The sequence below is a fragment of the Lactuca sativa genome, chromosome 7 (assembly GCF_002870075.4).
Source record: "Lactuca sativa cultivar Salinas chromosome 7, Lsat_Salinas_v11, whole genome shotgun sequence".
Lineage (NCBI taxonomy): Eukaryota > Viridiplantae > Streptophyta > Magnoliopsida > Asterales > Asteraceae > Lactuca > Lactuca sativa.
The window spans coordinates 88,710,294-88,782,382 of NC_056629.2; the positions used below are offsets into that span (position 1 = coordinate 88,710,294).

At 35.5% G+C, this 72,089-nt stretch overlaps 15 non-coding genes across 15 annotated transcripts in view; 12 read left to right on the forward strand and 3 right to left on the reverse strand.

The window, feature by feature from the left end:
* The window catches only part of TRNAC-GCA (transfer RNA cysteine (anticodon GCA)), a 72-nt gene extending 33 nt beyond the window's left edge, over positions 1–39 (forward strand). Inside the window, exon 1 of the tRNA in view lies at positions 1–39. This exon is cut by the window's left edge and continues 33 nt beyond it. This is a non-coding gene — a tRNA (tRNA-Cys).
* Positions 40–2,438: 2,399 nt separating this feature from the next.
* Positions 2,439–2,510, forward strand: TRNAC-ACA (transfer RNA cysteine (anticodon ACA)). Its single transcript has one exon. It is a non-coding gene; the product is annotated as a tRNA-Cys (tRNA).
* Positions 2,511–4,870: 2,360 nt separating this feature from the next.
* Positions 4,871–4,942, forward strand: TRNAC-GCA (transfer RNA cysteine (anticodon GCA)). Its single transcript has one exon. It is a non-coding gene; the product is annotated as a tRNA-Cys (tRNA).
* A 2,360-nt stretch (positions 4,943–7,302) lies between these two features.
* TRNAC-GCA (transfer RNA cysteine (anticodon GCA)) lies at positions 7,303–7,374 on the forward strand. The gene has a single exon. It is a non-coding gene; the product is annotated as a tRNA-Cys (tRNA).
* An 8,168-nt stretch (positions 7,375–15,542) lies between these two features.
* TRNAC-GCA (transfer RNA cysteine (anticodon GCA)) lies at positions 15,543–15,614 on the forward strand. Its single transcript has one exon. It is a non-coding gene; the product is annotated as a tRNA-Cys (tRNA).
* A 5,763-nt stretch (positions 15,615–21,377) lies between these two features.
* On the forward strand, positions 21,378–21,449 carry TRNAC-GCA (transfer RNA cysteine (anticodon GCA)). The gene has a single exon. It is a non-coding gene; the product is annotated as a tRNA-Cys (tRNA).
* Positions 21,450–27,219: 5,770 nt separating this feature from the next.
* On the forward strand, positions 27,220–27,291 carry TRNAC-GCA (transfer RNA cysteine (anticodon GCA)). The gene has a single exon. It is a non-coding gene; the product is annotated as a tRNA-Cys (tRNA).
* A 2,175-nt stretch (positions 27,292–29,466) lies between these two features.
* TRNAC-GCA (transfer RNA cysteine (anticodon GCA)) lies at positions 29,467–29,538 on the forward strand. The gene has a single exon. It is a non-coding gene; the product is annotated as a tRNA-Cys (tRNA).
* Positions 29,539–34,195: 4,657 nt separating this feature from the next.
* On the forward strand, positions 34,196–34,267 carry TRNAC-GCA (transfer RNA cysteine (anticodon GCA)). Its single transcript has one exon. It is a non-coding gene; the product is annotated as a tRNA-Cys (tRNA).
* Positions 34,268–40,224: 5,957 nt separating this feature from the next.
* Positions 40,225–40,296, forward strand: TRNAC-GCA (transfer RNA cysteine (anticodon GCA)). The gene has a single exon. It is a non-coding gene; the product is annotated as a tRNA-Cys (tRNA).
* Positions 40,297–42,639: 2,343 nt separating this feature from the next.
* Positions 42,640–42,711, forward strand: TRNAC-GCA (transfer RNA cysteine (anticodon GCA)). Its single transcript has one exon. It is a non-coding gene; the product is annotated as a tRNA-Cys (tRNA).
* A 2,345-nt stretch (positions 42,712–45,056) lies between these two features.
* TRNAC-GCA (transfer RNA cysteine (anticodon GCA)) lies at positions 45,057–45,128 on the forward strand. The gene has a single exon. It is a non-coding gene; the product is annotated as a tRNA-Cys (tRNA).
* Positions 45,129–47,881: 2,753 nt separating this feature from the next.
* On the reverse strand, positions 47,882–47,953 carry TRNAC-GCA (transfer RNA cysteine (anticodon GCA)). Its single transcript has one exon. It is a non-coding gene; the product is annotated as a tRNA-Cys (tRNA).
* A 5,477-nt stretch (positions 47,954–53,430) lies between these two features.
* Positions 53,431–53,502, reverse strand: TRNAC-GCA (transfer RNA cysteine (anticodon GCA)). The gene has a single exon. It is a non-coding gene; the product is annotated as a tRNA-Cys (tRNA).
* A 3,861-nt stretch (positions 53,503–57,363) lies between these two features.
* Positions 57,364–57,435, reverse strand: TRNAC-GCA (transfer RNA cysteine (anticodon GCA)). The gene has a single exon. It is a non-coding gene; the product is annotated as a tRNA-Cys (tRNA).
* Positions 57,436–72,089: the final 14,654 nt, after the last annotated feature.

The window sequence follows — 72,089 nt, forward strand, 5'->3', positions numbered from 1 at the left end:
CAGATCAAGAGGTCACAGGTTCGAACCCGGTTGGGCCCTTTGTTTGAATTTTTTTTTGTGACAACCCGAAATTTATTATGTTATTGTAACCCACTTCTGTTAATAAAATTTACTGTTTTTTTATTAAATTTGCCATCAAAATTCTTTGGTTAAGTAAATAAACTAGGGTTGTTGTCATAATTACATACGTGTCAGAAAACAAAAAAGCACGAAAAACTCTAGATTCCCTCGAAAAGTAACGAGTTCACGTTCCTGGGCGAGTTTACGGCCGTAAAGTTAACGAGTTCAGGTTACAGGGCGAGTTTACGGCCGTAAACTCGTGTACGGTAGTAAACTCTGTTTGCGGTCAGTGTCTGGGGGAACCCCACCCTTGCTAGAAACTCACCCTATCTAAGGGTTGAGTGGCCTTCATTTCACCGTTTTCACACTCTAAGAAGCTTTCTCTCTCTACTCTTTCTCTGTAATTTCGAGTTTGATCAAGAAACCTCAAAAATGTAAGTAATTATTCACTTCTCTTGTGTTTTAATCCCTTTTCTAGTGTTGAGTCCATGTTTCATTCCATATAACTTTATATTTTCTAGATACTCTCTCTCACCAAGAACACGAAGAACACACACTAGTGTTTGGTGGCTAAAAACCTCATTCCAAGCCTCTTTCAGTGAGTAAGTACCCTTCACGCTTAATGTTTACTAGAAACCACTGATTTGTGCCTTGGAATCGACCCAAATCATAAACTTTTAATGGGTATACGGTCGTGCACCCTTTAATGGCCGTAAACTCCATTTTAGGTCTAATATTAGCCTTTAAATCCTACTTTGAGCTTTACACAAGGCTTAAAATAATTCAAAGAGGCAAGAAAGGACCCTGAAACACCGAAAATCACACATCTCGTCCAGTGTTTACAGTCGTAAACCCATGGACCGTAAACCCAGTTCACAACCGTAAACTCCCTTTACGGCCATAAGCAGCTCATTCGTGAGAAAAAGTCTGTTTTCCGCGATCCAACCAATTCCCGATGACATTCCTTAACCAAAACCAAGTGTTTATCAAACACTTATCTAACAAAATCGCTAATTTAAATACATATAAGTATCCACTTGATATTAGGATTTCCCTTAAGTGCAACAAAAAACAACTGAAGAATCGTCCAGTTTAATCCACTGCATCCAACCAACAGTGAGTTCATACCCCTACGCTTTTCTGAGTTTTTCAGGTTTTCAGGGGGGGAAATACAAGTCAAACCTAAAAGTTTTCATAACTTAAAAACTGATACAATTATAACAGTTTCTATCAAACATTTAGACATATTTATCCCTTTTGTAATATGCGGAGCATAAGGGACGTTTTCTAGATTATAATTGCATAGTTTTCAAAACAATACATGAACGTAACTAAACATTCAAACTATAATAGGAATGGTTTAGGATTTCATTACCAGTCTTACAGATTCATACTTGATGCAAAGCCAAACATATAAACTATGTCAGATTTAGTTTATCCATTTCTACGAATACAAACCTAGAGTATCTTGCTAAATAATTATTTATGTATAATTATTCGTACTCTACACCGTTACAAACAATTTCGAACTCGAGAACAACCGAACAATACGTAAACTAATTATTACAAGATTTGAGACTAATCTTCGTTATGCCCCTCGGGGTACCAATAAATCCTCGCCGATAGTATAACCAGAGTCTCTTGGAGGGAGAGCATAAAATTTGTGACTAGATCTATTCGGGACCGACAATACCACACCTGAACTGTTAGCTACAGTTAGGCGGACACGCCTGGGGTGACAAAATTTGTATTCGTACGACGCTTGAAGAAACGTCAAGGAGGTCACTGGTCATATTAGTATGGTTATATGACTCACAATAAGTAATAACCAACCTTTGTTCACGGGAATTCTTTCTTCTATAGTTTTATTTCAATTAATAAAACTACATATCAATTTACTGGAAGGTATTCCAGGGACACAGTCTACGGTTTTATTTTAAGAAATAAAACTACTATACATACCGGTGGTAACCAGGATTTTCAAACAGAATATACTTTTCATATAGAAATCATCAAACATGTTAGGAAATATGGGATTTTCTTTGTAAATATACTTTCATATTCAGAACTTGATAATAACGATTTTTCGATACAAACGACAATTTACTTATAATGGAAAGAAATCATTTATACAAACTCAGTGACTAGTTTTCAATACAAAAACATGCTTATGAACTCAACAGCTTTAGATGGTCATTTATTTTAAGGTTTGTCCTAAATTTTTATGTAGGTTAATATCATGCCAAATATGTACTTTTTTTTTTAATAAAAATCATTTTTAAGACGCTCCAACTTATATATCAACACGTTTCAGTCTTCTTTTTTTTTTTTCCGAATGTTGAATAATATAAATCAATGCTTCAACTAACCATCAAAATGGGTCCATAGCTCAGTGGTAGAGCATTTGACTACAGATCAAGAGGTCACCGGTTCGAACCCGGTTGGGCCCTTTCTTTGAATTTTTTTTTGTGACAACCCGAAATTTATTATTATATTGTAACCCACTTTTGTTAATAAAATTTACTTTTTTATTAAATTTTCCGTCAAAATTCTTGGGTTAAGTAAATAAACTAGGGTTATTGTCATAATTACATACGTGTCGGAAAACAAAAAAGAACGAAAAACTCTCGATTCCCTCGAAAAGCAACGAGTTCACGGTCTAGGGCGACTTTACGCCCGTAAAGTCGTGTACGGCCGTAAACTCTGTTTGCGGTCAGAGTGTCTGGGGGAACCCCACCTTCGCCATAAACTCAACCTATATAAGGGTTGAGTGGCCTTCATTTCACCGTTTTCACACTCTAAGAAGCTTTCTCTCTCTACACTTTCTTTACAATTTCGAGATTGATCAAGAAACCTCAAAAATGAAAGTCATTATTCACTTCTCTTGTGTTTTAATCACTTTTCTAGTGTTGAGTCCATGTTTCATTCCATATAACTTCATCTTTGCTAGATACTCTCTCTCATCAAGAACACCAAGAACACATACTAGTGTTTCGTGGCTAAAAACCTCATTCCAAGTCTCTTTCAGTGAGTAAGTACCCTCCATGCTTAATGTTTACTAGAAACCACTGATTTTTGACCTGCAATCGACCCAAATCATGAACTTGGCATGGGTTTACGGCCGTACAACCTTCAATGGCCGTAAACCCCATTTTAGGTCTAATACTAGCCTTTAAATCCTACTTTGAGCATTACACAAGGCATAAAATAATTCCAAGAGGCAAGAAAGGACCCTGAAACACCGAAAATCACACATCTCGTACATTGTTTACAGTCGTAAACCCATGGGCGTAAACCCATGGACCGCAAACCCAGTTCACAGCCGTAAACTTCCTATACGACCGTAAACAGCACATTTGTGAAAAAAAGTCTGTTTTCCGCGATCCAACCAATTCCCGATGACATTCCTTAACCAAAACCAAGTGTTTATCAAACACTTATATAACGAAATCGCTAATTTAAATGCATATATGTATTCATTTGATATTAGGATTTCCCTTAAATGCAACATACAACAACTCAAGAATCGTCCAATTTAATCCACTGCATCCAACCAACAGTGACTTCATACCCCTACGCTTTTCCGAGTTTTTCAAGTTTTCAGGGGGGAAATACAAGTCAAACCTAAAAGTTTACATAACTTAAAAACTGATACAATTATAACAGTTTTCTATCAAACATTTAGACATATTTATCCATTTTGTAATATGCGGAGCATAAGGGACGTTTTGTAGATTATAATTGCATAGTTTTCAAAACAATACATGAACGTAACTAAACATTCAAACTATAATAGGTATAGTTTAGGATTTCATCACCAGTCTTACAGATTCAGACTTGATGCAAAGCCAAACATATAAACTATGTCAGATATAGTTTATCTATTTCTACGAATACAAACCTAGAGTATCTTGCTAAATAATTATTTATGTATAATTATTCGTACTCTACACCGTTACATACGATTTCGAACTCGAGAACAACCGAACAATACGTAAACTAATTATTACAAGATTGTGAGACTTATCTTCGTTATGCCCCTCGGGGTACCAATAAATCTTTACCGGTAGTATAACAAAAGTCTCTTGGAGGGAGAGCGTAAAATTTGTGAATAGATCTATTCGGGACCGACAATCCCACACATGAACTGTTAGCTACAGTTAGGCAGACACGCCTGGGGTGACAAAATTTGTATTCATACGACGCCTGAAGAAACGTCAAGGAAGTCATATTAGTATGGTTAAACGACTCACAATAAGTAATAACCAACCTTTGTTCACGGGAATTCTTTCTTCTATAGTTTTATTTCAATTAATAAAACTACATATCTATTTACTGGAAGGTATTCCAGGGACACAGTGTACAGTTTTATTTTAAGAAATAAAACTACTATACATACTGGCGTAACTAGGATTTTCAAACAGAATATACTTTTCATATAGAAATCATTAAACATGTTAGAAAATATGAGATTTTCTTGGTAAACATACTTTCATATTCAGAAGTTGATAATAACGATTTTTCAATACAAACGACAATTTACTTATAATGGAAAGAAATCATTTATACAAACTCAGTAACTAGTTTTCAATAAAAAACATGCTCATGAACTCACCAGCTATAGATGGTCATTTATTTTATGGTTTGTCCTAAATTTTTATGTAGGTTAATATCATGCCAAATATGTATTTTTTTTTATAAAAATCATTTTCAAGGCACTCCAACTTGATCTATCAACACCTTTTAATCTTTTTTTTTTTTTTCCAAATGTTGAATAATATAAATCAATGCTTTAAATAACCATCAAAATGGGTTCATAGCTCAGTGGTAGAGCATTTGACTGCAGATCAAGAGGTCACCGGTTTGAACCCGGTTGGGCCCTTTGTTTGAATATTTTTTTTGTGACAACCCGGAATTTATTATGTTATTGTAACCCACTTCTGTTAATAAAATTAACTTTTTTTATTAAATTTGTTGTCAAAATTCTTGGGTTAAGTAAATAAAGTAGGGTTATTGTCATAATTACATACGTGTCGGAAAACAAAAAAGCACGAAAAACTCTCAATTCCCTCGAAAAGCAATGAGTTCACGGTCCAGGGCGAGTTTACGGCCGTAAACTCGTGTACGGCCGTAAAGAGTGTTTGTGGTAAGTTTCTGGGGGAACCCCACCTTGGCCATAAACTCACCCTATATAAGGGTTGAGTGGCCTTCATTTCACAGTTTTCTCACTCTAAGAAGTTTTCTCTCTCTACTCTTTCTCTACAATTTCGAGTTTGATCAAGAAACCTCAAAAATGTAAGTAATTATTCACTTCTATTGTGTTTTAATCCCTTTTCTTGTGTTGAGTCCATGTTTCATTCCATATAACTTCATCTTTGCTAGATACTCTCTCTCACCAAGAACACGAAGAACACACACTAGTGTTTGGTGGCTAAAAACCTCATTCCAAGCCTCTTTCAGTGAGTAAGTACCCTTCGTGCTTAATGTTTACTAGAAACCACTGATTTTTGACTTGGAATCGACCCAAATCATAAACTTTGAATGGGTTTACGGTCGTGCACCCTTCAATGGCCGTAAACTCCATTTTAGTTCTAATATTAGCCTTTAAATCCTACTTTGAGCTTTACACAAGGCTTAAAATAATTCCAAGAGGCAACAAAGGACCCTGAAACACCGAAAATCACACACCTCGTCTAGTGTTTACAGTCGTAAACCCATGGACCGCAAACCCAGTTCACAGCCATAAACTCCCTTTACGGCCATAAACAGCTCATTCGTGGGAAAAAGTCTGTTTTCCGCGATCCAACCAATTCCCGATGACATTCCTTAACCAAAACCAATTGTTTATCAAACACTTATCTAACGAAATCGCTAATTTAAATACATATATGGATTCATTTGATATTAGGATTTCCCTTTAAGTGCAACATACAACAACTCAAGAATCGTCCAGTTTAATCCACTGCATCCAACCAACAGTGAGTTCATACCCCTACACTTTTCCGAGTTTTTCATGTTTTTAGGGGGGGAAATACAAGTCAAACCTAAAAGTTTTCATAACTTAAAAACTGATACAATTATAACAGTTTTCTATCAAACATTTAGACATATTTATCCCTTTTGTAATATGCAAAGCATAAGGGGCGTTTTCTAGATTATAATTACATAGTTTTCAAAACAATACATGAACGTAACTAAACATTCAAACTATAATAGGAATGGTTTAGGATTTCATTACCAGTCTTACAGATTCATACTTGATGCAAAGCCAAACATATAAACTATGTCAAATTTAGTTTATCCATTTCTACGAATACAAACCTAGAGTATCTTGCTAAATAATTATTTATGTATAATTATTCGTACTCTACACCGTTACAAACGATTTCGAAGTCGAGACCAGCCGAACAATACGTAAACTAATTATTACAAGATTGTGAGACTTATCTTCGTTATGCCCCTCGGGGTACCAATAAATCTTCACCGGTAGTATAACGAAAGTCTCTTGGAGGGAGAGCGTAAAATTTGTGAATAGATCTATTCGGGACCGACAATCCCACACCTGAACTGTTAGCTACAGTTAAGCGGACATGCCTAGGGTGACAAAATTTGTATTCATACGACGCCTGAAGAAACGTCAAGGAGGTCACTGGTCATATTAGTATGGTTATACGACTCAAAATAAGTAATAACCAACCTTTGTTCACGGGAATTCTTTCTTCTATAGTTTTATTTCAATTAATAAAACTACATATCTATTTACTGGAAGGTATTCCAGGGACACAGTCTACGGTTTTATTCTAAGAAATAAAACTACTATACATACTGGTGGTAAACAGGATTTTCAAACAGAATATACTTTTCATATAGAAATCATCAAACATGTTAGGAAATATGATATTTTCTTGGTAAACATACTTTCGTATTCAGAACTTGATAATAACGATTTTTCGATACAAACGACAATTTACTTATAATGGAAAGAAATCATTTATACAAACTCAGTAACTAGTTTTCAATACAAAAAGCATGCTTATGAACTCACCAGCTTTAGATGGTCATTTATTTTAAGGTTTGTCCTAAATTTTTATGTCGGTTTAATATCATGCCAAATATGTACCTTTTTTTTTTATAAAAGTCATTTTCAAGGCACTCCAACTTGATCTATCAACACCTTTCAGTCTAATTTTTTTTTCCGAATGTTGAATAATATAAATCAATGCTTCAAATAACCATCAAAATGGGTCCATAGCTCAGTGGTAGAGCATTTGACTGCAGATCAAGAGGTCACCGGTTCGAACCCGGTTGGGCCCATTGTTTGAATTTTTTTTTTGTGACAACCTGAAATTTATTATGTTATTGTAACCTAGTTTTGTTAATAAAGTTTACTTTTTTTATTAAATTTGCCATCAAAATTCTTTGATTAAGTAAATAAACTAGGGTTATTGTCATAATTACATACGTGTCGGAAAACAAAAAAGCACAAAAAAGTCTAGATTCCCTCGAAAAGTAACGAGTTCACATTCCAGGGCGAGTTTACGGCCGTAAACTTGTGTACGGCCGTAAACTCTGTTTGCGGTGAGTGTCTGGGGGAACCCCACCCTGGCAATAAACTCACCCTATATAAGGGTTGAGTGGGCTTCATTTCACCGTTTTCACACTCTAAGAAGCTTTCTCTCTCTACTCTTTCCCTACAATTTCGAGTTTGATCAAGAAACCTCAAAAATGTAAGTAATTATTCACTTCTCTTGTGTTTTAATCCCTTTTCTAGTGTTGAGTCCATGTTTCATTCCATATAACTTCATCTTTGCTAGATACTCTCTCTCACCAAGAACACGAAGAACACACACTAGTGTTTGGTGGCTAAAAACCTCATTCCAAGCCTCTTTCAGTGAGTAAGTACCCTTCATGCTTAATGTTTACTAGAAACCACTGATTTTTGACTTGGAATCGACCCAAATCATAAACTTTGAATGGGTTTACGGTCGTGCACCCTTCAATGGCCGTAAACTCCATTTTAGTTCTAATATTAGCCTTTAAATCCTACTTTGAGCTTTACACAAGGCTTAAAATAATTCCAAGAGGCAAGAAAGGACCCTGAAACACCGAAAATCACACACCTCGTCTAGTGTTTACAGTCGTAAACCCATGGGCCGTAAAACCATGGACCGCAAACCCAGTTCACAGCCATAAACTCCCTTTACGGCCATAAATAGCTCATTCGTGGGAAAAAGTCTGTTTTCCGCGATCCAACCAATTCCCGATGACATTCCTTAACCAAAACCAATTGTTTATCAAACACTTAACGAAATCGCTAATTTAAATACATATATGGATTCATTTGATATTAGGATTTCCCTTTAAGTGCAACATACAACAACTCAAGAATCGTCCAGTTTAATCCACTGCATCCAACCAACAGTGAGTTCATACCCCTACGCTTTTCCGAGTTTTTCAGGTTTTTAGGGGGGGAAATACAAGTCAAACCTAAAAGTTTTCATAACTTAAAAACTGATACAATTATAACAGTTTTCTATCAAACATTTAGACATATTTATCCCTTTTGTAATATGCGAAGCATAAGGGACGTTTTCTAGATCATAATTGCATAGTTTTCAAAACAATACATGAACGTAACTAAACATTCAAACTATAATAGGAATGGTTTAGGATTTCATTACCAGTCTTACAGATTCATACTTGATGCAAAGCCAAACATATAAACTATGTCAGATTTAGTTTATCCATTTCTACGAATACAAACCTAGAGTATCTTGCTAAATAATTATTTATGTATAATTATTCGTACTCTACACCGTTACAAACGATTTCGAACTCGAGAACAACCGAACAATACGTAAACTAATTATTAAAAGATTGTGAGACTTGTCTTCGTTATGCCCCTCGGGTACCAATAAATCTTCACCGGTAGTATAACCAAAGTCTCTTGGAGGGAGAGCGTAAAATTTGTGAATAGATCTATTCGGGACCGACAGTCCCACACCTGAACTGTTAGCTACAGTTAGGCGGACATGCCTGGGGTAACAAAATTTGTATTCGTACGACGCCTGAAGAAACGTAAAGGAGGTCACTAGTCATATTAGTATGGTTAGTGTTAGGTCAAAATATGGTTTATACTTTGCTTTTCTGGGCAATTATATCTTTGTGTAATAATTGTGGAGTTTTTGGTCTTGTTTACGGCTGAGTTTACGGCCGTAAACACCTTACGGCCGTAAACTCATTTACGGCCCATTTGTTTCCGGCCCATATTCAAGTATAAATAGAGGTGTTAGGGTGAGGAGTAGAGATTGATGAACTAGAAGGAGTTTACGGCCATAGAGAGAGAGAGAGAAACGTGTGTGTTTGAATCTTTTGTATCTGGATCTTAATTCATATCAATACATATAAAGATTCATAATATTCTTCTTCTCTTTCTCTTCTATTTGATATGACATCATCCGTTTGATTCGGATTCCGCACCATCAAACGGATCTGACTGATACACAGGCAGATTAGGGACTTTACAATTGGTATCAGAGCCAAGTTGTATGAGTCAAAAGGATTTATTGTTTCATCCAAAAATCGAATTTTCTGTGTTGACGGTCCAAGCTTGCGGCCGTAAACACCGAGTTCTTGGGCCGTAAACTCTATTTTGGGGCATTATTTGATCTTATTTTCGAAATATTTTTGCGTTTTTGGATAGATCTCGCCAAAATAAAGGGGGTTTGTTCTTTGTGTTTTTCATAAAAAAAAGGTTTTTGATTGAGTTTTGGAGCTTCAAAGTCGAAAAATCGTTGTTTTTTACGTAATTGTTGAAGGGTTTTCGCCGGAGCTTACTGCCGGCGGCGGGGTTCGTATTTGCGGCTAGGGTTTCTGAGCTTGCGGCTCGGTTGGGAGTATACGGCACGGCTTGGATCGCGACTTGAAGAATCGGCTCGGCTCTGCTTAGCAGGAGCCTCTTACTCGTTTAGCTCTTATTAAAAAAAGGAGGGACTTTTTGGAGCTGCCAGGATTCGAACCTGGGTGACTCGCATCATCAGCCAACAAGCCTTCCAGTTGATCTAGCTTAACTCATTTTACATGCCTTCGTGATTTATCTCAAATATCATATCTTCGATTTCCAATTTTGAATTTTTTACACTTTTAACCCAAAAACTCAATTTCTTTTAATTTTAGATTCCTTTTTCATCCAAAATAAAATAATAAATAAATTAATTAAATACTAATAATAATAATAAAAAATTGTTTTTATTTTTGATTGTTATTTTTAACTTTTGACTTTAAATTTTGACTTTCAAGCTTGTCCGTTGACTTTAAACCTTGACTTTTTCGTTTAATTTTTAAAAAAAAAAAATTCAAATTTAACTTTTCGGTTTGACTTTCAAGTTTGATTTTTTTAAGTTTGACTTTTTCAAGGTTGATTTTTCATGTTTGACTTTTGAGTTTAATTTTTTTTTTAATTTTGACTTTTAAGTTTTATTTTAGCTTCTAGTTTTTTTTTAATTGATTTTAATTCTACGAGAGAATTTGAAAACATGAAAGATAGTCGTCAGGAGACGTTAAGACAAAATTTCAACTTTTTCGATTTTATCACTGGAGAAACTCTCGAAACTCAATTGCAGCGATTTACTACACTCACTACTGAGATGAATATAGTCGGGATCTTCTTGACTAAGTTCGAGATAAACAAAAGGCTGCTAAATTCACTTCCGAAATCGTGGGATATGAACGTGGCCATCATCAAGAAGACAAAAGATCTCAATCGTCTAAGTATTGCTGAAGTAATTGAAGAGCTTGACGCTTTAAAGAGTTCTGTAAACCTTCCGGTCAATGAAGTGACATGTTCTCATTCATGTGAAGTTTCATGTTCTCAATCATGTGAAGATACGATTAAATTTCTTCGGGAACAAATTGATATATTTAAAAGAGAAGTTGAAGACCTGAGATATGAAGGATATCAAATCAGGAAAGGACAGAAACCCCTGAAGGCTGAGTTGGAAGCAAAAACCAAGGACTTTAGGAAACTTCAGGAAGACTACCGTAACAAATGTGAAAACTATGATTATGTAGTCAAACAAAATGTTGAGCTAGTGGCTGAAGTTGAATCTTTAAAAGGAAAGTTTGAAACCGCCAAACTTGATGTTAGAAAATATGATTTTTCATGTGAGGTGGTTGCAAATATGAGAGACCAAAGCATGCAGTTTAAAAGGAATCAAAACAAGGGTCTAGGGTATGATAGTGTACCTCCTCCTTACAATCATAACTACACATCTATCCCTATAAAACAAGAAGAAATTGACAGGGAGGTACATCTTCGATATGGCAAACCAGCTGGATTTGTGTCAGGAGGAGTTATTAATGTTGAAAATACTGATGCTTCTGTGACACGTGCAGGTAAAGTAGCAGAGGATGAGAACAAGGAGAGTTCTTCTAAACAAACAAACGACCCCTTGAACTCTAAATCTGTTACTCCTAACAAACCTGCCGTTGGTAAATACAGGCCACCAATTCCAGCGAAACAGAGTGCCTATTGCAAGCGTGCATCTGGGAACAGTAAGAAACAAGGCAAGGATACGCCACCAGGGGCAGGAATAAATAACTTCACAGTGAAGAAAAAGACTTGTTTTCACTGTGCAACACCTGGACACATTGCCAGAAATTGTCGTAATCGTGCATACGTTCCCTACTATGCACAAGGATGGAAAAACGCGCCAAGTGGGAGATACTTCAAAAGAAACCCTTCTAGGTCACGTTCAGACAATGGTGACTGGAACGCGCACAAGGCCAAGAATCAAACCCACAAGGCCAAACATCTGAATCCCAAGGGCAAGAAGGAAATGTCAGCCAACAAGCCCAGTTCAAGAGATGCTCCTGTGAAGCCAAGACTGGTTAAGTCAAAGTCATCTCGGCAGTCGACTTCAAGTTCCAAATCAAGTACTGAGCCACCCATAGGATCGAAAAAGAAATGGGTTAAACCCAACTACAAATGGGTTCCGAAGGCTCAATCTCCCAAATCTTCTAATGCTTCTAACGTTTCTACATCTTCTGTTTGTGATAAGCAGGATATGTCATGGGAGAGAGTATCGTGTGTTGATGAAAAAGGTCGACCCAATTTCAAAATGGACTGGGTTCCAAAGACCAACTAATCCCGCTCTGTGTCGAAGCAGCTATGGAGGCATATCATCAGACTTCGGTTTGTTGGTAGTGGCTGCTCCTGGCATATGATTGGGGACATCTCTCAACTGTACAACATTCAGACCTTTGTTTGAGAGTATGTGTCCTTTTGCAGGAAAGGAAGAAAGGAAGAGATCACTCATGGGGTTAGTGCTTAATGACATGAAGAATTTTCGGATCTATTATGAGTTTACGCGTGCTATTCTCAGACCTTCTGGATGCAAATTCAATCGGTGACTTACGGTTTGCGTTTTCTTCTCTATACTCCTGAGATTTTCTTAAGCTGATTCGCTTTAAAGACAAATTTTTGTTTTAGGATAGTTTAAATTTGCGCATTTACTTTCATTTCTCTCCTATGCATAATTTTAGGGGGAGAAATAAAAACAAAACAAAAATTAGAAAATTTAAAAAAAAAATCCAAAAACATTAGAAAATCAAAAAATCAAAAAAAAATGTTGGTTATGAAATGTGCTTGAGGGAGATGTTCTGGGAAGTGATATTATCAAGTGATAACAGGCAATCTGAGTTTGTGTAACGTACCCAAAGTTGAAGGGTCTATGCTCTGGTTTGATGCGTCGGTAGGCACGAAAAATTTTAAATGGACATGACTAGGCAGAGTTGAACTTAGGAAATTTATAGACTTGACAAATCTTGACCTAGTTAGATCCATTCAGCCTGACAATACGATGCTCGGATAGGTTGAGCAGGGAGATATATATGGGAATCTACTCGTCACATTAATTGAACCCGTACTTGGAACCGTGGTTTAACTTTTCCTCGATGTGCGGATTCTGTCCTTAATTCCGGTTGGATGGGGCGACTGGTAAATTTCGATAAATTAGGTCTGTAGAATATCATTTTCTTTATTTCCGTCTGCTAGTCATATGTTGTCTCCTTTGCGTGACTTCCAATCCGACCTGGTACACAACATATGCAACTCTATTTCTCTGTAGGCTATATATAAATGTGTGAAATACTTCTTATCTGTTAGCCATATGCTGTCTCCTTTGCGCGACTTCTAATCCGACCTGGTACACAGCATATGCAACCTTCTTCTTCTTAACCCCTCTAAAGTAGTTAGCAATAGAATTCTGAATCTCTTCTCTCTCTGAATGGTTGTCTGCTAACCCGGTGTAAGGAGTACTCTGGAAGTTCTTGATGGTTAGGGCATATCAGGAAGCGGGAAACACGTTCTATTACACTTAAAATTGAACTCATACAGATTGTCTGTAGATCTCGCTGCTCAATTTAGGTGGACAACAATATCCCTGGTCGTCGTCAGATGAATGGTCCTTAAGATAAAGTATTTAAGGAATTAGGATCAGATATAATTTTTTAGGAACTTAAGTTCACCTTGTCTTGTAACAAATAGTTTGTCCTAAATCTGTCACAAATTTTTCGTGTTTAAGTGGACCACAATACCGACGATCGACCAGACAAAGATGTGAATATGGAAGGTACCGACAAGTGGATAAAGGTTGTCTAAAAACTTTGATTCCAAATCACTCTTAAAGTTAGATATCAATTTTATTTTTGTTAAATTTGTCATAGTTTCTTCTAATTTAAATATTAGAGGAAAATTAAAAATAAAAAATAATGAAAATAAAAATAAAAAAAAACAAAGAAAAATCAGAAAAAATTAAAAATCCAAAAATAGTGTTATTTCTGTTTTGTTTCTTGCTCAGAAAAATAAAAAAAATCCAAAAATATTTTTGTTTCCGTTTTAATTTGTGTGCTAAGTTTTCTTTTAGTTTTGTTTTGTCTTGAATAGTGATTTCAGGTATAGGTAAAGCTCATGGAGTTTGTGTTGAAGATTTCTGAGCAAAAGCTTCGTCCGTGAGCATCGATAAATTCTCATTCGAAGGAGCAAGAAATGAAGATTATTCTTTCAACATTCAATCCTTTAACCCCAGAAGCAAGGTGAAGCTGCAATTGAATATTATGTGACGGATTGCATTGAAGCCTCCTCAATCAGTCTGCTGCTATCTTTGTACATGCTGAAGTGATCCTGAAGATTTGTTCTCTCTGATGTTCTCTCTGAAGATTCTCAAGCTGAAAGCACTATCTTTCAAGAATCAGTACGTAAAGCCTCCTCACCCGACGTGCGTTCAATGCCAAACTCTGAAGAAATGCCCAACCGCTCAAGATGAAGTCATTCATTGAAGATTCATATGTTCATCCTGATGCTGTGAAGAAATCGAAGGTTAAAGCTGAAGCCAAGTTCCCAATGAAGATTATCAAGAAAGCCAGCTACTTTTTAGGGGGAGCTTGTTGGGTCTATTAAGAAAAGAAAGCTATAAACCAAGGGGGAGATTGTTAGGTCAAAATATGGTTTATACTTTGCTTTCCTGGGAAATTATATCTTTGTGTAATAATTGTGGAGTTTTTGGTCTTGTTTACGACTGATTTTACGGTCGTAAACACCTTACAGCCGTAAACTCATTTACGGCCCATTTGTTTCCGGCCCATATTCAAGTATAAATAAAGGTGTTAGGGTGAGGAGTAGAGATTGATGAACTAGAAGGAGTTTACGGCCAGAGAGAGAGAAACATGTGTGTGTGTGTGTGAATCTTTTGTATCTGGATCTTAATTCATATCAATACATATAGAGATTCATAATATTCTTCTTCTCCTTCTCTTCTATTTGATCTGACATCATCCGTTTGATTGGGATTCCGCACCATCAAACGGATCTGACTGATACACAGGCAGATTAGGGACTTTACAGTTATATGACTCACAATAAGTAATAACCAACCTTTGTTCACGGGAATTCTTTCTTCTACAGTTTTATTTCAATTAATAAAACTACATATCTATTTACTAGAAGGTATTCCAGGGACACAGTCTACGGTTTTATTTTAAGAAATAAAACTACTATACATACTGGTGGTAACCAGGATTTTCAAACAGAATATACTTTTCATATAGAAATCATCAAACATGTTAGGAAATATGATATTTTCTTGGTAAACATACTTTCGTATTCAGAACTTGATAATAACGATTTTTCGATACAAACGACAATTTACTTATAATGGAAAGAAATCATTTATACAAACTCAGTAACTAGTTTTCAATACAGAAAACATGCTTATGAAGTAACCAGCTTTAGATGGTCATTTATTTTAAGGTTTGTCCTAAATTTTTATGTAGGTTTCATATCATGCCAAATATGTACTTTTTTTTTATATAAAAATCATTTTCAAGGCGCTCCAACTTGATCTATCAACACCTTTCAGTCTTCTTTTTTTTTTTTTTTCGAATGTTGAATAATATAAATCAATGCTTCAAATAACCATCAAAATGGGTCCATAGCTTAGTGGTAGAGCATTTGACTGCAGATCAAGAGGTCACCGGTTCGAACCCGGTTTGGCCCTTTCTTTGAATTTTTTTTTGTGACAACCCGGAATTTATAATGTTATTGTAACTCACTTCTGTTAATAAAATTTACTTTTTTATTAAATTTGTTGTCAAAATTCTTGGGTTAAGTAAATAAACTAGGATTATTGTCATAATTACATACGTGTCGGAAAACAAAAAAGCACGAAAAACTCTCGATTACCTCGAAAATCAACGAGTTCACGGTCCAGGGCGAGTTTACGGCCGTAACCTCGTGTACGGCCGTAAACTCTATTTGCAGTCAGTGTCTCTGGGGGAACCCTACCCTGGCCATAAACTCACATTATATAAGGGTTGAGTGGCCTTCATTTCACCGTTTTCACACTCTAAGAAGCTTTCTCTCTCTACTCTTTCTCTACAATTTCGAGTTTGATCTAGAAACCTCAAAAATGTAAGTAATTATTCACTTCTCTTGTGTTTTAATCCCTTTTCTAGTGTTGAGTCCATGTTTCATTCCATATACTTCATCTTTGCTAGATACTCTCTCTCACCAAGAACACCAAGAACACACACTAGTGTTTGGTGGCTAAAAACCTCATTCCAAGCCTCTTTCAATGAGTAAGTACCCTCCATGCTTATTGTTTACTAGAACCCACAGATTTTTTATCTGAAATCGACCCAAATCATAAACTTGGAATGGGTTTACGGCCGTACACCCTTCAATGGCCGTAAACTCCATTTTAGGTCTAATATTAGCCTTTAAATCCTACTTTGAGATTTACAAAAGGCTTAAAATAATTCCAAGAGGCAAGAAAGAATCTTGAAACACCGAAAATCACACATCTCGTCCAGTGTTTACAGTCGTAAACCCATCGGCCGTAAACCCATGGACTGCAAACCCAGTTCACAACCGTAAACTCCCTTTACGGCCGTAAACAGCTCATTCATGGGAAAAAGTCTATTTTCCTCAATCCAACCAATTCCCGATGACATTCCTTATCGACAACCAAGTGTTTATCAAACACTTATCTAACGAAATTGCTAATTTAAATACATATATGTATTCATTTGATATTAGGATTTCCCTTAAGTGCAACATACATCAGCTCAAGAATCTTCCAGTTCAATCAATTGCATCCAACCAACAGTGAGTTCATACCCCTACGCTTTTCCGAGTTTTTCATGTTTTCAGGGGGGGGGGGGGGGGAATACAAGTCAAACCTAAAAGTTTTCATAACTTAAAAACTGATGCATTTTTAACGGTTTTCTATCAAACATTTAGACATATTTATCCCTTTTGTAATATGTGGAGCATAAGGGACGTCTTCTAAATTATAATTGCATAGTTTTCAAAACAATACATGAACGTAACTAAACTTTCAAACTATAATACGTATAGTTTGGGATTTCAATACCAGTCTTACAGATTCAGACTTCATGCAAAGCCAAACATATAAACTATGTCAGATTTAGTTTATCCATTTCTATGAATACAAACCTAGAGTATTAAATAATTATTTATGTATAATTATTCGTACGCTACACCGTTACAAACGATTTTGAACTCGTGAACAACCGAACAATACGTAAACTAATTATTACAAGATTGTGAGACTTATCTTCGTTATGCCCCTCGGGGTACCAATAAATCATCACCGGTAGTATAACCAGAGTCTCCTAGAGGGAGAGCGTAAAATTTGTGAATAGATCTATTCGGTACCGACAATCCCACACGTGAACTGTTAGCTACAGATAGGCGGACACACCTGGGGTGACAAAATTTGTATTCATACGACGCTTGAAGAAACGTCAAGGAGGTCACTGGTCATATTAGTATGGTTATACGACTCACAATAAATAATAACCAACCTTTGTTCACGGGAATTCTTTCTTCCATAGTTTTATTTCAATTAACAAAACTACATATCTATTTACTGGAAGGTATTCCAGGGATACAGTCTACGGTTTTATTTTAAGAAATAAAACTACTATACATACTGGTGGTAACCAGGATTTTCAAACAGAATATACTTTTCATATAGAAATCATCAAACATGTTAGGAAATATGGGATTTTCTTGGTAAACATACTTTCATATTCAGAACTTGATAATAACGATTTTTCGATACAAACGACAATTTACTTATAATGGAAAGAAATCATTTATACAAACTCAGTGACTAGTTTTCAATACAAAAACATGCTTATGAACTCACCAGCTTTAGATGGTCATTTATTTTAAGGTTTTTCCTAAATTTTTATGTAGGTTAATATCATGCCAAATATGTACTTTTTTTTTATAAAAATCATTTTCAAGGCACTCCAACTTGATCTATCAACACCTTTCGGTCTTTTTTTTTTTCCGAATGTTGAATAATATAAATCAATGCTTCAAATAACCATCAAAATGGGTCCATAGCTCAGTGGTGAGCATTTGATAGCAGATCAAGAGGTCACCGATTCGAATCCGGTTGGGCCCTTCGTTTGAATTTTTTTTTTGACAACCCGAAATTTATTACATTATTGTAACCCACTTCTGTTAATAAAATTTACTTTTTTATTAAGTTTTCCGTCAAAATTCTTGGGTTAAGTAAATAAACTAGGGTTATTGTCATAATTACATACGTGTCGGAAAACGAAAAAACACAAAAAACTCTCGATTCCCTCGAAAAGCAACAAGTTCACGGTCCAGGGCGAGTTTACGTCCGTAAACTCGTGTACGGCCGTAAACTCTGTTTGCAGTCAATGTCTGGTGGACCCCCACCCTAGCCATAAATTCACCCTATATAAGGGTTGAGTGGCCTTCATTTCACCCTTTTCACATTCTAAGAAGCTTTCTCTCTCTACTCTGTCTTTACAATTTTGAGTTTGATCAAGAAACCGAGAAAATGTAAGTAATTATTCACTTCTCTTGTGTTTTAATCCCTTTTCTAGTGTTGAGTCCATGTTTCATTCCATATAACTTCAGCTTTGCTAGATACTCTGTCTCACCAAGAACACACTATAGTGTTTGGTGGCTAAAAACCTCATTCCAAGCCTCTTTCTGTGAGTAAGTACCCTCCATGCTTAATGTTTACTAGAAACCACTGATTTTTGACCTGAAATCGACCCGAATCATAAACTTGGAATGGGTTTATGACCGTACACCCTTCAATGGCCGTAAACTCCATTTTAGGTCTAATATTAGCCTTTAAATCCTACTTTGAGCTTTACACTAGGCTTAAAATAATTCCAAGAGGCATGAAAGGACCCTGAAACACCGAAGATTACACATCTCGTCCAGTGTTTACAGTCGTAAACCCATGGGCTGTATAACTATGGACCGCAAACCCAGTTCACAGCCGTAAACTCCCTTTACGGCCGTAAACAGTTCATTCGTGGGAAAAGTCTGTTTTCCTCGATCCAACCAATTCCTGATGACATTCCTTAGCCAAAACGAAGTGTTTATCAAACACTTGTCTAACGAAATCGCTAATTTAAATACATATATGTATTCATTTGATATTAGGATTTCCCTTAAGTGCAACATACAGCAATTCAAGAATCGTCCAGTTCAATCCACTACATCCAACCAACGGTGAGTTCATACCCCTAAGCTTTTCCAAGTTTTTCAGGTTTTTAAGGGGGGGGGGGGGAATACAAGTCAAACCTAGAAGTTTTCATAACTTAAAAATTGATACAATTAATAATGGTTTTCTATCAAACATTTAGACATATTTATCCCTTTTGTAATACGCGGAGCATAACGGACGTTTTCTAAATTATAATTGCATAGTTTTCAAAAGAATACATGAACATAACTAAACATTCAAACTATAATAGGTATAGTTTGGGATTTCATTACCAGTCTTACGGATTCAGACTTCATGCAAAGCCAAACATATAAACTATGTCAGATTTAGTTTATCCATTTCTACGAATACAAACCTAGAGTATCTTGTTAAATAATTATTTATGTATAATTATTTGTACTCTACACCGTTACAAACGATTTCGAACTCGAGAACAACCGAACAATACGTAAACTAACTATTACAAGATTGTGAGGCTTATCTTCGTTATGCCCCTCGGGGTACCAATAAATCCTCACCGGTAGTATAACCAGAGTCTCTTGGAGAGAGAGCGTAAAATTGGTGAATAGATCTATTCGGGACTGACAATCCCACACCTGAACTGTTAGCTACAGTTAGGCGGACACGCCTGGGATGACAAAATTTGTATTCATACGACACCTAAAGAAACGTCAAGGAGGTCACTGGTCATACTAGTATGGTTATGAGACTCACAATAAGTAATAACCAACCTTTGTTCATGGGAAAAAGTATGTTTTCCTCGATCCAACCAATTCCTGATGACATTCCTTAACCAAAACCAAGTGTTTATCTAACACTTATCTAACGAAATCTTTAATTTAAATACATATATGTATTCATTTGATATTAGGATTTCCGTTAAGTGCAACATATAGCAACTCAAGAATCGTCCAGTTCAATCCTTTGCATCCAACCAACAGTGAGTTCATACCCCTACGCTTTTCCAAGTTTTTCAGGTTTTCAGGGGGGAATACAAGTCAAACCTAAAAGTTTTCATAACTTAAAAACTGATACAATTATAATGGTTTTCTATCAAACATTTAGACATATTTATCCCTTTTGTAATATGCGGAGCATAAGGGACGTTTTCTAAATTATAATTGCATAGTTTCCAAAACAATACTTGAACGTAACTAAACATTCAAACTATAATAGGTATATTTTGGGATTTGATTACCCGTCTTACAGATTCAGACTTCATGCAAAACCAAACATATAAACTATGTCAGATTTAGTTTATCCATTTCTACGAATACAAACTTAGAGTATCTTGCTAAATAAATATTTATGTATAATTATTTGTACTCTACACCATTACAAACGATTTAAAACCCGAGAACAACCGAACAATACGTAAACTAATTATTACAAGATTGTGAGACTTATCTTCTTTATGCCCCTCGGGGTACTAATAAATCCTCACCGGTAGTATAACTAGAGTCTCCTGGAGGGAGATCATGAAGTTTGTGAATAGATCTATTCGGGACCGACAATCCCACACCTGAACTGTTAGCTACAGTTAGGTGGGCACGCCTAAGGTGACAAATTTTTTATTCATACGACGCTTGAAGAAACATCAAGGAGGTCACCGATCATATTAGTATGGTTATACGACTCCCAATAAGTAATAACCAACCTTTGTTCATGGGAATTCTTTCTTCTATAGTTTTATTTCAATTAATAAAACTATATATCTATTTACTGGAAGGTAGCGAGGATTTTCAAACAGTCTACGGTTTAGGGACACAATCTACAGTTTTATTTTAACAAATAAAACAACTATACATACTGGTGGTAACCAGGATTTTCAAACCGAATATACTTTTCATTTAGAAATCATCAAACATGTTAGGAAATATGGGATTTTCTTGGTAAACATACTTTCATATTCAGAACTTGATAATAACGATTTTTCGATACAAACGACAATTTACTTATAATGAAAAGAAATCATTTATACAAACTGAGTGACTAGTTTTCAATACAAAAACATGCTTATGAACTCACCAGCTTTAGATGCTCATTTCTTTTAAGGTTTGTCCTGAATTTTTATTTAGGTTAATAGCATGCCAAATAAGTATTTCTTTCTTATTTTTTTTATAAAAATCATTTTCAAGGCGCTCCAACTTGATCTATCAACACCTTTCGGTCTTCTTCTTTTTCGAATGTTGAATAATATAAATCAATGCTTCAAATAACCATCAAAATGGGTCCATAGCTCAGTGGTAGAACATTTGACTGCAGATCAAGAGGTCACCGGTTTGAACCCGGTTGGGCCCTTTGTTTGAATTTTTTTTGTGACAACCCGAAATTTATTACGTTATTGTGACCCACTTATGTTAATAAAATTTACTTTTTTATTAAATTTTCCGTCAAAATTCTTGGGTTAAGTAAATAAACTAGGGTTATTGTCATAATTACATACGTGTCGGAAAACGAAAAAGCATGAAAAACTCTCAATTCCATCGAAAAGCAACGAGTTCACGGTCGAGGGCGAGTTTACGGCCGTAAAGTCGTCTACGGCCGTAAACTCTGTTTGCGATCAGTGCCTGGTGGACCCTCATCCTGGCCATAAACTCAGCCTATATAAGGGTTGAGTGGCCTTCATTTCACCCTTTTCACACTCTAAGAAGCTTTGTCTCTCTACTCTTTCTCTACAATTTCGAGTTTGATCAAGAAACCTCAAAAACGTAAGTAATTATTCAATTGCATTGTGTTTTAATCCCTTTTCTAGTGTTGAATCGATGTTTCGTTCCATATAACTTCATCTTTGCTAGATACTCTCTCTCACCAAGAACACCAAGAACACACACTAGTGTTTGGTGGCTAAAAACCACATTCCAAGCCTCTTTCAGTGAGTAACTACTTTCAATGCTTAATGTTTACTGGGAACCACTGATTTTTGACCTGGAATCCACCCAAATCATAAACTTGGAATGGGTTTACGGCCGTACACCCTTCAATGGCCGCAGACTCAAGTTTAGGTCGAATATTGGCCTTTAAATCCTACTTTGAGCTTTGCACAAGGCTTAGAATAATTCCAAGAGGCTAGAAAGGACCGTGAAACACCGAAAATCACACATCTCGTCCAGTGTTTACAACCGTAAACCTATGGACCACAAACCTAGTTCATGGTCGTAAACTCCCTTTACGGCCGTAAACATCTCATTCGTGGGAAAAAGTTTGTTTTCCTCGATCCAACCAATTCCCAATGACATTCCTTAACCAAAACCAATTGTTTATCAAACACTTATCTAACGAGTGTCCCTAAACCGTAGACTGTTTAAAAATCCTGGTTACCTTCCAGTAAATAGATATGTAGTTTTATTAATTGAAATAAAACTATAGAAGAAAGAATTCCCGTGAACAAAGGTTGGTTATTACTTATTGTGAGTCGTATAACCATACTAATATGACTAGTGACCACCTTCACGTTTCTTCAGGCGTCGTATGAATAAAAAATTGTTCACCCCAGAAGTGCCCACTTAATTGTAGCTAACAGTTCAGGTGTGAGATTGTCGGTCCCGAATAGTTCAGGTGTGAGATTGTCTACGGTTGAGTGGTCTTCATTTCACCCTTTTCACACTCTAAGAAGCTTTCTCTCTCTACTCTGTCTCTACAATTTCGAGTTTGATCAAGAAACCTAAAAAATGTAAGTAATTATTCTCTTGCCTTGTGTTTTAATCCCTTTTCTAGTGTTGAATCCAAGTTTTGTTCCATATAACTTCATCTTTGCTAGATACTCTCTCTCACCAAGAACACCAAGAACACACACTAGTGTTTGGAGGGTAAAAACCACATTCCAAGCCTCTTTCATTGAGTAACTACCCTCCATGCTTAATGTTTACTGGAAACCACTGATTTTTTACCTGGAATCGACCCAAATCATAAACTTGGAATGGCTTTACGGCCGTACACCCTTCAATTGCCGCATACTCCAGTTTAGGTCGAATATTGGCCTTTAAATCCTACTTTGAGCTTTGCACAAGGATTAGAATAATTCCATGAGGCTAGAAAGGACCGTGAAACACCAAAAATCACACATCTCGTCCAGTGTTTACAGCTGTAAACCTATGGGCCGTATACCCATGGACCGCAAACCTAGTTCACGGCCGTAAACTCCCTTTACGACCGTAAACAGCTCATTCGTGGGAAAAACTCTGTTTTCCTCGATCCAACCAATTCCCGATGACATTCCTTAACCAAAACTAAGTGTTTATCTAACACTTACCTAACGAAATATTTAATTTAAGTACATATATGTATTCATTTGATATTAGGATTTCCTTTAAGTGCAACATATAGCAACTCAAGAATCGTCTAGTTCAATCCTTTGCATCCATCCAACAGTGAGTTCATACCCCTACGCTTTTCCGAGTTTTTCAGGTTTTCAGGGGGGAATACAAGTCAAACCTAAAACTTTTCATAACTTAAAAACTGATACAATTATAATGGTTTTCTATCAAACATTTTGACATATTTATCCCTTTTGTAATGTGCGGAGCATAAGGGACATTTTCTAAATTATAATTGCATAGTTTCCAAAACAATACATGAACGTAACTAAACATTTAAACTATAATAGGTATTGTTTGGGATTTCGTTACGAGTCTTACAGATTCAGACTTCATGCAAAGCCAAACATATAAACTATGTCGGATTTAGTTTATTCATTTCTACGAATACAAACTTAGAGTATATTTCTAAATAATTATTTATGTATAGATATTCGTACTCTACACCATTACAAATGATTTCGAACTCGAGAACGACCGAACAATACGTAAACTAATTATTACAAGATTGTGAGACTTATCTTCGTTATGCCTCTCGGGGTACCAATAAATCGTCACCGGTAGGATAACCAGAGTCTCCTGGAGGGAGAGCATGAAGTTTGTGAATAGATCTATTCGGGACCGACAATCCCACATCTGAACTGTTAGCTACAGTTAGGTGGGCACGCCTGGGGTGACAAATTTTTTATTCATACGATGCCTGAAGAAACGTCAAGGAGGTAACTGGTCATATTAGTATGGTTATACGACTCACAATAAGTAATAACCAACCTTTGTTCATGGTATTTCTTTCTTCTATAGTTTTATTTCAATTAATAGAACTACATATCTATTTACTCGAAGGTAACCAGGATTTTCAAACAGTCTATGGTTTAGGGAACAGTCTACGGTTTTATTTTAACAAATAAAACTACTATACATACTGGTGGTTACTAGGATTTTCAAACCGAATATACTTTTCATATAGAAATCATCAAACATGTTAGGAAATATGGGATTTTCATGGTAATCATACTTTCATATATTCAGAACTTGATAATAACGATTTTTCGATACAAACGACAATTTACTTATAATGAAAAGAAATCATTTATACAAACTTAGTGACTAGTTTTCAATACAAAAACATGCTTATGAACTCACCAGCTTTAGATGCTCATTTCTTTTAGGGTTTGTCTTAAATTTTTATTTTGGTTAATAGCATGCCAAATAAGTACTTCTTTTTTTTATAAAAATCATTTTCAAGGCGCTCCAACTTGATCTATCAACACCTCTCAGTCTTCTTCTTTTTCGAATGTTGAATAATATAAATCAATGCTTCAAATAACCATCAAATGGGTCCATAGCTCAGTGGTAGTGATTTTGACTGCAGATCAAGAGGTCACCGGTTCAAACCCGGTTGGGCCCTTTGTTTGAAATTTTTTTTGTGACAACACGAAATTTATTACGTTATTGTAACCCACTTCTGTTAATACAATTTACTTTTTTATTAAATTTTCCGTCAAAATTCTTGGGTTAAGTAAATAAACTAGGGTTATTGTCATAATTACATACGTGTCGGAAAACGAAAAAGAACGAAAAACTCTCGATTCCCTCGAAAAGCAACGAGTTCACGGTCGAGGGCGAGTTTACGGCCGTAAACTCTTGTACGGCCGTAAACTCTGTTTGCGGTCAGTGTTTGGTGGACCCCCACCCTGGCCATAAACTCACCCTATATAATGGTTGAGTGGCCTTAATTTCACCTTTTTCACACTCTAAGAAGCTTTCTCTCTCTACTCTGTCTCTACAATTTCGAGTTTGATCAAGAAACCCCAAAAATGTAAGTAATTATTCACTTGCCTTGTGTTTTAATCCCTTTTCTAGTGTTGAATCCATGTTTCGTTCCATATAACTTCATCTTTGATAGATACTCTCTCTCACCAAGAACACCAAGAACACACACTAGTGTTTGGTGGCTAAAAACCACATTCTAAGCTTCTTTCTGTGAGTAACTACCCTCCATGCTTAATGTTTACTGGAAACCACTGATTTTTTACCTGAAATAGACCCAAATCATAAACTTGGAATGGGTTTACGGCCGTTCACCCTTCAATGGCCGCAAACTCCATTTTAGGTCGAATATTGGCCTTTAAGTCCTACTTTGAGCTTTGCACAAGGCTTAGAATAATTCAAAGAGGCTAGAAAAGACCCTGATACACCGAAAATCACACATCTCGTCTAGTGTTTACATCCGTAAACCCATGGACCGCAAACCCAGTTCACGGCCGTAAACTCGCTTTACGGCCGCAAACAACTCATTCATGGGAAAAAGTCTGTTTTCCTCGATCCAACCAATTCCTGATGACATTCCTTAACCAAAACCAAGTGTTTACCTAACACTTATCTAATAAAATCGCTAATTTAAATACATATGTGTATTCAATTGATACTAGGATTTCTGTTAAGTGCAACATAGAGCAACTCAAGAATCGTCCAGTTCAATCCTTCGCATCCAACCAACAGTGTGTTCATACCCCTAAGCTTTTTGGAGTTTTTCAGGTTTTCATGGGGGGAATACAAGTCAAACCTAAAAGCTTTCATAACTTAAAAACTGATACAATTATAACGGTTTTCTATCAAACATTTAGACATATTTATCTCTTTTGTAATATGCAGAGCATAAGGGACGTTTTCTAGATTAAAATTGCATAGTTTTCAAAACAATACATGAACGTAACTAAACATTCAAACTATAATAGGTATAGTTTGGGATTTCATTACCATTCTTACAGATTAAGACTTAATGCAAAGCCAAATATATAAACTACGTCAGATTTAGTTTATCCATTTCTACGAATACAAACCTAGAGTATCTTGCTAAATAATTACTTATGTATAATTATTCGTACTCTACACTGTTACAAACGATTTCGAACTCGAGAACAACTGAACAATACGTAAACTAATTATTACAAGATTGTGAGACTTATCTTCGTTATGCCCCTCGCGGTACCAATTAATCTTCACGGGTAGTATAACCAGAGTCTTCTGGAGGGAGAGCGTAAAATTTGTGAATAGATCTATTCGGGGACCGACAATCCCAGACCTGAACTGTTAGCTACAGTTAGGCGGACACGCTTGGGGTGACAAACTTTGTATTCATACGACGCCTGAAGAAACGTCAAGGAGGTCACTGGTCATATTAGTATGGTTACACGACTCACAATAAGTAATAACCAACCTTTCTTCACGGGAATTCTTTCCGATATAGTTTTATTTCAATTAAAAAAACTACATATCTATTTACTGGAAAGTATTCCAAAGACACAGTCTACAGTTTTATTTTAAGAAATAAAACTACTATACATACTGGTGGTAACCAGGATTTTCAAACAGAATATACTTTTCATATAGAAATCATCAAACATGTTAGGAAATATGGAATTTTCATGGTAAACATACTTTCATATTCAAGAGGTCACTGTTTTAGATACAAACGACAATTTACTTATAATGAAAAGAAATCATTTACAGAAACTCAGTGACTAGTTTTCACTACAAAAACATGTTTATGAACTCACCAGCTTTAGATGGTCATTTATTTTATGGTTTGTCCTAAAGTTTTATGTAGGTTAATATCATGCCAAATATGTACTTTTTTTTTTTATAAAAATCATTTTCAAGGAGCTCCAACTTGATCTATCAACACCTTTCAGTCTTCTTTTTTTTCCAAATGTTGAATAATATAAATCAATGCTTCAAATAACCATCAAAATGGGTCCATAGCTCAGTGGTAGAGCATTTGACTGCAGATCAAGAGGTCACTGGTTCGAACCCGGTTGGGCCCTTTGTTTGAATTTTTTTTTTTTGTGACAACCCAAAATTTATTCTGTTATTGTAAACCACTTCTGTTAATAAAATTTACTTTTTTATTAAATTTTCCGTCAAAATTCTTAGGTTAAGTAAATCAACTAGGGTTATTGTCATAATTACATACGTGTCGGAAAACGAAAAAGTGAGAAAAGCTCTCGATTCCCTCGAAAATCCACGAGTTCATGGCCCAGGGCAAGTTTAAAGTAATTATTCACTCGCCTTGTGTTTTAATCACTTTTCTAGTGTTGAATCCATGTTTCGTTCCATATAACTTCATCTTTGCTAGATACTCTCTGTCACCAAGAACATCAAGAACACACACTAGTGTTTTGTGGCTAAAAACCACATTCCGAGCCTCTTTCTGTGAGTAACTACCCTCCATGCTTAATGTTTACTGGAAATCACTGATTTTTGACCTGAAATAGACCCAAATTATAAACTTGGAATGGGTTTACGGCCGTTCACCCTTCAATGGCCGCAAACTCCATTTTAGGTCGAATATTGGCCTTTAAGTCCTACTTTGAGCTTTGCACAAGGCTTAGAATAATTCCAAGAGGCTAGAAAAGACCCTGATACACCGAAAATCACACATCTCGTCTAGTGTTTACATCCGTAAACCCATGGGCCGTAAACCCATGGACCGCAAACCCAGTTCACGGCCGTAAACTCGCTTTACGGCCGCAAACAACTCATTCGTGGGAAAAAGTCTGTTTTCCTCGATCCAACCAATTCCCGATGACATTCCTTAACCAAAACCAAGTGTTTACCTAACACTTATCTAATAAAATCGCTAATTTAAATACATATATGTATTCATTTGATACTAGGATTTCTGTTAAGTGCAACATATAGCAACTCAAGAATCGTCCAGTTCAATCCTTCGCATCCAACCAACAGTGTGTTCATACCCCTAAGCTTTTTGGAGTTTTTCAGGTTTTCATGGGGGGAATACAAGTCAAACCTAAAAGCTTTCATAACTTAAAAACTGATACAATTATAACGGTTTTCTATCAAACATTTAGACATATTTATCTCTTTTGTAATATGCAGAGCATAAGGGACGTTTTCTAGATTAAAATTGCATAGTTTTCAAAACAATACATGAACGTAACTAAACATTTAAACTATAATAGGTATAGTTTGGGATTTCATTACCATTCTTACAGATTAAGACTTAATGCAAAGCCAAATATATAAACTACGTCAGATTTAGTTTATCCATTTCTATGAATACAAACCTAGAGTATCTTGCTAAATAATTACTTATGTATAATTATTCGTACTCTACACTGTTACAAACGATTTCGAACTCGAGAACAACTGAACAATACGTAAACTAATTATTACAAGATTGTGAGACTTATCTTCGTTATGCCCCTCGGGGTACCAATTAATCTTCACGGGTAGTATAACCAGAGTCTTCTGGAAGGAGAGCGTAAAATTTGTGAATAGATCTATTCGGGGACCGACAATCCCAGACCTGAACTGTTACCTACAGTTAGGCGGACACGCTTGGGGTGACAAACTTTGTATTCATACGACGCCTGAAGAAACGTCAAGGAGGTCACTGGTCATATTAGTATGGTTACACGACTCACAATAAGTAATAACCAACCTTTCTTCACGGGAATTCTTTCCGATATAGTTTTATTTCAATTAAAAAAACTACATATCTATTTACTGGAAAGTATTCCAAAGACACAGTCTACAGTTTTATTTTAAGAAATAAAACTACTATACATACTGGTGGTAACCAGGATTTTCAAACAGAATATACTTTTCATATAGAAATCATCAAACATGTTAGGAAATATGGAATTTTCATGGTAAACATACTTTCATATTCAAGTGGTCACTGTTTTAGATACAAACGACAATTTACTTATAATGAAAAGAAATCATTTACAGAAACTCAGTGACTAGTTTTCACTACAAAAACATGTTTATGAACTCACCAGCTTTAGATGGTCATTTATTTTATGGTTTGTCCTAAAGTTTTATGTAGGTTAATATCATGCCAAATATGTACTTTTTTTTTTTATAAAAATCATTTTCAAGGAGCTCCAACTTGATCTATCAACACCTTTCAGTCTTCTTTTTTTTCCGAATGTTGAATAATATAAATCAATGCTTCAAATAACCATCAAAATGGGTCCATAGCTCAGTGGTAGAGCATTTGACTGCAGATCAAGAGGTCACTGGTTCGAACCCGGTTGGGCCCTTTGTTTGAATTTTTTTTTTTGTGACAACCCAAAATTTATTCTGTTATTGTAAACCACTTCTGTTAATAAAATTTACTTTTTTATTAAATTTTCCGTCAAAATTCTTAGGTTAAGTAAATCAACTAGGGTTATTGTCATAATTACATACGTGTCGGAAAACGAAAAAGTGAGAAAAGCTCTCGATTCCCTCGAAAATCCACGAGTTCACGGCCCAGGGCAAGTTTAAAGTAATTATTCACTCGCCTTGTGTTTTAATCACTTTTCTAGTGTTGAATCCATGTTTCGTTCCATATAACTTCATCTTTGCTAGATACTCTCTGTCACCAAGAACATCAAGAACACACACTAGTGTTTTGTGGCTAAAAACCACATTCCGAGCCTCTTTCTGTGAGTAACTACCCTCCATGCTTAATGTTTACTGGAAATCACTGATTTTTGACCTGAAATAGACCCAAATTATAAACTTGGAATGGGTTTACGGCCGTTCACCCTTCAATGGCCGCAAACTCCATTTTAGGTCGAATATTGGCCTTTAAGTCCTACTTTGAGCTTTGCACAAGGCTTAGAATAATTCCAAGAGGCTAGAAAAGACCCTGATACACCGAAAATCACACATCTCGTCTAGTGTTTACATCCGTAAACCCATGGGCCGTAAACCCATGGACCGCAAACCCAGTTCACGGCCGTAAACTCGCTTTACGGCCGCAAACAACTCATTCGTGGGAAAAAGTCTGTTTTCCTCGATCCAACCAATTCCCGATGACATTCCTTAACCAAAACCAAGTGTTTACCTAACACTTATCTAATAAAATCGCTAATTTAAATACATATATGTATTCATTTGATACTAGGATTTCTGTTAAGTGCAACATATAGCAACTCAAGAATCGTCCAGTTCAATCCTTCGCATCCAACCAACAGTGTGTTCATACCCCTAAGCTTTTTGGAGTTTTTCAGGTTTTCAGGGGGGGAATACAAGTCAAACCTAAAAGCTTTCGTAACTTAAAAACTGATACAATTATAACGGTTTTCTATCAAACATTTAGACATATTTATCTCTTTTGTAATATGCGGAGCATAAGGGACGTTTTCTAGATTAAAATTGCATAGTTTTCAAAACAATACATGAATGTAACTAAACATTCAAACTATAATAGGTATAGTTTGGGATTTCATTACCAGTCTTACAGATTCAGACTTCATGCAAAGCCAAGCATATAAACTATGTCAGATTTAGTTTATCCATTACTACGAATACAAACCTAGAGTATCTTGCTAAATAATTATTTATTTATAATTATTCATACTCTACATCGTTACAAATGATTTCGAACTCAAGAACAACCAAACAATACGTAAACTAATTATTACAAGATTGTGAGACTTATCTTCGTTATGCCCGTCGAGGTACCAATAAATCCTCACCGGTAGTATACCAGAGTCTCCTAGAGGTAGAGCGTAAAATTTGCGAATAGATCTATTCGGGATCAACAATCCCACACCTGAACTGTTAGCTACAGTTAGGCGGGCACGCTTGGGGTGACAAATGTTTTATTCTTACGACGCCTGAAGAAACGTCAAAGAGGTCACTGGTCATATTAGTATGGTTATATGACTCACAATAAGTAATAACCAACCTTTGTTCAGAGGAATTCTTTCTTCTATAGTTTTATTTCAATTAATAAAACTACATATCTATTTACTCGAAGGTAACCAGGATTTTCAAACAGTCTACGGTTTAGGGACACAGTCTACGGTTTTATTTTAACAAATAAAACTACTATACATACTGGTGGTAACCAGGATTTTCAAACCGAATATACTTTTCATCTAGAAATCGTCAAACATGGTAGGAAATATGGGATTTTCTTGGTAAACATACTTTCATATTCAGAACTTGATAATAACGATTTTTCGATTCAAACGACAATTTACTTATAATGAAAAGAAATGATTTATACAAACTTAGTGACTGGTTTTCAATATAAAAACATGCTTATGAACTCACGAGCTTTAGATGGTCATTTGTTTTAAGGTTTGTCCTAAATTTTTATTTAGGTTAATAGCATGCCAAATAAGTACTTTTTTTTTTTATAAAAATCATTTTCAAGGCGCTCCAACTTGATCTATCAACACCATTCAGTCTTCTTCTTTTTCGAATGTTGAATAATATAAATCAATGCTTCAAATAACCGTCAAAATGGGTCCTTAGGTCAGTGGTAGAGCATTTGACTGCAGATCAAGAGATCACCGGTTCGAACCCGGTTGGGCCCTTTGTTTGATTTTTTTATGACAACCCGAAATTTATTACGTTATTGTAACCCACTTCTGTTAATAAAATTTACTTTTTTATTAAATTTTCCGCCAAAATTCTTGGGTTAAGTAAATAAACTAGGGATATTGTCATAATTACATACGTGTCGGAAAACGAATAAGCATGAAAAACTTTCGATTCCCTCGAAAAGCAACGAGTTCATGGTCCAGGGAGAGTTTACGGCCATAAACTCGTGTATGGCCGTAAACTCTGTTTGCGGTCAGTGTCTGGTGGACCCCCACTCTGGCCATAAACTCACCCTATATAAGGGTTAAGTGGCCTTTATTTCACCCTCTTCACACTCTAAGAAGCTTTCTCTCTGTACTATGTCTCTACAATTTCGAGTTTGATCAAGAAACCTCAAAAATGTAAGTAATTATTCATTTCTCTTGTGTTTTAATCCCTTTTCTAGTGGTGAGTTCATGTTTCATTCTATATAACTTCATCTTTGCTAGATACTCTCTCTCACCAAGAACAACGAGAACACACACTAGTGTTTGGTGGCTAAAACCTCATTCCAAGCCTCTTTTAGTGAGTAAGTACCCTCCATGCTTAATGCTTACTAGAAACCACTGATCTTTGACCTGGAATCGACGTAAATCATAAACTTGGAATGGGTTTACAGCCGTACACTCTTCAATGCCCATAAACTCCATTTTAGGTCGAATATTGGCCTTTAAATCCTACTTTGAGCTTTACACAAGGCTTAAAATAATTCCAAGAGGCAAGAAAGGAACCTAAAACACCGAAAATCACACATCTCGTCCAGTGTTTACAGTCCTAAAGCCATGGGCCGTAAACCCATGGACTGCAAACCCAGTTCACAATCGTAAACTCCTTTTACGGCCGTAAAAAGCTCATTCATGGGAAAAAGTCTGTTTTCCTCGATCCAACCAATTCCCGATGACATTCCTTAACCAAAACCAAGTGTTTATCTAACACTTATCTAACGAAATCGCTAATTTAAATACATATATGTATTAATTTAATATTAGGATTTCCCTTAAGTGCAACATACAGCAAGTCAAGAATCGTCCTATTCAATCCACTACGTCCAACCAACAGTGAGTTCATACTCCTACATTTTTCGCAGTTTTTCAGGTTTTCAAGGGGGGAATACAAGTCAAACCTAAAAGCTTTCATAACTTAAAAACTGATACAATTATACCGGTTTTCTATCAAACATTTAGACATATTTATCCCTTTTGTAATATGCGGAGCATAAGGGACGTTTTCTAAATTATAATGGCATAGTTTTCAAAACAGTACATGAACATAACTAAACATTCAGACTATAATAGGTATAGTTTGGGAATTCATTAATAGTCTTACAGATTCAGACTTCATGCAAAGCCAAACATATAAACTATGTCAGATTTAGTTTATTCATTTCTACGAATACAAACCTAGAGTATCTTGCTAAATAATTATTTATGTATAATTATTCATACTCTACACCATTACAAACGATTTCGAACTTGAGAACAACCGAACAATACGTAAACTAATTATTACAAGATTGTGAGACTTATCTTCGTTATGCCCCTCGGGGTACCAATAAATCCTCACCGGTAGTATAACTAGAGTCTCCTGGGGGGAGAGCGTAAAATTTGTGTATAGATCTATTCGGGACCAACAATCCCACACCTAAACTGTTAGCTACAGTTAGGCAGGCACGCCTGGGGTGAAATTTTTTTTATTCATACGACGCCTGAAGAAACGTCAAGGAGGTCACTGGTCATATTAGTATGGTTATACGACTCACAATAAGTAATAACCAACCATTGTTCAAGGGAATTCTTTTTTCTATAGTTTTATTTCAATTAATAAAACTACATATCTATTTACTGGAAGGTAACCAGGATTTTCAAACAGTCTACGGTTTAGGGACACAGTCTATGGTTTTATTTTAACAAATAAGACTACTATACATACCGGTGGTAACCAGGATTTTCAAACAGAATATACTTTTCATATAGAAATCATCAAACATGTTAGGAAATATGGGATTTTCTTGGTAAACATACTTTCATATTCAGAACATGATAATAACGATTTTTCGATACAAACTATAATTTACTTATAATGAAAAGAAATAATTTATACAAACTTACTGACTAGTTTTCAATACAAAAACATGCTTATGAACTCACCAGCTTTAGATGCTCATTTCTATTAAGGTTTGTCCTAAATTTTTTTTTAGGTTAATAGCATGCTAAATAAGTACTTTTTTTATTAAATTCATTTTCAAGGCGCTCCAACTTGATCTAGCAACACCTTTTAGTCTTCTTCTTTTTCGAATGTTGAATAATATAAATCAATGCTTCAAGTAACCATTAAAATGGGTCAATAGCTCAGTGGTAGAGCATTTGACTGCAGATCAAGAGGTCACCGGTTCGAACCCGGTTGGGCCCTTTGTTTGAATATTTTTTTGTGACAACCCGAAATTTATTACGTTATTGTAACCCACTTCTGTTAACAAAATATACTTTTTATTAAATTTTCCGTCAAAATTCTTGGGTTAAGTAAATAAACTAGGGTTATTGTCATAATTACATACATGTCGGCAAACGAAAAAGTACGAAAAACTCTCGATTACCTCGAAAAGCAACGAGTTCACGGTCCAGGGCGAGTTTACGGCCGTAAACTCTGTTTGCGGGACCCCCACCCTGGCCATAAACTCACCCTATATAAGGGTTGAGTGGCCTTCATTTCACCCTTTTCACATTCTAAGAAGCTTTCTCTCTATACTCTGTCTCTACAATTTCGAGTTTGATCAAGAAACCTCAAAAATGTAAGTAATTATTCACTTCTCTTGTGTTTTAATCACTTTTCTAGTGTTGAGTCCATGTTTCATTCCATAGAACTTCATCTTTGGTAGATACTCTCTCTCACCAAGAACACCAAGAACATACACTAGTGTTTCGTGGCTAAAAACCTCATTCCAAGCCTCTTTCAGTGAGTAAGTACCCTCCATGTTTAATGTTTACTAGAAACCACTGATTTTTGACCTGGAATCGACCCAAATCATAAACTTGGAATGGGTTTACGGCCGTACACCCTTCAATGCCCGTAAACTCCATTTCAGGTCGAATATTGGCCTTTAAATCCTACTTTGAGCTTTACACAAGGCTTAAAATAATTCCAAGAGGTAAGAAAGGACCCTTAAACACCGAAAATCACACATCTCGTCCAATGTTTACAGTTGTAAAGCCATGGGCCGTAAACCCATGGACCGCAAACCCTGTTCACAGCCGTAAACTCCCTTTACAGCCATAAACAACTCATTCGTGGGGAAAATTATGTTTTCCTCGACCCAACCAATTCCGGATGACATTCCTTAACTAAAACCAGGTGTTTATCAAATACTTATCTAACGAAATCGCTAATTTAAATACAGATATATATATATATATATATATATATATATATATATATATATATATATATATATATATATATATATATATATATATATTCATTTGATATTAGGATTTCCCTTAAGTGCAACATACAACAACTCAAGAATCGTCCAGTTCAATCCACCGCATCCAACGAACAGTGAGTTCATACCCCTACGCTTTTCCGAGTTTTTCAGGTTTTCAGGGGGGGAATACAAGTCAAACCTAAAAGTTTTGATAACTTAAAAACGGATACAATTATAACGGTTTTCTATCAAACATTTAGACATATTTATCCCTTTTGTAATATGAAGAGCATAAGGGACGTTTTCTAGATTACAATTGCATAGTTTTCAAAATAATACATGAACGTAACTAAACATTCAAACTATAATAGGTATAGTTGGGGATTTCATTACCAGTCTTACAGATTCAGACTTCATGCAAAGCCAAACCTATAAACTATGTCAGATTTAGTTTATCCATTTCTACGAATACAAACCTAGAGTATCTTGCTAAATAATTATTTATGTATAATTATTCGTACTCTACACCATTACAAACGATTTCGAACTCGAGAACAACCGAACAATACGTAAACTAATTATTACAAGATTGTGAGACTTATATTCATTATGCCCCACGGGGTACCAATAAATCCTCACCGCCAGAGTCTCCTGGAGGGAGAGCGTAAAATTTGTGAATAGATCTATTCGGGACCGACAATCCCACACTTGAACTGTTAGCTACAGTTAGGCGGACACGCCAGGGGTGACAAAATTTGTATTCATACGATGCCTGAAGAAACGTCAAGGAGGTTACTTGTCATTTAGTATGGTTATATGTCACACCCCAAAACCACGAACGGCAGAAACGTTCAGGGGTGGAGGACGTCATGTACAGTATCATAACAGTGTAATATAATAAACAAGCAACAACATCATCCATTGCATTATAAGTAAAGTTTTAATACATGTGCAATCTTTCATTGTAATAAGACACCAAAAATATACAATCAAAATAAAAGATGAGACTTGTCTGCTCCGTCTTCTCAAAACCTGGCCACCGTACCTGTCTACTGATGACCTGAGAATACAAGTTATTTTGAAAGAGAGTATCAGCTTTAAAGCTGGTGAATTCATAAGTATTTAAGTGTCATTTCCTTGCTTACTAAAAGCTGTTTTTAAAAGTCATGTAAACCTTTAAATGAAAATGTTGATGTAAGTATGAAAAGTCCTAGAAAATCCCTTATTTTCTATCTGTGTGAGATGTAGTCTTCTACCAAGACCCGAATGTTTTGTTATGACAAAGTAGTCTTCTACCAAGACCCGGATGTTTTGTTATGACAATGTAGTCTTCTACCAAGACCCAAATGTTTTGTTATGACAAGGTAGTCTTCTACCAAGACCCGAATGTTTTGTTATGTAAAATGATAGTTTTTCCTTCTTTTTGACTACTACAACCAGTAATTAGTCTAACTCATCGTTTATGTGAATATATCACAAAATAAAGTAAACAGGAAAAAGCATAATCATGCAAGTGTTATCCCTGGGTGACCAGGATTATCACGACATCGCCGAAGCGAAAGGTATACCCTATGAACATCCAAAGATTGTCCACTCACCCTCTGTAGCGGCAACAGGGTGGAGGGGGGGGGGGTTAGTCCCATAACAACGTTAGCCTAATGATCATCCGAAGAGTTTCATCTCATCCTCTGTTGCAACAGGAGATGGAGGAATGGTTAGTTCCGTAACTGACTCCTAATATCAGAAACAACCTTGGATATTCGTAGATGTTCATCACCCAGTGTTGCTAACAGCTGGGTTCCGGAATAGTTAGTCCCGTATAGACATCCCATTGAACAGGGATAGGCAGGAAAATTTACACAGAAGGTACGAATAAATCTTCCTAATAACTCTAGGTACAAATATCCAGGTAAGTGAATACAGGATAATATATTTATGTAACAACGTTCATGTATGGTATTCATGTAAGTGTGTTCATGTATCAGGTAAGTATATGTAACGGTACTCATGTATCAGGTAATGTACTGGTGTGGACTCATGAATGAACTGACTCTTGTGTGATTCCTTGCAATAGGAATAATGTTTGATATCATTCAAATTATCCCTATGATAATTTACTAAAAGGTAATTGGTTGCTCAAGTAAGTTTATACACTCTTACTACTCAAGGGTGTGGGAAACTAAATAAAAGATGTAAACTCTAACATCAATATATATATATATATATATATATATATATATATATATATATATATATATATATATATATATATATATATATATATATATATATAATATAAGTGTACATACATAGTTTAGTTCAAGAATGTAAAATGGTTTTGTAAGACATCCAAGGGTTTTTGAACAAACATAACAGTGACTTGATGTCATTTTGATAAACCTTTCAAAAGTAATACATTTGATAACAAAGTATTTTAAAGATAGAAAACCATTTCGTGCATCACATTTTGTAGTATGTGAAATCTGTTGAATGAAAACACAGTTATAAAATACATATAGATGATTTAATAACCTGCTATTTTCTACTTGTACTCCCCCACCCATTAAAGCATTAAAATCATTTAAAACATTGATATTAGGGGTATGAACTCACCTGTAGTTAGTGATTGGGATGAACTGAATGGTATATGATTGCTAGGTGTCCAGCGAGGACTTGTACACACACTACGATCCTAATGAACATATAATCACACATATATGTACTCAATTAGACTTAAATTACTAATTGATAATGATAAGACATCCTAGAACATAATAAACACTTTATATAAGTGTTTTAAGCCTTAAGGATTGCATCTAAGCTAATGTGGGACAAGGCACTTGTGTTTAGGGTTCTAAAGGACCCTATATATGAGTTTACTCCCCATATACCATCACACATGGAGTTTACGGTTGTAAACTCTTGAGTTTACGGCCGTAAACTCCCAACCATGGGTGTATTGTGTGTTTTGAAGTTCCAAATGATTCCTAGAACTTTCCAACTTGGTGGTTCAATTCTTGAAAGGGTTTAAGGCCTAGAAACACTCCTTAGAGGAGTTTACGGCCCTAAGGCCAATTCCCTTGGAGTTTACGGTTGTAAACTCCCTTGGGGTGTTGTTTTTGTTGTTTTCAAGCCTCTTGCATTTGAAGGATAGGTTCTAGACATTTGTTTAAAGCTAATGAGGACCCTAGGCACACTTTGGTGCCCTTGTTTGGTGTTTACGGCCTAGGAGCATTACCAAGGCCGTAAACTCACTTCAAGAGGTGATTTTGGTGTGCTTTTGTCCTTCAATTAAGTGGGAAACAATTCCATGTAAAGCTCTAGGGCTTTAGGTGTCTTAAAAGCACCCTTTGGTCCATTTCAATGGAGTTTACGGCCTAAGATACACTTGGGCCGTGAACTCCCATGTGTTTGTGTTCTTTGATTGTTTTCTTGTCCTTAATACACATACAAATGAGTCTAAGGCAGTAGCATAACACAAGGAACAATCTAGGCTCGGTTTCGGGAGTTTACCGCCCAAGAACACCTTGGGGAGTAAACTCCTAAATCTAATGCTTTAGCCTTCTAAATCATGTTATAACTACATATAAAGCTTTCTAACACTACTAGAAAGAGTTACTCACGTTTTGGTATAAAAACCCGAAGATCCGTGAGAGAGAAAATGGCTTTTCTCTAGTTGGAAATACGAATAATGAATGAATTTGGTTCAGAATTCTATTTATAGTCCGGAGATATTTTTGGCAGAAAATATTTTTATTCCTGAAATGACCTCTAATATAATAGAGTGATGGAATAATAGAGTTGCACTAAACCCTAGTGCATCCACTCTCCTGATATCTCCTAAAGTGTAAACCCTGAATTACTCAAACTTACACGAAAAGTCTGAAAATTAGTTGTGACTGCTATAACTTCTATTGAAGTGATATAGTTTGTACATAATGGAAATTTCGGGTTGTCACATTATACGACTCACAATAAGTAATAACCAACCTTTGTTCATGGGAATTCTTTCTTCTATAGTTTTATTTCAATTAATAAAACTACATATCTATTTACTGAAGGTATTCCAGGGACACAGTCTACGGTTTTATTTTAAGAAATAAAACTACTATACATACTCGTGGTAACCAGGATTTTCAAAAAGAATATACTTTTCATATAGAAATCATCAAACATGTTAGGAAATATGGGATTTTCTTGGTAAACATACTTTCATATTCAGAACTTTATAATAACGATTTTTCGATACAAACGGCAATTTACTTATAATGGAAAGAAATCATTTATACAGTTAGGCGGACACACCTGGGGTGACAAAATTTGTATTCATACGACGCCTGAAGAAACGTCAAGGAGGCCACTAGTCATATTAGTATGGTTATACGACTCACAATAAGTAGTAACCAACCTTTGTTCACGGGAATTCTTTCTTCTATAATTTTATTTCAATTAATAAAACTACATATCTATTTACTGGAAGGTATTCCAGGGATACAGTCTACGGTTTTATTTTAAGAAATAAAACTACTATACATACTAGTGGTAACCAGGATTTTAAACAGAATATACTTTTCATATAGAAATCATCAAACATGTTAGGAATTATGGGATTTTCTTGGTAAACATACTTTCATATTCAGAACTTGATAATAACAATTTTTCGATGCAAACGACAATTTACTTAAAATGAAAAGAAATCATTTATACAAACTCAGTGACTAGTTTTCGATACAAAAACATGCTTATGAACTCACCAGCTTTAGATGGTCATTTCTTTTAAGGTTTGTCCTAAATTTTAATTTAGGTTAATAGCATGCCAAAAAGTACTTTTTTTTATATAAAAATCATTTTCAAGGCGCTCCAACTTGATCTATCAATACCTTTCAGTCTTCTTTTATTCAAATGTTGAATTATATAAATCAATGCTTCAAATAACCATCAAAATGGGTCCATAGCTCAGTGGTAGAGCGTTTGACTGCAGATCAAGAGGTCACCGGTTTGAACCCGATTGGGCCCTTTGTTTGAATTTTTTTTTGTGACAACCCGAAATTTATTACTTTATTGTAACACACTTCTGTTAATAAAATTTAGTTTTTTATTAAATTTTCCTTCAAAATTCTTGGGTTAAGTAAATAAACTAGGGTTATTGTCATAATTACATACGTGTCGGAAAACGAAAAAGCATGAAAAACTCTCGATTCCCACGAAAAGCAACGAGTTCACGGTCGAGGGCGAGTTTACGGCCGTAAACTCTGTTTGCGGTCAGTGCCTGGTGGACCCTCACCTTGGCCATAAACTCACCCTATATAAGGGTTGAGTGGCCTTCATTTCACCCTTTTCACACTCTAAGAAGCTTTCTCTCTCTACTCTTTCTCTACAATTTTGAGTTTGATCAAGAAACCTAAAAAATGTAAGTGATTATTCAGTTGCCTTGTGTTTTAATCCCTTTTCAAGTGTTGAATCCATGTTTCGTTCCGTATAACTTCATCTTTGCTAGATACTCTCTCTCACCAAGAACACCAAGAACACACACTAGTGTTTGGTGGCTAAAAACCACATTCCATGCCTCTTTCAGCGAGTAACTACCCTCCATGCTTAATGTTTACTAGAAACCACTGATCTTTGACTTGGAATCGACCCAAATCATAAACTTGGAATGGGTTTACGGCCGTACACCCTTCAATGGCCGCAAACTCCATTTTAGGTCGAATATTGGCGTTTAAATCCTACTTTGAGCTTTGCATAAGGCTTAGAATAATTCCAATAGGCTAGAAAGGACCCTGAAACAGATCTCATCCAGTGTTTACAGCCGTAAACCCGTGGACCGCAAACCCAGTTCACGGCCGTAAACTCCCTTTACGGCCGTAAACAGATCATTCTTTGGAAAAAGTCTGTTTTCCTCGATCCAACCAAATCCCGATGACATTCCTTAACCAAAACCAAGTGTTTATCTAACGCTTATCTAACAAAATCGCTAATTTAAATACATATATGTATTCTTTTGTTATTAGGATTTCCGCTAAGTGCAACATACATCAACTCAAGAATCGTCCGGTTCAATCCTTTACATCCAACCAACAGTGAGTTTATACCCCTACGCTTTTCTGAGTTTTTAAGGTTTTCAGGGGGGAATACAAGTCAAACCTAAAAGTTATCATAACTTAAAAACTGATACAATTATAACGGTTTTCTATCAAACATTTGGACATATTTATCCCTTTTGTAATATGCAGAGCATAAGGGATGTTTTCTAATTTACAATTGCATAGTTTCCAAAACAATACATGAACGTAACTAAATAGTCAAACTATAATAGGTATCGTTTGAGATTTCATTACCAGTCTTACAGATTCAGACTTCATGCAAAGCCAAACATATAAACTTTTTCACATTTAGTTTATCCATTTCTACGAATACAAACTTAGAGTATCATGCGAAATAATAATTTATGTATAATTATTCGTACTCTACACCGTTACAAACGATTTTGAACTCGAGAACAACCGAACAATATGTAAACTCATTATTACAAGATTGTGAGACTGATCTTCGTTATGCCCCTCGAGGTACCAATAAATCCTCACCGTTAGTTTAACAAGAGTCTCCTGGAGGGAGAGCGTGAAATTTGAGAATACATTTATTCGGGACCGACAATCCCACACCTGAACTGTTAGCTACAGTTAGACGGGCACTCCTGGAGTGACAAATGTTTTATTCATACGACGCATGAAGAAACGTCAAGTAGGTCACTAGTCATATTAGTATGGTTATACGACTCACAATAAGTAATAACCAACCTTTGTTCATGGGAATTCTTTCTACTGTAGTTTTATTTCAATTAATAAAACAACATATCTATTTACTGGAAGGTAACCACGATTTTCAAATAGTCTACGGTTTAGGGACACAGTCTACAGTTTTATTTTAACAAATAAAACTACTATACATACTGGTGGTAACCAGGATTTTCAAACAGAATATACTGTTCATATAGAAATTATCAAACATGTTACAAAATATGGGATTTTATTGGTAAACATACTTTCATATTTAGAACTCGATAATAATGATTTTTCGATACAAACGACAATTTACTTATAATGAAAAGAAATCATTTATAAAAACTCAGTGACTAGTTTTCAATACAAAGCCATGCTTATGAACTCACCAGGTTTAGATGGTCATTTCTTTTAAGGTTTGTCCTAAATTTTTATTTAGGTTAATAGCATGCCAAATAAGTACTTTTTTTTTTATAAAAATCATTTTCAAGGCGCTCCAACTTGATCTATCAACACCTTTCAGTCTTCTTTTTTTCGAATGTTGAATAATATAAATCAATGCTTCAAATAACCATCAAAATGGGTCCATAGCTCAGTGGTAGAGCATTTGACTGCAGATCAAGAGGTCACCGGTTCGAACCCGGTTGGGCCGTTTGTTTAATTTTTTTTTTGTGACAACCCGAAATTTATTTCGTTATTGTAACCCCCTTCTGTTAATAACATTTACTTTTTTTATTAAATTTCCCGTTAAAATTCTTGGGTTAAGTAAATAAACTAGGGGTATTGTCATAATAACATACGTGTCGGAAAAAGAAAAAGCACGAAAAACTCTCGATTCCCCAGAAAAGCAACGAGTTCACGGCCCAGGGCGAGTTTACGGCCGTAAACTCTATTTGCTGTGAGTGCCTGGTGGACCCCCACCCGTGGCTATAAACTCACCCTATATAAGGGTTGAGTGGCCTTAATTTCAACCTTTTCACACTTTAAGAAGCTTTCTCTCTCTACTCTCTCACTACAATTTCGAGTTTGATCAAGAAACCTCAAGAATGTAAGTAATTATCCACTTCTCTTGTGTTTTGATCCCTTTTCTAGTGTTGAGTCCATGTTTCATTCCATCTAACTTCATCTTTGCTAGATACTCTCTCTCACCAAGAACACACACTAGTGTTTGGTGGCTAAAAACCACATTCCAAGCCTCTTTCAGTGTGTAAGTACCCTCCATGCTCAATGTTTACTGGAAACCACTGATTTTTGACCTGGAATCGACCCAAATCATAAACTTGGAATGGGTTTACGGCCGTACACCCTTCAATGGCCATAAACTCCATTTTAGGTCGAATATTGGCCTTTAAATCCTACTTTGAGCTTTGCACGAGGCTTAAAATAATTCCAAGAGGCTAGAAAGGACCCTGAAACACCGTAAATCACACATCTCGTCCAGTGTTTACAGTCGTAAACCCATGGAACGCAAACCCAGTTCATAGCCGTAAACTCCCTTTACGGCCATAAACAACTCATTTGTGGGAAAAAGTCTGTTTTCCTCGATCCAACCAATTCCCGATGACATTCCTTAACCAAAAGCAAGTGTTTATCTAACACTGATCAAACGAAATCGCTAATTTAAATACATATATGTATTCATTTGATATTAGGATTTCCGTTAACTGCAACATACAACAACTCAAGAATCATCGAGTTCAATCCTCTGTATGAAACCAACAGTGAGTTCATACCGCTACGCTTTTCCGAGTTTTTCAGGTTTTCAGGGGGGAATACAAGTCAAACCTAAAACTTTTCAAAACATAAAAACTGATACAATTATAACGGTTTTCTATCAAACATTTAGACATATTTATCCCTTTTGTAATATGCGGAGCATAAGAGACATTTTCTAAATTATAATTGCATAGTTTCCAAAACAATACATGAACGTAACTAAACATTTAAACTATAATAGGTATTGTTTGGGATTTCGTTACGAGTCTTACAGATTCAGACTTCATGCAAAGCCAAACATATAAACTATGTCAGATTTAGTTTATTTATTTCTACGAATACAAACTTAGAGTATCATGCGAAATAATAATTTATGTATAATTATTCGTACTCTACACCATTACAAATGATTTCGAACTCAAGAACGACCGAACAATACGTAAACTAATTATTACAAGATTGTGAGACTGATCTTCGTTATGCCCCTCGAGGTACCAATAAATCCTCACCGTTAGTTTAACAAGAGTCTCCTGGAGGGAGAGCGTGAAATTTGAGAATACATTTATTCGGGACCGACAATCCCACACCTGAACTGTTAGCTACAGTTAGACGGGCACGCCTGGAGTGACAAATGTTTTATTCATACGACGCATGAAGAAACGTCAAGTAGGTCACTAGTCATATTAGTATGGTTATACGACTCACAATAAGTAATAACCAACCTTTGTTCATGGGAATTCTTTCTTCTGTAGTTTTATTTCAATTAATAAAACTACATATCTATTTACTGGAAGGTAACCACGATTTTCAAATAGTCTACGGTTTAGGGACACAGTCTACGGTTTTAGTTTAAAAAATAAAACTACTATACATACTGGTGGTAACCAGGATTTTCAAACAGAATATACTTTTCATATAGAAATTATCAAACATGTTACGAAATATGGGATTTTATTGGTAAACATACTTTCATATTTAGAACTCGATAATAATGATTTTTCGATACAAACGACAATTTACTTATAATGAAAAGAAATCATTTATAAAAACTCAGTGACTAGTTTTCAATACAAAAGCATGCTTATGAACTCACCAGCTTTAGATGGTCATTTCTTTTAAGGTTTGTCCTAAATTTTTATTTAGGTTAATAGCATGCCAAATAAGTACTTTTTTTATAAACATCTTTTTCAAGGCGCTCCAACTTGATCTATCAACACCTTTCAGTCTTCTTTTTTTCGAATGTTGAATAATATAAATCAATGCTTCAAATAACCATCAAAATGGGTCCATAGCTCAGTGGTAGAGCATTTGACTGCAGATCAAGAGGTCACCGGTTCGAACCCGGTTGGGCCCTTTGTTTGAATTTTTTTTGTGACAACCTGAAATTTATTTCGTTATTGTAGCCCACTTCTGTTAATAAAATTTACTTTTTTATTAAATTTTCCGTCAAAATTCTTAGGTTAAGTAAATAAACTAGGGTTATTGTCATAATTACATACGTGTCGGAAAACGAAAAAGCGCGAAAAACTCTCGATACCCTAGAAAAGCAACGAGTTCACGGCCTAGGGCGAGTTTACGGCCGTAAACTCTGTTTGCGGTCAGTGCCTGGTGGACTCCCACCCGTGGCTATAAACTCACCCTATATAAGGGTTGAGTGGCCTTCATTTCACCCTTTTCACACTTTAAGAACCTTTCTCTCTCTACTCTCTCTCTACAATTTCGAGTTTGATCAAGAAACCTCAAGAATGTAAGTAATTATTCAATTCTCATGTGTTTTAATCCATTTTCTAGTGTTGAGTCCATGTTTCATTCCATATAATTTCATGTTTGCTAGATACTCTCTCTCACCAAGAGCACACACTAGTGTTTGGTGGCTAAAAACCACATTCCAAGCCACTTTCAGTGAGTAAGTACCCTCCATGCTCAATGTTTACTGGAAACCACTGATTTTTGACTTGGAATAGACCCAAATCATAAACTTGGAATGGGTTTACGGCTGTACACCCTTCAATGGCCGTAAACTCCATTTTAGGTCGTATATTGGCCTCTAAATCCTACTTTGAGCTTTGCACAAGGCTTAAAATAATTCCAGGAGGCTACAAAGGACCCTAAAACATCGAAAATCATGCATCTCGTCTAGTGTTTGCAGTCGTAAACCCATGGGCCGTAAACCCATGGACCGCAGACCCAGTTCAAAGCCGTAAACTCCCTTTACGGCCATAAACAGCTCATTCATGGGAAAAAGACTGTTTTCCTCGATCCAACCAATTCCCGATGACATTCCTTAACCAAAACCAATTGTTTATCTAACACTTATCTAACGAAATCGCTAATTTAAATATATATATGTATTAATTTGATATTAGGATTTCCGTTAAGTGCAACATACAGCAACTCAAGAATCGTCTAGTTCAATCCTCTGCATCCAACCAACAGTGAGTTCATACCCCTACGCTTTTCCGAGTTTTTCAGGTATTCAGGGGGGGGGGGGGGGGAATACAAATCAAACCTAAAAGTTTTCATAACTTAAAAACTTACACAATTATAACGGGTTTCTATCAAACATTTAGAAATATTTATCCCTTTTGTAATATTCGGAGCATAAGGGACGTTTTCTAAATTATAATTGCATAGTTTTCAAAACAATACATGAACGTAACTAAACATTCAAACTATAATTGGTATAGTTAGGGATTTCATTACCAGTCTTACAGATTCAGACTTCATGCAAAGCCAAACATATAAACTATGTCAGATTTAGTTTATCCATTTCTACGAATACAAACCTAGAGTATCTTGCTAAATAGTTATTTATGTATAATTATTCGTACTCTACACCGTTAAAAAAGATTTCGAACTCGATAACAACCGAACAATACGTAAACTAATTATTACAAGATTGTGAGACTTGTCTTCGTTATGCCCCTCGGGGTACACATAAATCCTCACCGGTAGTATAACCAGAGTCTTATGGAGGGAGAGCATGAAATTTGTGAATTGATCTATTTGGGACCGACAATCCCACACCTGAACTGTTAGATACAGTTAGGCGGGCACGCCTAGGGTGATAATTTTTTTATTCATACGACACCTGAAGAAACGTCAAGGAGGTCATTGGTCATAATAGTATGGTTATACGACTCACAATAAGTAATAACCAACCTTTGTTCACGGGAATTCTTTCTTCTATAGTTTTATTTCAATTAATAAAAGTAAATATCTATTTACTTGAAGGTAACTAGGATTTTCAAACAGTCTACGGTTTAGGGACACAGTTTACAGTTTTTATTTTAACAAATAAAACTACTATACATACTGGTGCTAACCAGGATTTTCAAACAGAATATACTTTTTATATAGAAATCATCAAACATTTTAGGAAATATGGGATTTTATTGGTAAATATACTTTCAGATTCAGAACTTGATAATAACAATTTTTCGATACAAACGACAAGTTTTTAGCCACCAAACACTAGTGTGTTTCCAGGTCAAAAATCAGTGGTTTCTAGTAAACATTAAGCATGGAGGGTAGTTACTTACTGAAAGAGGCATGGAATGAGGTTTTTAGCCACCAAACACTAGTGTGTGTTCTTGGTGAGAGAGAGTATCTAGCAAAGATGAAGTTATATGGAATGAAACATGGATTCAACACTAGAAAAGGGATTAAAACACAATAGAAGTTAATAATTACTTACATTCTTGAGGTTTCTTGATCAAACTCAAAATTGTAGAGAGAGAGTAGAGACAGAAAGCTTCTTAGAGTGTGAAAAGGGTGAAATGAAGGCCACTCAACCCTTACATAGGGTGAGTTTATGGCCAGGGGTGGGGGTACACCAGGCACTGACCGCAGGCACTGACCGCAGACAGAGTTTACGGGCGTAAACTCGCCCTGGGCCATGAACTCGTGGCTTTTCGAGGGAATCGAGAGTTTTTCGTGTGCTTTTTCGTTTTCCGACATGTATGTAATTCTGACAATAACCCTAGTTGATTTACTTAACCCAAGAATTTTGACGGAAAATTTAATAAAAAAGTAAAATTTTATTAACAGAAGTGGATTACAATAACGAAATAAATTTCGGGTTGTCACAAAAAAAAATTCAAACAAAGGGCCCAATCGGGTTCGAACCGGTGACCTCTTGATCTGCTGTCAAATGCTCTACCACTGAGCTATGGACCCATTTTGATGGTTATTTGAAGCATTGATTTATATTATTCAACATTCAAAAAAAAAAAAAAGAAGACTGAAAGGTGTTGATAGATCAAGTTGGAGCGCCTTGAAAATGATTTTTATAAAAAAAAGTACTTATTTGGCATGCTATTAACCTACATAAAAATTTAGGACAAACCTTAATAGAAATGACCATCTAAATACCATTTAATTTAAACTCGTTATGTTACTTATTTCCCGTTATGATGGTGTTTGAACAGTTATTTAGTTTTTTGAACATATCTTGTGATTGATTGTTGATAACTAACAGGTTCAGAAATATCACATATTACATGTAGAATTATGTTTGTTTGACAGAAATGACATAACTAAATGGATAATACATATAAATCGTCTCAAAATATCATGAAAACAAGTTGATGTAACAAGTCTTGGGAAATTTTGTGATATGTACTATTGTAACAAACTAACAATATTTTACTTGAAATTATGTCTCTACATTGCTTGATGTGTCAGATAAGTTTTTGGTGTCCTATAATAGTGCTTCATATGGATTGTCATATGTTGGGGTTAAGGGTGGAGAATAGGCAGGTTAAGTGGGTTCCTACCAAGTTGAACATTCTTTTATGGTGTATCAAACTTGGGAGCATTCTGATAGAGGAAAGATTGTCGACTAATGAATAGGTCGTATTTTAGTAAATATTTTAGGTCATTATCTTAATATATTTGAATAAAAATGTTATATTTTAAGATATATGATACTTAATATGCTTTGAATTGTTAAATGATAGTTAAAATCGGAACTGTGATGCAAAATAAGGAGAATCGAGCTGAAAGGGAAGAAAAGTTGGCAAAACCGGACAACCAATACTTGCTAAATTATTATTGGGCTGATAGACCTCTCTTCAGTGTTTTGGCTATATTTAATGACTCGTAACTCCTATTAAGGAATTTCAAGATGCTTTGGAAACAAGACAAAATTTCAATTGATTTTAATGTTCATGTCAAAATACAAATTCTAATTCCCACGTCGTGGCTAAGGCATTACCATGACGTGGTTGATCAAAATTTGGAAAAAAAAACCCCGTTTAGGTCTACATTGTCATATACATTTAGGATTCCAGTTCCCATGATGTAACAATACTTTTACCACATTGTGGCGAAGCTAAAACCTATTAACTAAGCCAAAAACTAACCCTAATGATATGTGTTAAACCTACTTTGGTTTCTGTGAATATAAATCTCAGAGATGCTATTTTGACAGTCTAAAAGGCAACCACAGGGCCATTAAGCTGAAATGGAATGAAAATTTGAAGAATTCTAGAGCAAATTCATGTTGGGAGTCATTCAGTTTGCTTTTATGATCTACACAAAGAATGATCAAGCTAGGATCTTTTAGCACCAACAGAAGCTAACCACTGGAGAATCTTTGGATCCAAACATCCCTCCCTGGACCAAGCCAAGATGCTCTCCAAATCTTCTGCCAAATTTGCACAAGAACACCCAAAATAGTCTCTTTCTCTCTCTATCTATCTATCTCTCTCTCTTTCTCTCTCTCTCTCTCTCTCTCTCTCACAATGGGTGGAACCGATCTAGGGTTTCTCACAGGGAGCTCTGGAGATAAGAGATGCGGAAATGAGCACTTAAGAGCCTTTAAATAGGTCTCAAACCCAAAAAATTAGGGTTTCTCCAAATAGATCCAACTCGCCGAGTTGGTCACTAAACCCACGTGACCAAAACGACTCTACTAGCCGAGTTGGGCATCGAACTCGTCGAGTTGATCAGCTAAGGAACATGAAATTGTCAAATATGATACCTGGAAATTTTAGGATGTTACCGCAAGGGAAGTGTTCAAGGAATGTTCCTTGAAATTTAATCTTCATTATCATGGTATTGTTTCTAGTAACAAAGTTCTAATGGGACATTCTATAATATAGTTGGCTCGGTATTTAGGACTTCGAACCCTCGGTATGTAAGGTTGGAATTCCAATACATTTTTTAAACAGTGACAAGAATTTGGAATTGTGAAATAAGCATCTTTGGAATAGTGTCAAGTTGATCTGTTCATAAAGGATGAACAAGAAAGAGACCATAGTTAATTAGTTTATTATTGTGTTTCACTTTGCATGTTTTACTTCCTGAATAATTCGATTATTCAAAGCTCCATAGTCGCTCATACTTTAGGAAGTAAGTAGTGAATGAAGACTCTCAAGAATTAAATTGTAGATTGTCTAAGGGAATTAGACATAGCAATAGAATTGTTGCAATATTCATGAGTGCTAAGAAATGAAGATTTAAGTATCGGATAAACCTATAATCAGAGACTTACTTCATGGATTTTATCACGGGTAATTCTGAGATAATAATATATTATGATCTAGAAACAAAGATATATCTGTTGTATATTACAAGTCGGTTGTACATTGGTAATGTGTACACGCATCTGTAACTTGATGTTATAAAACGTATTGTCACGCATAATTTGATGAGTAAAAAATGCGAACATGAGTCAAAGTTTATTCGTTCCTTTTACGCTAATGGGAGAAGTGATATATTTGGGCCCTTCAGTGATTTGGTGTTGACTTATAGTGTTGGGCCCAGCCAAGACTAAATTGATGTGTTCGATTAGTAGTCCTATATCATCACAAATCAGAAATCAGGAAACAGTGTAATGGAAAATGATATTCATTCTATTGCATGTCTCATGTTCCTACGATATCTTGCAGAACAGAGGATTATATGATCACTTATCTTAGGACACGTAACTGACCAAGTCAGAGTTCGACAAACGACTTTTGGACGCTACAATTTGCTAATCAATTCAGAAGTTATACTGCTAATTATAGTTATAGACTTATCCAAGTGGGAGAATGTTGGATTAGGTGTCTAAGTCCACAACTAAAATTGATATATAGTTGAAATGATAATGGCATAGTCGTTTTGTATTGTCCTCAAACCTAGCAATTGGACATGATTATTTTAGAGAGTGATTAATTTATTATGTGAATAATAAATTAAATAAATGGTTTATTAATGTGTTATGAAAATAATATATTAATTAGAAATCATATTATTTAATTATTAATTAATCAGAAACTTATTGGAATTAATTTTAGCATTAATTGGATTAATTAAAGTATACGGTCTGTTTTGATATTTAAGGAAGGCTCTAGAACCTCATGGAATGAGGTGGACAAAGATCTATAGGGAAACCCTAAGAGATTTCGTCCAAGGCCCTTTGGACAAGGGGTTGGGCTGCTTGGTCACCAAGAAAGGAAATCTAAGGCTTATCCCTTGAACTCTAGCTTTGGCACCAAGTTTTCTCAACTATATAAGGAGTCCTCTAGCACTTGATTTCATCCATTCCTTCCCTCCACAAGCCATGGATGACAATCCATCTCCTCTCTCCTAATTCGTTCTCTTGCTAGCATGGGTGTGATTCTATTAGAGGCATAAAACTTGTGGTGCTTGCTTGCAAAAGATGAACAAAGAAGAATTCTAGTTTTTTGGTATAACTACTAATTGGTATGTAATTCTAATACCTCTAACGTTAATTTCGAAAATACCCTAGGGTTTCCAGGTTTCTTTTAGATGTTCTTAGTTATACGCTCAATAGAGAAAAAGTAGATTGTAATTAGGTTGCATGCAAACTTTAAGGTTTTAATTATGTTTGCTTACCTAAATCCATCACCCTTAATGTATTTTTCAGTTATTTTAAGATAAAATAACTTAATGAAAAGTGATTGTTATGAACACTTAGATAAAGGAACTTAAAGTTCTGACTTGCATTAAATATTGCATCTGATTTTATAGGATTTATTATTAAAATTTCAATCTTTTTTTTATAAACAAATTATTCCTATATTTGTTGACGTCCTAATAATTAATGTGCATTTTTATTGTAATTTTGGAGACTTTGAACATACTGGAATGATTTTGATGTAAACAAAATATGAGAGGAAATAGATTGACTGACCAAGAAATATGGGAGGTCCTGTTGATGTAGTTGGGTCATGGTTGCACATTTTAGGCCCTAATAAAGAGAAAGAAGGTTTTAAAGCAGGGTTGCAAGTGCTAGGAGAGGTGGAAATGAAGCACCCTTGTGCTCTTGGATAGTGCTTTTGTTAGCTACGGTTTCCACATGTTTAAACCTAGTGAAAGTATATTGCTATTTTATTTGTATCCCACTTTTTCTTTTTTTGGTTAGAAGAGTATTTTAAAATTTTCCTAACAAGTATTAATATTTATGTTAGTTATTTTATATATTTTGTTAATGAGATTAGAATAGAATACGATTGGTAAAAAATAAATCACTTTTTCTCTTGACAACACCTCATTTCTCTGTTGGCCAATGGTTATTTGTTATTTAATACAAGCATGAGAAATCAAATAACAAACGACTCAAAATCTCCCTTTCTTTGCTTTTTTTTTCGGTCGTTAAAAGTCTTTCAAGTCACACAAGGAATACCAAACATGAATCAAGAAACAACGCCCTCGAGTCCCTAGAATCTATTATTTGATGCATTCTCACAAACAATGCTGAAATTTTTGCAACTCTAATTACTCGGATTTCAAGTATATCTTTGTATGCTTCTATGTTCTTACTTTTCAAATGCATTAAGACTTCAAGTGCATTAATGACTTCAAACAACAATTATTGGATTATGGATATTGTGATTAGTGGTTTGAAAGTTTGGTTGAAATTGTGAATATTTTTTATGGGTTAATGACTATCAAACATCAAATAATCAATTGGACAAAATGTTTGAAAGTTTGGCTGAAATTATGAATTTATTTGGCGGGTTAATGACTATCAAACATTTTTTCAAGTAAAATGTTGTAATAGGACGTTCCATAAACATTAAACAGTTTACTTTTCAAAGAGGAAATCCCAATTGAATATCATTATTCATTAATAGTAAAATAGAAATATCATCCAAAAAACTAAATTATATTAGAATGTTCTGAAGATGTTCGTTTTAATTGTTCTGGTAGTCAAATTAGCCAAACGTTAACCTCATGTTGATGCTATAAAATAAAATATAATATGTCATTTGTTTTTTCATCAATCAACCGGGCTAATTTATAGTCTACAAAAAAAATTAAAATCTGGAAAACAACAATGTACTTGAAAGTAAGATGTTATAATAAATACCTCGACGAATGTACATTGTTCCAAATACATTGTGTACAAAACATAAATAACTTTGTAAACAAACGTACAGATCATGGGGGTTGGTTATTGGTAATGATCTGTCTGTTATGAGTTTTATTTCTTACTTCAACCACGCACAAGGAAAAACACATTTGATGATCCTTATGACAATGTATGTTTTGTTGAGTAAGAAAGACATTTTGTTACTTATGTAGGTAATTTTAATTATTACATTAGAAACTACATTCATTCATGTAACGTCTTTAGTTTCCGTAAGTAGCAAATGACGGTTTATTTGAGATATGAGAGGAGTATAAAAAAATTCAAACAAAGGGCCCAACCGGGTTTGAACAGGTGACCTCTTGATCTGCAGTCAAATGCTCTACCACTGAGCTATGGACCCATTTTGATGGTTATTTGAAGCATTGATTTATATTATTGAAAATTCGAAAAAAAGAAAACTGAAAGGTGTTGATAGATCAAGTTTGAGCGCCTTGAAAATGATTTTTATAAAAAAAAAAAGTACTTATTTGGTATGCTATTAACCTACATAAAAATTTAGGACAAACCTTAAAAGAAATGACCATCTAAATACCATTTAATACAAACTCGTTATGATAATTTTTCCCATTATGATAGTGTTTCAACAATTATTTAGTTTTTTGAACATATCTTGTGATTTATGGTTGATAACTAACAAGTTGAGAAATATCACATATTATATGTAGAATTATGTTTGTTTGACAGAAATGACATAACTAAATGTATAATACATATAAATCGTCTCAAAATATCGTGAAAACGAGTTGATGTAACAAGTCTTAGGAAATATTCTGATATGTACTATTGTAACAAACTAACAATATTTAACTTGAAATTATGTCGCTACATTGCTTGATGTGTCAGATAAGTTTTTGGTGTCCTATAGTAGTGCCTCATATGGATTGTCAAATGTTGGGGTTAAGGGTGGAGAATAGGCGGGTTAAGTGGGTTCCTATCAAGTTGAACATTCTCTTTTGGTGTATCAAACTTGGGAGCATTCTGATAGAGGAAAGATTGTCGACTAATGAATAGGTTGTGTTTTAGTATATATTTTAGGTCATTATCTTAATATATTTGAATAAAAATGTTATATTTTATGATATATATGATACTTAATATGCTTTGAGATGTTAAACGATAGTTAAAATCGGAACTGGGATGCAAAATGAGGTGAATGGAGCTGAAAGGGAATAAAAGTTGGCAAAACCGGACAACTAATACTTGCTAAATTATTATTAGGCTGATAGACCTCTCTTCAGTGTTTTGGCTATATTTAATGACTCGTAACTCCTATTAAGGAATTTCAAGATGCTTTGAAAACATGACAAAATTTCAATTGATTTTCATGTTCATGCCAAAATACAAATTCTAATTCCCACGTCGTGGCTAAGGCATTACCATGACGTGGTGGATCAAAAAATTGAAAAAAAAACCCATTTAGGTCTACGTTGTCATGTACATTAAGGATTCCAGTTCCCATGATGTAACAATACTTTTACCACGTTGTGGCGATGCTAAAACCTATTAACTAAGCCAAAAATTAACCCTAATGATATGTCTTAAACCTAGTTCGGTTTCTGTGAATATAAATCTCAGAGATGCTATTTTGACAGTCTAAAAGGCAACCACAGGGCCATTAAGCTGAAATGGAATGAAAATTTGAAGAATTCTAGAGCAAATTCATGTTGGGAGTCATTCAGTTTGCTTTTATGATCTACACAAAGAATGATCAAGCTAGGATCTTTTAGCACCACCAGAAGCTAACCACTGGAGAATCTTTGGATCCAAACATCCCTCCCTGGACCAAGCCAAGATTCTCTCCAAATCTTCTTCCAAAGTTGCACAAGAACACCCAAAATAGTCTCTTTCTCTCTCTCTATCTCTCTCTCTCTCTCTCTCACACACACAATGGGTGGAACCGATCTAGGGTTTCTCACAGGGAGCTCTGGAGATAAGAGATGCGGAAATGAGCGCTTAAGGGCCTTTAAATAGGTCTCAAACCCATAAAATTAGGGTTTCTCCAAATAGATCCAACTCGCCAAGTTGGTCACTAAACCCACGCGACCAAAACGACTCCACTCGCCGAGTTGGGCATCGAACTCGTCGAATTGATCAACTAAGGAACATGAAATTGTCAAATATGATACCTGGAAATTTTAGGATGTTACCACAAGGGAAGTGTTCAAGGAGTGTTCCTTGAAATTTAATCTTCATTATCAAGGTATTGTTTCTAGTAACAAAGTTCTAATGGGACATTCTATAATATAGTTGGCTCGGTCTTTAGGACTTCGAACCCTCAGTATGTAAGGTTGGAATTCCAATACATTTTTTTAAACAGTGACAAGAATTTGGAATTGTGAAATGAGCATCTTTGGAATAGTGTCCAGTTGATCTGTTCATAAAGGATGAACAAGAAAGAGACCATAGTTAATTAGTTTATTATTGTGTTTCACTTTGCATGTTTTACTTCCTGAATAATTCGATTATTCAAAGCTCCATAGTCGCTCATACTCTAGGAAGTAGGTAGTGAATGAAGACTCTCAAGAATTAAATTGTAGATTGTCTAAGGGAATTAGACATAGCAATAGAATTGTTGCAATATTCATGAGTGCTAAGAAATGAAGATTTAAGTATCGGATAAACCTACGCTCAGAGACTTACTTCATGGATTTTATCACGGGTAATTCTGAGATAATAATATATTATGATCTAGAAACAAAGATATATCTGTTGTATATTACAAGTCGGTTGTACATTGGTAATGTGTAAACGCATCCGTAACTTGATGTTATAAAACGTATTGTCACGCATAATTTGATGAGTAAAAAATGCGAACATATGAGTTAAAGTTTATTCGTTCCTTTTACGCTAATGGAGAAGTGATATATTTGGGCCCTTCAGTGATTTGGTGTTGACTTATAGTGTTGGGCCCAGCCAAGACTAAATTGATGTGTTCGATTAGAAGTCCTATATCATCAAATATCAGAAATCAGGAGACAATGTAATGGAAAATGATATTCATTCTATTGCATGTCTCATGTTCCTACGATATCTTGTAGAACAGAGGATTATATGATCACTTATCTTAGGACACGTAACTAACTAGGTCAGAGTTCGACAAACGGCTTTTGGACGCTGCTAATCGATTCAGAAGTTATACTGCTAATTATAGTTATAGACTTATCTAAGTGGGAGAATGTTGGATTAGGTGTCTAAGTCCACAACTAAAATTGATATATACTTGAAATGATAATGGCACAGTCGTTTTGGATTGTCCTCAAACCTAGCAATTGGACATGATTATTTTAGAGAGTGATTAATTTATTATGTGAATAATAAATTAAATAAATGGTTTATTAATGTGTTATGAAAATAATATATTAATTAGAAATCATATTATTTAACTAATAATTAATAAGAAATTTATTGGAATTAATTTTAGCATTAATTGGATTAATTAAAGTATACAGTCTGTATTGATATTTAAGGAAGGCTCTAGAACCTCATGGAATTAGGTGGACAAATATCTATAGGGAAACCCTAATATATTTCTTCCAAGGCCCCTTGGACAAGGGGTTGGTCTGCTTGGTCACCAAGATAGGAAATCTAAGGCTTATCCCTTGAACTCTAGCTTTGGCACCAAGTTTTCTCAACTATATAAGGAGTAAACTAGCACTTGATTTCATCCATTCCTTCCCTCCACAAGCCATGGACGACAATCCATCTCCTCTCTCCTAATTCGTTCCCTTGCTAGCATAGGTGTGATTCTATTAGAGGCATAAAACTTGTGGTGCTTGTTTCCAAAAGATCAACAAAGAAGAATTCCAGTTTTTTGGTATAACTACTAATGGGAATGTAATTCTAATACCTCTAACATTAATTTCGAAAATACCCTAGGGTTTCCAGGTTTCTTTTCGATGTTCTTAGTTATACGTTCAATAGAGAAAAATTAGATTGTAATTAGGTTGCATGCAAACTTTAAGGTTTTAATTTTGTTTGCTTACCTAAATCCATCACCCTTAATGTATTTTCAGTTATTTTAAGATAATATAACTTAATGAAAAGTGATTGTTATGAACACTTAGATAAAGGACCTTAAAGTTCTGACTCGCATTAAATATTGCATTTGATTTTATAGCATTTATGTAACGTTTTTAGTTTTCGTAAGTAGCAAATGACGGTTGATTTGAGATATGAGAGGAGTATAAAAAAATTCAAACAAAGGGCCCAACCGGGTTTGAACCGGTGACCTCTTGATCTGCAGTCGAATGCTCTACCACTGAGCTATGGACCCATTTTGATGGTTATTTGAAGCATTGATTTAAACTATTGAACATTCGAAAAAAAGAAGACTGAAAGGTGTTGATAGATCAAGTTGGAGCGCCTTGAAAATGATTTTTATAAAACAAAGTACTTATTTGGTATGCTATTAACCTACATAAAAATTTAGGACAAACCTTAAAAGAAATGACCATCTAAATACCATTTAATACAAACTCGTTATGATAATTTTTCCCATTATGATAGTGTTTCAACAATTATTTAGTTTTTTGAACATATCTTGTGATTTATGGTTGATAACTAACAAGTTGAGAAATATCACATATTACATGTAGAATTATGTTTGTTTGACAGAAATGACATAACTAAATGGATAATACATATAAATCGTCTCAAAATATCGTGAAAACGAGTTGACGTAACAAGTCTTGGGAAATATTTTGATATGTACTATTGTAACAAACTAACAATATTTAACTTTAAATTATGTCGCTACATTGCTTGATGTGTCAGATAAGTTTTTGGTGTCCTATAGTAGTGCCTCATATGGATTGTCAAATGTTGGGGTTAAGGGTGGAGAATAAGCGGTTTAAGTGGGTTCCTATCAAGTTGAACATTCTCTTATGGTGTAACAAACTTGGGAGCATTCTGATAGAGGAAAGATTGTCGACTAATGAATAGGTTGTGTTTTAGTATATATTTTAGGTCATTATCTTAATATATTTGAATAAAAATGTTATATTTTAAGATATATGATACTGAATATGCTTTGAAATGTTAAACGATAGTTAGAATCGGAACTGGGATGCAAAATGAGGAGAATGGAGCTGAAAGGGAATAAAAGTTGGCAAAACCGGACAACCAATACTTGCTAAATTATTATTAGGCTAATAGACCTCTCTTCAGTGTTTTGGCTATATTTAATGACTCGTAACTCCTATTAAGGAATTTCAAGATGCTTTGAAAACAAGACAAAATTTCAATTGATTTTCATGTTCATGCCAAAATACAAATTCTAATTCCCACGTCGTGGCTAAGGCATTACCATGACGTGGTGGATCAAAAAATTGAAAAAAAGCCCGTTTAGGTCTACGTTGTCATGTACATTAAGGATTCCAGTTCCCATGATGTAACAATACTTTTACCACGTTGTGGCGATGCTAAAACCTATTAACTAAGCCAAAAATTAACCCTAATGATATGTCTTAAACCTAGTTCGGTTTCTGTGAATATAAATCTCAGAGATGCTATTTTGAGAGTCCAAAAGGCAACCACAGTGCCATTAAGTTGAAATGGAATGAAAATTTGAAGAATTCTAGATCAAATTCATGTTGGGAATCATTCAGTTTGCTTATTTGATCACAATTAGCATTCCAATTGTGTTCCTATTCCTATTGCTCTACTTTATGATCAGGGCTAGTCGATTTAGAGACGATAAGCATCAAAATGACTTTTTGATGGAAGATTATTTAGAAGGATTAATCTTAACCAAGTTGTAGTATATGTCACAAGGTTTCCGTGCATATAAAGAACGCCAAAATCCGAGTTATAACGAAGAAGTTATGACCTGTCGAAGTTTCGCGACAGAACCGACACGACCTAGCGCGACCCAACAAAAACGTAAATAGTGAATTTAAGGTAGATAGATATCTATCCTTAGTAATCTAAACGAGAGTCTAAGATTTCTTCGATAGTAGTCCAACGATAAAAAGACAGACGAAAACGGAGTTCAGATGAAGGAGTTATGAATTTCGAACGAAGTTTTCCTGTCCCGGCCTACTAAAAATACTATATAAGTAATATACTTATAATATATTAAAAATCAATTCAAAATTAGCCAATGGAGTCTAAACGAGAGTTGTAGAGCATAATCTCACCTTCGCGTCGATCTAAAGAACGTCGAAAACGGAGTTCGTATGCGAAAGTTATGAATTTCTGCAGTTCGGGGCGCGAAACCCCAAAACTGTCAGAGCCCACGACGTGGAACAAGGTTGCCATGACGTGGCAAGTGTCCTGACACCTCTGGGTGGCCCCCAGATGCAACTTGGGATGATGCATGCAGTGACGACCAAGCCCACGACGTGGAACAAGGTTGCCACGACGTGGCAAGGGCCAAATTTGCCCTATAAATAGATTTGAAGGGCCAGCCGTTTAGGGTTGCCAATTTCTTCTCTTCTCTCTCTCCCGTTTTGCATCGTTTTGCATGCCAGAAATACCCCAAAGCCCCGGTATTATTCTCTAGCCTCGTGGCAAGTCCCGAGATCCCGAAGATCCCGAGAAGTGCGGTTCCCAAGCCGAAGCTCTGCCCGCGAGAAGTTTGATTTTTGTGGAGATCTTCCAGATCTGCTGTGGATTACTACTTCTGCAAGTTGTAGTGCTGTCCGATCATCTTCTGATCAAGTGAGTGTGTGGTTACTTTCTTCTAACGCATAAATACGAAGTATTTTATACGAAATACGTGTTATGTGTATATTTTGTTGTTATATGTGTGAATGTATATTCACTTTCTTCTACCGCATACATATGAAGTAATTGCTATGAAGTATGTGCTAGGTGTTTATACGTTGTTTGTTTACTTGAGATAAATGTTGAAATAATGTGTTATACATGTTTTAAAAGATTTAAACTTTATATGTGTTTGCATCTACAAATATGCTGGGTAGAACATGGGTAGATGAAATAGTTGATGTGAGACGAAATAATAGGTGTTTTGAACTCAATGTGTTCATTAGGTATTTTGAACTATATGTGTTCACTTGGTGTCCTTGAACTCAATGTGTTCATTAGGTATTTTGAACTATATGTGTTCATTAAGTATTTTAGAACTCAGTGTGTTCATTAGGTATTTTTGAACTCTACGTGTTCACTTGGTGTTTGAACTCAATGTGTTCATTAGTTATTTCCAAACTCTATGTGTTCACTTGGTATTTTTGGACTCAATGTGTTCATTAAGTATTTTTGAACTAGATGTGTTCACTTGGTGTTGTTGAACTGAGTGTGTTCACTAAGTGTTTTAGAACTAAGTATTCACCAGATGTTTTGAATTAATGGTTCACTAGGAGTGTTAGAACTAGGTGTTTGTTAAGTATGTTGAACTAAGTGTTTACCAATCGTAATTTGTAGACCTTGGCAGTGGTGGACTTTGTGTCAATTCCTTAGGTCAATCCTTAGGAATAAATGGATAAAGGATAGTTGATTCTTAGGGTAAATCCTTAAGAAATAAAGGAGATAATGGGAATGAGTATTTGGGTTGATTGTTTGATAATTCAATATAATAAATGTAATATTGTGGGTTGAAAACCCTACATGCTCACCAGGCTCCCAAGCCTGACCCACTCAGTTTTCTTTGCATTACAGGTAATGGCACAAGAGTATAAATTGGTGGACTTGATGAGAGATTTTGGATTATAGATCAGTAGTTACAAATAACTGTTGTAAGGTCTATTTTATATTGTTTATGCTTTTGGTCTGTATCGGAACATGACATCCCGAGGTTTTATTATTTAAAGAAAATACATTCTCTTTGAGAAACGTTTTGATAAATTTTATCATATTTTGTTTTGGGAACAAATTCCGCAACCGTTTTCTTTAAACGATTACTCTGATTTTAAAATAAAGCATAAACAAACCGGTCTTTTCTGGCCGAGAAATCGGGGAAGTCACAGTTGGTATCAGAGCATTAGTTTAAGCGAACTAGGAATTTGTAGGAAATTTCTAGAGTTAAACTTAGAATGGTAAGTAATGATTGTGAGGAGTGTGTCTAAAATATGTTAGGTAGTACACCTAAATTGACACAAGCACTAGTTTATTTTAGGAATGATGCCTAAAATGCTTTTATGTGCCAATTGTTTTGTGTGATAGCTAAATTGATACTATTATTTGTTCGGATCTATGGTCTGTTGCCGACCGGATCTGGAAACCTTATGTGTTTAGGATTCTAAGCGTACGACTACGAAATTAGAACTAGCATGTAAACGTTTCGGGGTGATAAGGAGATTTATACGTTTATCATAATTAAAAACTTTCTTATCTTAAAAAAATTCTCGCTTGGTACACCAAATGTCTGCTTGGATGTACAAGAGGTCATGGTGAAGACTTGTAGAGATTTGAGTAAATGAAGGAAATGCAAAGGGATTATGATAGTGAATGACACCTATCGGAAGATATCGTAAGAGTGGTGTCATGCCTTTATTTTATGTCTGATAAAATAACGGAACGTTTAGAGGAGTACGGTACGTCTGAAGTACACATTTGATTGGCGGGATGATGGAACGATTGGTGAAATTCTTGAAGTTGTCTCATCGTCTGGTATTTCCATCACCAATCGAGTTGAATTAGAGTTGATGATTGAAGATTGAGCAATGAAGAAGTCCTAGTAGAGTCTAGGGAAATTGTTTATGATTATTTGGACATATTCGTATGTGTTCAATTGTTTTGTGATTTTCTTGTTTGGTGACTTGGTCGACTGCGGGATAATACTTGGGACGAGTATGAGTAGGTGTGAAAGGTAGTAGATGCATATACTACCGGAAGCACAGGACTCACACTTGGATCAGGGAAAGTCACAAGGTTACCAAGAAGCTAGTAATTGATTTCGTTTTGTTCAAGTGTGTCATTACCCTTGTTTCGGTAGTGACTAGTAAGATGATTGATATCCTGACCCTAGTGGTCATATCAAATTGAGTCCGACTACGAGGAGTATGTTACGTGGTTTAGAGGACCAAGTTAGATGTAACATCTGACTTAAGTCAGAAGGTTGAAGTTAATGCGATTGACAGTGTCGCGCTCGTTGTTAAAAGAGGTTTACAGGTAGAAGTGCTACATGCTGAAATGTGATTATATCACATTAGAATATGAAGGAAGGTATATTCCATTCTGGAATTTGACTCTAAGAGATTTGAGTCTAAGCGTATCATCATACAATGAGAGGTCTTTAGAACACGACCCATCAGTCTGTTACAATGGATAAAGGAATGTATTTATCCTAAGAAAAAGAAGGAGTTCGCAATAAGGACTTATTTTGTAACTCGAAGGTAATGATTGAAAGTCCAAGATAGTACGAAGAGCAGATGTAAGATTGAGCATCAAGGTTATTACTTAGGATGGAGAGATAACGTATGGAGTCATTATACGAATCCAGTTTCGTAGATGATTCCGGGACGTAATCATCCTAAGGGGGAGATAATTGTAACGCCCGTAGATCAGGGCTAGTCGATTTAGAGACGATAAGCATCAAAATGACTTTTTGATGGAAGATTATTTAGAAGGATTAATCTTAACCAAGTTGTAGTATATGTCACAAGGTTTCCGTGCATATAAAGAACGCCAAAATCCGAGTTATAACGAAGAAGTTATGACCTGTCGAAGTTTCGCGACAGAACCGACACGACCTAGCGCGACCCAGCAAAAACGTAAATAGTGAATTTAAGGTAGATAGATATCTATCCTTAGTAATCTAAACGAGAGTCTAAGATTTCTTCGATAGTAGTCCAACGATAAAAAGACAGACGAAAACGGAGTTCAGATGAAGGAGTTATGAATTTCGAACGAAGTTTTCCTGTCCCGGCCTACTAAAAATACTATATAAGTAATATACTTATAATATATTAAAAATCAATTCAAAATTAGCCAATAGAGTCTAAACGAGAGTTGTAGAGCATAATCTCACCTTCGCGTCGATCTAAAGAACGTCGAAAACGGAGTTCGTATGCGAAAGTTATGAATTTCTGAAGTTCGGGGATCGAAACCCCAAAACTGTCAGAGCCCACGACGTGGAACAAGGTTGCCATGACGTGGCAAGTGTCCTGACACCTCCGGGAGGCCCCCAGATGCAACTTGGGATGATGCATGCAGTGACGACCAAGCCCACGACGTGGAACAAGGTTACCACGACGTGGCAAGGGCCAAATTTGCCCTATAAATAGATTTGAAGGGCCAGCCGTTTAGGGTTGCCAATTTCTTCTCTTCTCTCTCTCCCGTTTTGCATCGTTTTGCATGCCAGAAATACCCCAAAGCCCCGGTATTATTCTCTAGCCTCGAGGCAAGTCCCGAGATCCCGAAGATCCCGAGAAGTGCGGTTCCCGAGCCGAAGCTCTGCCCGCGAGAAGTTTGATTTTTGTGGAGATCTTCCAGATCTGCTGTGGATTACTACTTCTGCAAGTTGTAGTGCTGTCCGATCATCTTCTGATCAAGTGAGTGTGTGGTTACTTTCTTCTAACGCATAAATACGAAGTATTTTATACGAAATACGTGTTATGTGTATATTTTGTTGTTATATGTGTGAATGTATATTCACTTTCTTCTACCGCATACATATGAAGTAATTGCTATGAAGTATGTGCTAGGTGTTTATACGTTGTTTGTTTACTTGAGATAAATGTTGAAATAATGTGTTATACATGTTTTAAAAGATTTAAACTTTATATGTGTTTGCATCTACAAATATGCTGGGTAGAACATGGGTAGATGAAATAGTTGATGTGAGACGAAATAATAGGTGTTTTGAACTCAATGTGTTCATTAGGTATTTTGAACTATATGTGTTCACTTGGTGTCCTTGAACTCAATGTGTTCATTAGGTATTTTGAACTATATGTGTTCATTAAGTATTTTAGAACTCAGTGTGTTCATTAGGTATTTTTGAACTCTACGTGTTCACTTGGTGTTTGAACTCAATGTGTTCATTAGTTATTTCCAAACTCTATGTGTTCACTTGGTATTTTTGGACTCAATGTGTTCATTAAGTATTTTTGAACTAGATGTGTTCACTTGGTGTTGTTGAACTGAGTGTGTTCACTAAGTGTTTTAGAACTAAGTATTCACCAGATGTTTTGAATTAATGGTTCACTAGGAGTGTTAGAACTAGGTGTTTGTTAAGTATGTTGAACTAAGTGTTTACCAATCGTAATTTGTAGACCTTGGCAGTGGTGGACTTTGTGTCAATTCCTTAGGTCAATCCTTAGGAATAAATGGATAAAGGATAGTTGATTCTTAGGGTAAATCCTTAAGAAATAAAGGAGATAATGGGAATGAGTATTTGGGTTGATTGTTTGATAATTCAATATAATAAATGTAATATTGTGGGTTGAAAACCCTACATGCTCACCAGGCTCCCAAGCCTGACCCACTCAGTTTTCTTTGCATTACAGGTAATGGCACAAGAGTATAAATTGGTGGACTTGATGAGAGATTTTGGATTATAGATCAGTAGTTACAAATAAATGTTGTAAGGTCTATTTTATATTGTTTATGCTTTTGGTCTGTATCGGAACATGACATCCCGAGGTTTTATTATTTAAAGAAAATACATTCTCTTTGAGAAACGTTTTGATAAATTTTATCATATTTTGTTTTGGGAACAAATTCCGCAACCGTTTTCTTTAAACGATTACTCTGATTTTAAAATAAAGCATAAACAAACCGGTCTTTTCTGGCCGAGAAATTGGGGATGTCACATAATAATCAAAACCCCCTTTTACTGCTTTCTTTTATTTAGTATAACCTATGATCAATAATTATAATATTAATTCACTATCATTCCCCTTGAGTTTGACACCCTCTTTCATCAAAATTATACTATACTCGATCAAGTTCACTACATGTAAGGTATTGATTTAGATGCAATAGACTAGGAATTATAAATAGAAATCTATTGCGTTAAAAGTACACATCAAGTTCTTGGTAGTATGCAGACTATATATGGAAAAGATTGTATGCATTGAGATATTGAATTATAAATGTAAAACTAGTGCATTAAATATATGTTTATGAGGATTGTGAGTATTTAAAATATAAGAAGTATATAGAAACTTTTATACATAAATATATCCAATGATGTAAGACGTAATTGGTGAGTTTAATTCAGATTGTTTTGTGTGATGTTGGTAAGCAGTCTACAGTCTCTGACTGATCTGCTGAATCAACTCTGTGGTCTACAAGGCCAGTTTGAAACACTTTCATCTGTGCCAACACACCGGGATACGACATGTCTTCCCATACTAGAGCTCGAAAGGTGGAGCACAAATGCTGGAGTGATAACTGTTTTGTAGGAGAACTCACCAAGAGGCAGGTAGGAGTCCCAGCTCCCATCAAAATCGACAACACAGGCCTGCAACATATCCTCAGGGGTTTGTAACGTCCGCTAACTCTGTCCATCAGTCTACAGGTGATAAGCAATGCTGAAGTGCATCCTTGTGCCCTATTCCTCATGGAACTTCTGCCAAAAGCGGGAGGTGAACCGAACATCACGGTCTGAAACAATGGAGACCGTAGCCCAATGGCGAGCAACGATCTCGCGAACATACACATCTGCCAACTTCTTGGCCGAAGAACTCTCCCGAATTGCCAGAATGTGGGCACTCTTGGTCAAGCGATCCACGCTGACCCAAATAGCATCAAAACCCTTTGTCATCTTCGGTAACTTGGTGATGAAGTCCATCATAATCTGCTCCCATTTCTACATGGTAACCTCTAGAGGCTACAGCTTGCCATATGGTCTCTGATGCATCTCTCCACATACCCGACTATATCTCTCTTCATACACGACCACCAATAGCTCAATCTCAAATCCTGGTACATCTTGGTGGCCCCCTGATGAATTGAAAAACGAGACTTCAGATCCTCCTCCAACACAAACTGTCTGACCCCACCAGACAATGGAACCCAGATCGGACCACATCGGATGAACAATCCACGACTATCCAAGAAGAATATGAAAATCTCACCGCTGATCCTCTCTGCCTTCTAATTTCCTCCCGAACACCCTCGGCCTGAGCCTTCCTAATCAATAACAAAAGTGGGGAATTCACTGATATCCTCATACACGACACTCCAAATAAAGACCCAACCAACTTGCAACTCAAAGCATCTGCCACTACATTCACTTTATCGGGATGGTAAAGGATCTCGCATTCATAATCCTTAACTATGTCTAGCCACTAGTGCTGCCTCGTGTTTAGGTTTGGTTGATCCATAATATGCCTTAGACTCTTGTGATCTGCGTAAATAGTACAATGAACCCCATCAAGATAGTGCCTCTAGATCTTAAGGGCAAAAAAACCACAACCCCTAACTCTAGATCATGTGTGGGATTTCGTGTCTCATGCAGCTTTAACTGCTGCAAACGATAAGCAATCACCCGTCCTCACTGCATGAGAACCGCCCCCAAACTAGTGATGGATGCATCACAAACCAAACCTTTAATCACTTAGCCAACATTGTCATCATCCAATAAGTTCTAAACCCCATTCCATTAAAGCCCAAGACCTTTACTTAATCCATTCATTGTCCATGATCCCGAAAATGAGAAACTTCTCGAAACAGGATGTTACAACTCTCCCCCATATAAACTGGATTTCATCATCGAAGTCTATCTTGGTTAGAATCTCTGCAGTTAATGTCAACATATTACACAAGCTCTCTCTAACCCCTTTTAAATCAAGGCACCTATAAATATAAGTTGATAAATCACTCTGAAACCCACAACTGCCAACAAGCAACTGAATAACTTGAAATACTCAGCTGCAATTAGAACTATAAGACCTAACTTCTAGAGAGAACCACTAAACTTGGGAACTCTCAAAACTACAACAAGAAATCAACTCCATCAACATACTTCCAGGAACTAGGAAACCATCAGTCTAAACTTCAAAAACCATACCCTAAGAGTGATGATCGTCTATATGTCGTACCTACCCTTAACCCCTGACTACGAACACCACGAAATCATGAAGATATAATACTCAAAAGACAACGCTCGTGAAATTCCATAATCCCAAATCTGAAAATTGTACCTAAAGACCTTAAATACAAACTTGACTTCCTGAAAAGTAATCTTCAGCCCACTGCTCCCATGAGCATAATGATGGTCCATCCAATAATTTTACATTGCATCCAAATCCCTTATCAGCTCAGATGCACATCCACCTGAGAGATCACTCTAGAAATTTACAACGAACTTCATGACTCAAGATATCATAATCGATACCTAACGCTGGTAACCAAATCCTAATAGAAAGTCTACAAGAAACGAGGTTCATTATTCAAAAATTCAACGTGAGCCTTTTGACACACAGTTAATACTCCTAACCAAGTTTTACTATCTACATGATCCAAGCCAACTGGCCACTGAGTCTCCCAATTCCCAACACTGCACCAAGACCCAAACATGCCAATAAGACTAACGATCTAAGACCTAAGAGTCTCAACAAAATAACTACCGGCTCCCACCTATATGAATCATACAACGACTGGTTCACGATACATTGTGACATCTTCTAAACACTAAAATGATAAGCTCATGGTACACACCAATCTAGCCGACATTTAATCACTGGCTCGAGGACTCACGACCAGCACCACAAGGGTCTAAAGGTACTTCAACCATCAATCCATCAACCTGTAGGGACCCAATCAGCACCCTTCTCAATGCTAACCAAACACAACATGGGGCATATCCTTCTATCATGCACAATTCCTTTCACAGTACAGACTGTTACCAATGCAAAATCAGACGATAACATGGTCATACACTACAAGAGGATTAGATTGGCAGCCATAATCTTTTTCCAATTCAGAAGATATGAACTACAATAGAACCATACCGATAAATTCGGACCAAGTTTTCTCATGTTATCTTACTTTGTCCACCTATACTATTCAAGACTATATTTGAGGGACTACCATAATATACACCCCTAAGGTGATACATATAACCAACTCTAGATCTACTTCATTCCTTTAACCTCACACCATTACCCAAATGGTGAAGTACTTGTAGATCTAACGAAATCTTGGGGTGTAGACAAATTCCCACTACTGCCAACCATCTTTGTTTGTATTGGTTTTGTGGCTTTTGTTGTCTTTGCCTTCAACTCTTAATTTTATCTCTGGTTATCTTCTTCTTGCTTCCACATCTTTTTGATTTTCTATTATTACTACTTAAATTTTATGATAGAAGGTGTAAAAGCTGATTGAAGTCATTAACACTTCTGTTAGAGGTAATGATGTTTTCCTTTTAGCAAAATGATATTAATTAGTTTTCCTTTTTCTTTGAGCATTATGGTATTGTTTTTGTGGCGTTTTTGCAGATTGAGAATAAATGTGATTCAATAGGGAAGGTTTGAAGCGTTGAATATAATTACATGAATTGGGCTGCAAGTCTGGTCGTTGGATTAGTAAAAAGTGTCTCATGGGTCATATGCAAGCAAGACGATGTCGTGATCAAATTGTATGCACTATTATGACCTGACTCAAATTCGTTTAGTTGAATCTCACTCATCCTTTCTTGGGTTAAATGCAAGAAAAATCAACTTGCTTTTGATGATTTGTTTTATTATAGTATCACACTTTCATTTCTTTCTATTTATTTAAAAAATCTACCAAATTATATCATTATCATCTAAATACCAACTTTTTGTTGTAATTACATCAAATAGTTTCTTATTTTGTTACTGTTCGAATTCTTAACAATTTTCTTCCCATTTATTTGTATAAAATAAAACCAAATTTCATAATTGTTATCGTTTATTTTGTTGTTGTGCTATTTTTTAAAATAAAATTCATTGAGAGGGACCATATGGTCTTTCAAAATGAATTTTTTAGTTGACTGATATCATTCCAACAGATTTTTTTAAGTCCACGGACCTGATTTTTTATTCATGTTTCTCTAATTGCATACAAATACGATTTTACTTTGTTATTGTTCCATTCCTCTGGATTTTTTTCAAGTCTAGGACTTGTTTTAATTTTTTTAATCTACAACGATCATTCCTGTTATTGTAATTGCATAAAATAGCATTTTACTTTGTTACCGTTCCATTCTTAGTGCATCCTTTATTTAAATTACGGTTATATCCTCATATTTTATTCTTAGTCCATTCTTAGTCGCGAAAAACTTTGTTAACAATGAAATTTTTATTAATTATTTCTCTGAAAGGGACCCTTCCTATAATTTATTTCATGATATGATCATTTGTTATACATTAATGATGCCATTGCGAAAGTCGACCCTTCAAATTCGGAGCTAGACAGTGGCCGCGATTGCGACCGACTCCAAAGGAAAAAGAACACATCAGAGTTGTTGGTAATTGGTGTGACTGGGTACGAATATCAGGATCCGATTCTAATTGGTTGCGACTGGTTTTGAAGGATCGGAACGAATCGCAGTCTTTTGTTATCGGCACAATGGGGTCTCTAAGATTAGTTGCGACTCTCGAAATGTGATAGCATGCGAGTATCAGAGTGTTATCAGATGCGATTGAGATTCTCGGAGTATGACAAGTTGAGATTCTTGGAGTATGATCCGATCCGGACATTAGATTATTATCAGATGCAAACTTCAGAGTGTTATGATTGTGAACAACCTCGGAACCAATCAGACTCTCATACACTTTGTTCCGATACATGCATGGAGATTGGTTCTGATGGGCTACTTAGTTCCGAAGGGCTACTTGGTACTAACTGTTGGACGGGAAGGCTACTTGGAATCGATAAAAGATGGATTTGCATGGTTACCACCGTAAATTAGCTGGAAGGTTTTCTTTTATTTTTGGAAATGTTTTTAATCTTTTATTTATTTCCTTATTTAGTTTTCTGTAAGCCTTTAGAAGGTAGTTTCCTTTTTGAAGTTAGTTTCATTTTTATAATCGTTTGTAAGGCTATAAATAGCCCTTTTGTCAATAATTGTAAGACATTATGAATGAATTTTGAAATAAAGAAATTTTGTGTTGTATTGAGTTTCTTACTCCCCCGTTTGTAAATTCTAGGATGCGTTTTTACGTTGATTCGAATTCAAACCAACAGGTCTTATTTTTTCTGCACCAATATTCACTCTATAAGTTTAGTTTGTCTATCAAATCTATCATTTTTCTTATTTTATTCTTGTTCTTGTTTCCACTGCAATCATAAAAAACAAATAACAAATCCCCCCACCCCCCTCACATATTTGTATCATAAGTGGTATCAGAGATGTCATTTGCTATCTTGATTTGTTATTCTAATTCAGCAAATTTTCTATCAGAGCTCAGATTTTGATTTTTTCCTTCCAAGTTGTTCGATTTTATTCGATTTACAAATTTTGCTATTGGTTTTGTTGAAGTCGCATCATGAGCCATGAACGTAGATGATCCAAACTATGTTAATGCCTTGCCTGAAGCATTGCGTGGTTTGCAAGATGGAGAAAGGCGACAGTTTGGGCATGGATAGTTTAAGAGTAATGAGAATTGCAAGGTCAACGAATTACCTTAATTCGTTGGTGGGGCTGATCCAGAAGTACATTTGTATTGGGAGAGAAAAATCAATAGAAACTTTGAGTTTAAGGAGTTGGATGATAATAAGTATTGTATGTATGCAGTCTTGAAGTTGAGCGGAGGAGCTTTAATATGGTATGAAGGTTTGAAGACCAGGAGACGTCGTGCGGGAAAAGAAAAGATTACTTCTTGGGAATCCTTGAAATGGAAACTTCGGATGAGATATGTGTCAGTTCATCATAAGCTAGGCAGTTATAGCGGTCCAAAATCAAATATCGGTCAAGGGCCGATATTTGGGATATAGGTTATCGCGGTGGGATATCGGTATTTTTATATCATGCATAATTAATATATATATAAACATAAAACATACATAAAATTAATATAAAAAGTCAAATTTCAAAACTGTCAATGTTTGAAACATAATCTTACGTAAGCCATATAATCTTCCTCCAAGTCCACATTAACCAAGGCTTCCAATAATTTTATATAGATCATCCATATCTCTAATATCATCATCATCATTTAACAATTATGTACTTAACACATCAACATGATCAAACCTATAGAAACTACTACATTAACACTAAAGTATGTAAAAATTAACATAACAATAAGATCGGTTAATACTTAAAACATGAGTCTATGACCTAAAACTAATAATTAAGTACTTAACATAATAGCAAGTTCAGTTAAGTTAAGTCCATAAGACTTAAGGCCATGACTTAACACTAATAAAAGCAAGTAAAATTACTTAGCCGATATCCCACCTGGAAATATCGGTAAATATCAGTAAATATCACCAATTTTTGCGATCCGATATTTTGGACCGATTTTTGGCACTGCTATTTTGAAAAGTACCAATAACCAATATCCCACCTGGAAATCACTTAGAAATCACCGATATTAACTGCTTAGATCATAGGACAACCACCTATAGGAGGATGGTGCATTTGAAGCAAGGGAAGATGAGTGCGGAATAATACATTAATAAGTTTGAGATGTTATCATTTTTAGAGATGTTGAGGAGACTGATGAACAAAAGATGGCACGTTTTATATGTGGTTTGAATTACAACATCTCTGGTATGGTGGAACTTTATCCATGTTTTGATTTTGATGTGTTTTGTAGTCTTAGTTTGAAGGTAAAAGCTCAAAAGAAGGCCATGTATCTAGAAAGTTCTTGGGGGGAAACAGTTAGACCCAAACCTTGGGTTTGAGTCTGAAACTAGCATGAATGCAACTGCAACAACTGTTCCTACTGTTGCGAGTAATTCCACAACAGTCCCGAAGTTGAGTAGTGCGAACAAGGAGACTAACATGTATAAAGCACGATGTTTTAAATGTCAAGGGTTTGGGCATCACCAAAATGTTTGTCCAAACAGGAGGATAGTGACATTGAGGGAGATTGTTGAGGTTAG